The 72,089-nt window shown below is 40.8% G+C and overlaps 1 protein-coding gene and 1 pseudogene across 1 annotated transcript; both read left to right on the forward strand.

Moving 5' to 3' along the window:
- The first annotated feature begins 15,241 nt into the window (after positions 1 to 15,241).
- Positions 15,242 to 47,986, forward strand: PRSS38 (serine protease 38). The gene is made up of 5 exons (XM_070374706.1): positions 15,242 to 15,371; positions 15,607 to 15,769; positions 16,310 to 16,581; positions 46,881 to 47,020; positions 47,493 to 47,986. The coding sequence occupies exons 1-5, from the start codon at positions 15,242 to 15,244 to the stop codon at positions 47,745 to 47,747; spliced, it is 960 nt and encodes a 319-aa protein (XP_070230807.1). The 3' UTR covers positions 47,748 to 47,986.
- An 11,394-nt stretch (positions 47,987 to 59,380) lies between these two features.
- LOC138988582 (zinc finger protein 658-like) lies at positions 59,381 to 60,703 on the forward strand (annotated as a pseudogene).
- Positions 60,704 to 72,089: the final 11,386 nt, after the last annotated feature.

A 72,089-nucleotide genomic window follows, 5' to 3' on the forward strand; every position in this document is an offset into this window, starting at 1 on the left:
AACAATAAATGCTGGCGAGGGTGTGGAGAAAAGGGAACTCTCCTACACACAGTTGGTGGGAATACAAATTGGGATATCCACTGTGGACAACAGTATGGAGGTTTCTTAAAAAACTAAAAATAAGGCTGCCATATGATCCAACAATCCCACTCCTGGGCATATGTCTGGAGAAAACCATAATTCGAAAAGACGCATGCATCTAATGTTCACTGAAGCACTATTTACAATACACAAGACCTGAAAGCAACATAAATATCCATCCACAGAGGAATGGGTAAAGAAGATGTGGTACATGTATACAATAAAATATTACTCAGCCATAAAAAGAATGAAATAATGCCACTTGCAGCAAAATGGATGGACCTAGAGATTGTCATACTGAGTGAAGTAAGTCAGGAGGTAGAGAAGGAGAAATATCATCTGACATCCCTTATATGTGAACTCTAAAAAGAGGATACAAATGAACTTACAAAACAGAGACTCACAGTCTTATAAAATGAATTTATGGTTGCCTGGGGTAAGCATGGAGGAAGGGATAGTTAGGGAGCTTGAGATGGACAGGTACACACGCTATATTTAAAATTGGTAACCACCTAGGACTCACTCTATAGCACACGGAACTCTGCTCAATGTTATGTGGCAGCCTGGATGGGAGGGGAGTTTGTATGGCTGGGTACCTTCGCTGTTCCCCTGAAACTATCACAACATTGTTAATTGGCTATACCCCAATACAAAATAAATTTAAAAAAAAATGCAATAATGCTATTTATTGTTTCTAGCTATTTATTATATCTAATAACATGGATAAACCTAGAGATGGCCATATTGAGTGAAGTAAGTCAGAGAAATATCATATGATATCACTTACATGTGGAATCTAAAAAAGGGTACAAATAAACTTATTTACAAAAGAGAAATAGAGTTATAGATGTAGAAAACAAGCTTAATCAGTGAAGGGGTAAGAGGCATAGAGACAAACTGGGAGATTGAGATTGACTTATACACACTATTATACATAAAACAGATAACTAATAAGGACTTAATAGCACAGGGAACCCTACTCAATACTCTGTAATGGCATATATGGGAAAAGAGTCTAAAAAAGAGTGGATATATGTATAACTAATTCACTTTTCCGTACACCTGAAATACAAATTGCAAATCAACTATAGTCCAATAAAAATTTCTAAAAAATCAACACCAGTGCTTCACAAACTCTTTAACATAAAAGAGGAGAGAACACCTATTAACTCATTCTTTGAGGCTAGACTTTCTCTCACATCAAAATCAGATATAAACATCACAACAAGACACAAAAATTCTCAACAAAATGCTATTAAACTGAATTCAGCAACTTATTAACAGGATTATACACCATGACCAAGTGAGATTTGTCCTGGAAATACAAGGTTAGGTAAATATTTAACAATTAACTAATATAATACAAACAGGTTAATAGAATACAGGCCAAAAACCCATAGGATTATCTTATACACGTAGAAAAAGTATTTCACAAAATCCAACACCCTTTTATGGTTTAAAAATCTCAACAAACTAAGAATGTAAGGAAATTTTCTCAACTTGATAAAGGACATCTAGGAAAAACTTACAGCTAACACCACAGTTAATGAAGAAAGACTAGAAGCTTCCCCCAAGATGAAAAAAAGAAATGAAAGACAATTAAATTTTTAATCCAGATGGGAAAGGAAGAAGTAAAATGATCTATTCTTGGAGATAGCATGATCTTCAGTTCAGTTCAGTTCAGTCGCTCAGTCATGTCTGACTCTTTGCGACCCTATGAATCCCAGCACGCCAGGCCTCCCTGTCCATCACCAACTCCCAGAGTTCACTCAGACTCATATCCGTCGAGCCAGTGATGCCATCCAGCCATCTCATCCTCTGTCGTCCCCTTCTCCTCCTGCCCCCAATCCCTCCCAGCATCAGAGTCTTTTCCAATGAGTCAACTCTTTGCATGAGGTGGCCAAGTACTGGAGTTTCAGCTTTAGCATCATTCCTTCCAAAGAAATCCCCGGGCTGATCTCCTTCACAATGGACTAGTTGGATCTCCTTGTAGTCCAAGGGACTCTCAAGAGTCTTCTCCAACATCACAGTTCAAAAGCATCAATTCTTCGGTGCTCAGCCTTCTTCACAGTCCAACTCTCACATCCATACATGACCACTGGAAAAACCATAGCCTTGACTAGACGAACCTTTGTTGGCAAAGTAATGTCTCTGCTTTTAAATATGCTATCTAGGTTGGTCATAACTTTCCTTCCAAGGAGTAAGCGTCTTTTAATTTCATGGCTGCAGTGATTTTGGAGCCCAAAAAAATACAGTCTGACACTGTTTCCACTGTTTCCCCATCTATTTCCCATGAAGTGATGGGACTGGATGCCATGATCTTCGTTTTCTGAATGTTGAGCTTTAAGCCAACTTTTTCACTCTCTTCTTTCACTTTCATCAAGAGGCTCTTTAGTTCCTCTTCACTTTCTGCCGTAAGGGTGGTGTCATCTACATATCTGAGGTTATTGATATTTCTCCTGGCAATCTTGATTCCAGCTTGTGCTTCTTCCAGTCCAGTGTTTCTCATGATGTACCCTGCATATAAGTTAAATAAGCAGGGTGACAATATACAGCCTTGACATACTCCTTTTCCTATTTGGAACCAGTCTGTTGTTCCATCTCCAGTTCTAACTGTTGCTTCCTGACCTGCATATAGGTTTCTCAAGAGGCAGGTCAGGTGGTCTGGTATTCCCATCTCTTGAAGAATTTTCCACAGTTTGTTGTGATCCACACAGTCAAAGGCTTTGGCATAGTCAATAAAGCAGAAATAGATGTTTTTCTGGAACTCTCTTGCTTTTTCCATGATCCAGTGGATGTTGGCAATTTGATCTCTGGTTCTTCTGCCTTTTCTAAAACCAGCTTGAACATCAGGAAGTTCATGGTTCACATATTGTTGAAGACTGGCTTGGAGAATTTTGAGCATTACTTTACTAGCATGTGAGATGAGTGCAATTGTGCGGTAGTTTGAGCAACCTTTGGAATTGCCTTTCTTTGGGATTGGAATGAAAACTGACCTTTTCCAGTCCTGTGGCCATGGCTGAGTTTTCCAAATTTACTGGTATATTGAGTGCAGCACTTTCACAGCATCATCTTTCAGGATTTGAAATAGCTCAACTGGAATTCCATCACCTCCACTAGCTTTGTTCGTAGTGATGCTTTCTAAGGCCCACTTGACTTCACATTCCAGGATGTCTGGCTCTAGGTCAGTGATCACACCATCGTGATTATTTGGGTCGTGAAGATCTTTTTTGTACAGTTCTTTCATGTATTCTTGCCACGTCTTCTTAATATCTTCTGCTTCTGTTAGGTCCATGCCATTTCTGTCCTTTATTGAGCCCATCTTTGCATGAAATATTCCCTTGGTATCTCTAATTTTCTTGAAGAGATATCTAGTCTTTCCCATTCTGTTGTTTTCCTCTATTTCTTTGCATTGGTCTTATGTATACAAAAGTCCTAAAGAAGCCACTAAAATATGTTGTAACAATAATAGCTGTAGGACATAAGATCAATGGACAGAAATCAATTGTATTTCTGTACACTAGCAACAAATAATCCAAAAATGACATTACGAAGATAAGTCAATTTACAATTGCACTGAAAAGAATAAAATATTAAGGAACAAATTTAATGAGAGAAATGTAAGATGGGAGAAATCTTGAAAGAAAGATTTAAATAAATTAAAAGTTGCTCACATTCATGGGTCAGATTTAATATTATTAATATTGTGTATTAGTTTCATAATCCTGATCTACGAGTCTTAGTTCCGTGTAGAGGGATGCTTCCATAATGAAACACAGCAGTGATGCCATTGAACTGGAATCTAAGACGGCCACCCAGCTAGTTTTTGCTCCTCATGCTTCTGAATCCATAGGCAAAAGGAGGAGTTATTGTGCTAGCTGGGGTGATTCAGCCTGATTACCTATGGGAAATTGGACTACTACTCCACAATGGCAGTAAGGAAGACTATGTCTGAACCCAGAAAATCTCTTACAGTATCTCTCCGTATTACTATGCTGTGATTAAAAATCAATGAAAAACTACAACAATCCAATTCAGGTAGGACTAGTAATGGCCCAGACCCTTCAGGAATGAACATTTGAGTCATCTATGGCCTATGAAGTAAAGAAGCATAACCATCTTAGGGTGCCTGCTGAGGGCAAAGGAAATATGGAATGTGTAGTAGAAGAGGGAAGTTGTAAACACCAGCTAGGACCATGTGACCATTTACAGAACTAGGACTGTAGGTATTATGAGTATTTTTACCTCATTTTGTTATGCATGTGTGTGTGTGTGTGTGTACACTTCAGGATGCCAAAGAGAAGAGACAACATCACTCAAGGATTTTGTATTCTCTCCTGGGAAAAGGGTTACTGAATTTTCAGCTGTACTCAGGATGAATGCATTATGTTAGAAGTATAACTTTGCTGTTGTCTTTATTTGGGAATTAATATGGGTGTTTAATATGGATGTGAGAGTTGGACTGTGAAGAAGGCTGAGCACCAAAGAATTGATGCTTTTGAACTGTGGTGATGGAGAAGACTCTTGAGAGTCCCTTGGACTGCAAGGAGATCCAACCAGTCCATTCTGAAGATCAGCCCTGGAATTTCTTTGGGAGGAATGATGCTAAAGTTGAAACTCCAGTACTTTGGCCACCTCATGCGAAGAGTTGACTCATTGGAAAAGACTCTGATGTTGTTGTGGGTATTGTGGGTTCAGTTCATTTTCGGCTAGTTCCTTGTTCTGGCTTATATTTCTCAAGATGTATAGGCCCCTTCCTATGTAGTCGGTACTTAACCACGGGGTTTTAATCTATTGCCTGTCGCCTCCAAAGCAGTTCCCTCTGTTATAGCTTCTTCTGTTTGCTGGTCTCTTCAGTGTCTGATTTCGCCCTGATACAGAGTGGGCGGTGGTGGACACCCTTTTTTTTTTTTTTTTTTTTTTTAAGGCTCACTTGTTCAGTCGTGCTGTGGGGAGGGAGGGACGCTGCAAATAAATAAGACTGGCATTGTGTTCACAGTGCCTCAGCCACACTGGGCCTGCCCCTGCTCGCGGCGCGTGTAGCCTCCCTGCCCACACTGCTCAGGCTCTAGGTTGCTCCACCGGGAACCATCCACAGCTGGCCCTGGGCTGCTTGCACCTCCCAGGTCTAAGCCACTCAGGTTCAGGCACTCAGGTAGTCCTCAGAGGCACAGATTCGGTTGGGCCTGCGTTTTGTGCCTTTCCCAGGTCCGAGCAGCTCAGACAAGAAAGACAAGACATGTAGAGATTCCTTAAAAAACTGGAAAGAGAACTGCCTTATGATCCAGCAATCCCACTGCTGGGCATACACACTGAGGAAACCGAATTGAAAGAGACACGTGTACCCCAATGTTCATCGCAGCGCTGTTTATAATAGCCAGGTCATGGAAGCAACCTAGATGTCCATCAGCAGACGAATGGATAAGAAAGCTGTGGTACATATACACAATGGAGTATTACTCAGCCATTAAAAAGAATACATTGGAATCAGTTCTAATGAGGTGGATGAAACTGGAGCCTATTATACAGAGTGAAGGAAGCCAGAAAGAAAAACACCAATACAGTATACTAACGCGTATATATGGAATTTAGAAAGATGGTAACAATAACCCTGTATACAAGACAGCAAAAGAGACACTGATGTATAGAACAGTCTTTTGGACTCTGTGGGAGAGGGAGAGGGTGGGACGATTTGGGAGAATGGCATTGAAATATGTATAATATCATATATGAAACGAGTCGCTAGTCCAGGTTCAATGCATGATACTGGATGCTTGGGGCTGGTGCACTGGGACGACCCAGAGGGATGGTATGGGGAGGGAGGAGGGAGAAGGGTTCAGGATGGGGAACACATGTATACCTGTGGCAGATTCATTTTGATATATGGCAAAACCAATACAATATTGTAAAGTTAAATAAAATTAAATTAAAAAATAAATTAAAAAAAAAAAAAAAAAAAAAAAGGAAAAGACTCTGATGCTGGGAGGGATTGGGGGCAGGAGGAGAAGGGGACGACAGAGGATGAGATGGCTGGATGGCATCACTGACTCGATGGACGTGAGTCTGAGTGAAGTCCGGGAGTTGGTGATGGACAGGGAGGCCTGGCGTACTGCGATTCATGGGGTTGCAAGAGTCGGACACGACTGAGCAACTGAACTGAATGGATGTTTATGGGCTTCCCAGGTGGCACTGGTGGTAAAGAACCCTCCTGCCAATGCAGGAGATACAGGAGACGAAGGTTCAATCCCCTGGGTGGGGAAGATCCCCTGGAGGAGGGGATGGCAACCCACTCCAGTATTCTTGCCTGAAAAATCCCATGGACAGAGGAGCCTGGTGGGGTACAATCCATAGGGTTGCAAAGAGTTGGACACAACAGAAAGTGAAGAGGAACTAAAAAGCCTCTTGATGAAGGTGAAAGAGGAGAGTGAAAAAGTTGGCTTAAAACTCAACATTCAGAAAACCAAGATCATGGCATCTGGTCCCATCATTTCATGGGAAATAGATATGGAAACAGTGTCAGACTTTATGTTTTTGGGCTCCAAAATCACTGCAGATGGTGATTGCAGCCATGAAATTAAAAGATGCTTACTCCTTGGAAGGAAAGTTATGACCCACCTAGATAGCATATTCAAAAGCAGAGACATTACTTTGCCAAAAGAGGTCCGTCTAGTCAAAGCTATGGTTTTTCCAGTGGTCATGTATGGATGTGAGAGTTGGACTGTGAAGAAAGCTGAGTGCCAAAGAATTGATGCTTTTGAACTGTGTTGATGGAGAAGACTCTTGAGCGTCCCTTGGACTGCAAGGAGATCCAACCAGTCCATTGTGAAGGAGATCAGCCCAGGGATTTCTTTGGAAGGAATGATGCTAAAGCTGAAACTCCAGTACTTTGGCCACCTCATGTGAAGAGTTGACTCATTGGAAAAGACTCTGATGCTGGGAGGGATTGGGGGCAGGAGGAGAAGGGGACGACAGAGGATGAGATGGCTGGATGGCATCACTGACTTGATGGACGTGAGTCTGAATGAACTCCGGGAGTTGGTGACGGACAGGGAGGCCTGGTGTGCTGCGATTCATGGGGTCACAAAGAGTCGGACCTCACACACAAAGACTGAGTGACTGAACTGAACTGGACTGAAGTGACTGAGCATGCATACACGGGGATGTGTATGGGTGCCAAGTTGACAAGGGAGGACTGTCACAGTTAATTTTATGTGTCAACTTATTCAAGTTATGATGCCCAATTGTTTCTTCAAATGCTGTTTAAATGTTTCTGTGAAGGTATTTGTAGATATAATTAATATTAATAATCAATTGACTTTAAATAAAGGAGATTACCTTTGATATGTGAGTGGGCATCATCTGGTCAACTGAAGGCCTAAAGAGCAAAAATCTGAGATTTCCTAGAAAAGGAGTTCTGCCTCAAGATGATAACATAGAAATCCTATCTGAGTTTCCAGCCTGCGGACCTCCCCTACAGATTTCAGAGTCAAGATGATAGCTCCAGCTCTTGCCGGAGTCTCCAAGCTACTGCTTTCCCTGTAGACTTTGGCCTTGCCAGATCCACTTCTATTACCAAAATCTACATCAGTTTCCTACAGCTGCCATGACAAAGTACCACATGCTTGATGGCTTAAAACAATTGAAATGTATTCCCTCACGGTTCCGGAGTCCAGAAGTCTGAAATCAAGGTGTCAATAGAATTGGTTCCTACTGAGGTCTCTGAGGGAGTATCATTTGCGTATGTTTTTCCTAGTTTTTGGTGATTGCCAGCAGTGCTTGGCATTCCTTTGCTTTTAGGTGCATCGCTCCAGTTTCGGTATCCATCTTCACATTGCTCTCTCTGTGTGTCTCTGTGTGTTCACATGGCTATTTTTCCCCTACATGCCTCTCTCTCTGCTTCTTACAAAGACAACAGTTATATTGAATTAAGGTCCCACCCTACCCCTGTTTGACCTCATCTTAACTGTAATTACAGCTGCAATAACCCTATTTCCAAAAGAAGTCACATTCTGAGATACCGGGTGTAGGACATATTCATCCAGGGATACAATTCAACCCACAATAGATGGTAATACTCTCCAAGTTGATCTACAGATTGACTGAATCCTTATCAAAACTTCAGATGAATCTCCTACAGAAATTAACAAGCTGAGCCTAAAATTCATATGGAAAATGACTCAGACTAGTCAAAACAATCTTGAAAAAGAAAAAATAAAGTCAGAGGACTTAAATTTTCATGATTACAAACTTACAAGACTATAGTAATTGTGACAGTGTATAACTGGCATAAGGATAGAAATATATGGGGGAAAACTCCTTACATTTATTGTCAATTGTTTTTTTAGCAAGGATCCAAGAAAAGCAGTGAGAAAAGATCAGTTCAACAAATGATGTTGGAACAACTCAATAGCCCATGCGAAAAAATAAAGTTGGACCTCCTACCTCACATCATAACACAAAATTTATCTCACAATCAATCACAGACCTAAATGTAAGAGTTAAAATGATAAACTGCTTATAAGAAAACATAGCAGAAAAAAAAAAAAAAAAACAGAAGCAGAAGATATTAAGAAGAGGTGGCAAGAATACACAGAAGAACTATACAAAAACATCTTCATGACCCAGATAATCATGATGGTGTGATCACTGACCTAGAGCCAGACATCCTGGAATGTGAAGTCAAGTGGGCCTTAGGAAGTATCACTACGAACAAAGCTAGTGGAGGTGATGGAATTCCAGTTGAGCTATTTCAAATCCTGAAAGATGATGCTGTGAAAGTGATGCACTCAATATGCCAACAAATTTGGAAAACTCAACAGTGGCTACAGGACTGGAAAAGGTCAGTTTTCATTCCATTCCCAAAGAAAGGCAATGCCAAAGAATGCTCAAACTACTGCACAAATGCACTCATCTCACATGCTAGTAAAGTAATGCTCAAAATTCTCCAAGCCAGGCTTCAGCAATATGTGGACCGAGAACTTCCAGATGTTCAAGCTGGTTTTAGACAAGGCAGAAGAACCAGAGATCAAATTGCCAACATCCACTGGATCATGGAAAAAGCAAGAGAGTTCCAGAAAACATCTATTTCTGCTTTATTAACTATGCCAAAGCCCTTAACTGTGTGGATCACAATAAATTGTGGAAAATTCTTAAAGAGATGGGAAAGCAGACCACCTGACCTGCCTCTTGAGAAACGTGTATGCAGGTCAGGAAGCAACAGTTAGAACTGGACACAGACTGGTTCCAAATAGGAAAAAGGGTACGTCAAGGCTGTATATTGTCATCCTGCTTATTTAACTTATATGCAGAGTACATCATGAGAAACTCTGGGCTGGATAAAGCACAAGCTGGAATCAAGACTGCCAGGAGAAATATCAATAACCTCGGATATGCAGATGACACCACCCTTATGGCAGAAAGTGAAGAAGAACTAAAGAGCCTCTTGATGAAAGTGAAAGAAGAGAGTGAAAAAGTTGGCTTAAAGCTCAACATTCAGAAAAGAAGATCATGGCATCCAGTCCCATCACTTCATGGCAAATAGATGGGAAAACAGTGGAAACAGTGTCAAACTTTATTTTGGGGGGCTCCAAAATCACTGCAGATGGTGATTGCAGCCATGAAATGAAAAGACACTTACTCCTTGGAAGAAAAGTTATGACCAACCTAGATAGCATATTAAAAAGCAGAGACACTACTTTGCCAACAGAGGTCCATCTAGTCAAGGCTATGGTTTTTCCAGTGGTCATGTATGGATGTGAGAATTGGACTATAAAGAAAGTTGAGTGCTGAAGAATTGATGCTTTTGAACTGTGGTGCTGGAGAAGACTCTCGAGAGTCCCTTGGACTGCAAGGAGATCCAATCAGTCCATCATAAAGGAGATCAGTCCTGGGTGTTCATTGGAAGGACTGATGTTGATGCTGAAACTCCAATATTTTGGCCACCTGATGCAAAGAGCTGACTCATTTGAAAAGACTCTGATGTTGGGAAAGATTGAAGGCAGGAGGAGAAGGGGACGACAGAGGATGAGATGGTTGGATGGCATCACCGACTCAGTGGACGTGAGTTTGAGTCAACCCCAGGAGTTGGTGATGGACAGGGAGGCCTGGCATGCTGTGGTTCATGAGGCTGCAAAGAGTTGGACACGACTGAGCAACTAAGCTGAACTGACTGAAGAAAACATAGGAATAAATCTTTATGACATTAGTTTAAGCAATGGTTTATTAGATATGACACAAAAAGCACAAATGGGAAAAGAAAATAGAGACGTTGGACTTCTTTAAAACTAAAATCTTAGTGTGTCATAAAGCACGTTCAAGACAGGGAAAACACAGCCCACCTACTGTGAGAAGATATTTGCAAACCATATATATATCTGTATATCTGATAGATATATCTCTCATATATCTGATGAGACTTGTATCAGAAATTTATAAAGCACTCTTACAACTCAATAACAAAAAAAGTGCCAATGTGAAACTATCACAAACTGAAAGAATATTCAGTAAAGTAGAATACAAAAACCAAATAGCCTGCATATAATAACATTAAGGAATTTCCGGGTGCTCCAGTGGTTAGGACTAGGCACTTTCACTGACGAAGCCTGGGTTCAATCCCTGGTCAGGAAGCTAAGATCCCACAGGCTGTGCAGCAGAGCCAAATAAAATAAAATAAAAATGTGTTAGAAGATACCAATATCAGGAACAAAGATGAGTGATTACTATGGGCATTGAAGGAATAATAAGGAAATGTTTACTAACTTTACAGCCATAAATTCAATAATTCAAGTGAAACGGACAGCTTCCTTAAAAGATAAAAAGTACCAAAACTCATTCAAGAAGAAGCAAACCACCTGAATAGTCCTACATGTATTACAGAAATTGAATTCACAGTTAAAAACCCTTCAGAAAAGAAAATTCTAGATTCAGTGATTTTACTAGCCATCATACAGATAAATCTCGAATGCATTATGTTAAGTAGAGGAAGTCAGACTTGAAAGCCTACATATATGATATTCTAGAGAAGGCCAAACTATGGGGATGGAAAAGTAGCTTAGTGGTTTAGAGGGGCTGGGGGAAAAGGAAGGCTTGACAATAAAGGTACACAGGGAAACTGGTGGTAGGGATGAGGGGTACAAAGGAATTTACAACTTGGTGGTGGTGGTAACAGGATTGTATTTATTTGTCAAGACTTGCATGATTGGATACAATTTACTATTTGTATATTATATCTTAGTCAAAAAGGTTTTGACAAGTGGATGGCGGATCTATACATAGTAATTTACCTTAAAGTATTGAGTGGCCTATGAAGAAAGGCAAAAGCATAATGGTCTATAACACAGAATTCTCAAAAAGAAACAGTGTGTCTAGACCTGACTAGGAAGGAAAGAATATTGGAGGGAAAGCTGTTGTAGACAGTTGTATCCCTAAATCTCCCTATTCCATATCTCTAGGCTAGTATACCTTACTGACTATTGCAAAAATCTGGTTTTGTTTTCTGCTGGGAGTAAAACAAGTAATTCACATTGAGGAGTCTCAGGGCAGTTCAGGGCCCTTAGACACCAAAATTGGAGGATTAGGAGATGGCTTACTTAATGAAGAGTATGCCACCTTTGACCTGAGCTGCCAGAACCCTGAAGTAAGACTCCCACCATTCAAGAAGGAGTTTGGGGTCCTCTGGAGAAGCTAACAAGCCCAAGAAAGATGTCCTAAAGATACTGACATCAGCATCTCTCCCATGACTCATCCAGTTCTCTCCCTAGGAAGTTCAAAGTAAACAAGCTAGGTCCACATCCCAGAGTTTCCAATCATTTTTTATTCCAACACTCATAATTTCAAATAGAAGACCAGACATCCAAGGAAAGTCTCTAAACACAGAAAATAAGCATCAAATCAATCAAGTTGAAAACAGCAATTTATAGGAAACAAACGCAGCTGGGAGAAGAAAACAAAAGTCATTAAGGATTTCAAGTTCTTTAAAATTTAGAAAAAATGAATACATTTCACTTTATTCCTCCAAGTGACCACAATGCCACAAGCCACTTACCATTAGATTCTGAAAGGTGGACAAAAGGAGGCAAATTAGCTAGGGACCTAAGGACTCAAATAACAACCCAGTGGGGAGTTTCCTGGGGTTTTGTTTCCTCCCATGCATCCAACTTGAGGTTGGGGACTGGAATCTGGAAATACCAATCTGGAAATCACACACATACACATGCCTTAAGAAAAGCCAAAGGTCCAGAAAAGTTTTGCTTACCATGACAAAACCCTTTTTACCACTCTGTTCTTGTGGCAAACATGAGGAGAGCTGCAATTCCCAAACAGGCATTGCAGACACTGAATTCATTGGTAAGAGGCTATGTTCCAACCTCTTTTCCCTTTAGTAAGGTGGTCCTCATGAAACCTGTGAGCCAAGACATCTCATACCCAGCATTATTGACATTTGGGGCTGGAAAGCCTTTTCTCTGGAAGGATATACTATGCACTATAGGATGTACAGCAGTATCCCTGTATAACCCACCAGATGCCAATAGCACATTCCCCCAATTCCTATAATCAAAAATATATACAGATATTACCAAATGTGCTCTTGGAATATCACCTCTGATTGAGAACTAAATGATCTCTGACTTCACAACCCCTTGCAGGAAGGCTAGGACATGCAAGTCAGACACATTGTAGAGCCTGTCTTCTCTCCTCACCTGTAGTAGGAGGTAACACCCTTCCCCATCTCAGGCCAGCACTGAGAAGACTATGAGGTGGGATCCCATCATCTTGGAAGCATGCAAGTGGACAAACAAGAATAGCCCTGCAGAAACTTGATATACTGCTGTTGGAACCACAGTTCACCAGAGTGAGCCAGGATGTGCATTCTGGACCTAAACAGATTTTCAACCTGCTAAAATAGAAGATTTAAGTGGAAACCAGCATCTCATGAGTAATACTCAAAATGCATAGGACACAGTCCAAAATTATTTGTCACACTATTGAAGTCACTCAGTTGTGTCTGACTCTCTGCAACCCATGGACTGTAGCCTACAGGGCTCCTCTCTCCATTGGATTTTCCAGGCAAGAATACTGGAGTGGGTTGCCATTTCCTTCTCCAGGGGATCTCCCAACCCAGGGATTGAACCCAGGTCTCCCGCATTGCAGGCAGACATTTTACCATCTGTGCCGCCAGGGAAGCCCTTGTCACACTAAGAACTAGTAAACTCTCAATTCCAATAAGAAAAGACTATTAGCCGGTCAGAATGGCTACTATCCAAAGACTACAAACAATAAATGCTGGAGAGGGTGTGGAGAAAAAGGAACCCTCTTACACTGTTGGTGAGAATGCAAACTAGTATAGCCACTATGGAGAACAGTGTGGAGATTCCTTAAAAAACTGGAAATAGAACTGCCATATGATCCAGCAATCCCACTGCTGGGCATACACACCAAGGAAACCAGAACTGAAAGAGACACGTGTACCCCAATGTTCATTGCAGCACTGTTTATAATAGCCAGGACATGGAAGCAACCTAGATGTCCATTGGCAGATGAATGGATAAGAAAGCTGTGGTACATATAGACAATGGAATATTACTCAGCCATTAAAAAGAATACATTTGAATCAGTTCTAATGAGGTGGATGAAATTGGAGCCTATTATACAGAGTGAAGTAAGTCAGAAAGAAAAACACCAATACAGTATATTAATGGATATATATGGAATTTAGAAAGATGGTAATGATAACCCTATATGCAAGACAGCAAAAGAGACACAGATGTAAAGAACTGTTTTTTGGACTCTGTGGGAGAAGGCAAGGGTGGGATGATTTGAGAGAATAGCATTGAAACATGTATATTATCATATGTGAAACAGATCGCCAGCCCAGGTTTGATGCATGAGACAGGGTACTCAGGGCTGGTGCACTGGGAAGACCCAGGGTGATGGGATGGGGAGGGAGGTGGGAGGAGGGGTCAGGATGGGGAACACATGTACACCCATGGCTGATTCATGTCAATGTATGGCAAAAACCATTACAATATTGTAAAGTAATTAGTGTCCAATTAAAATAAATAAATTAAAAAAAAGAAAAGACTATTAATGAGCACCAACATCAAGCTCACATAGCTATTGAATTACTGGGCAAGGATTTTAAAGAAGCCATTATAAAAGTTCTCCATTGAACAATTATGAACACACTTGAAACATATTAAAGAACAAGAAACACTGAAAAAATAGAAATTTATGGCAATACATATAAAGACAAGGGATTAATATCAAGAAATAGAGTGTACAGAGATTTTGCAATACCTTATATGCTGATACATGCATTGACTCCCCATTAACAACCTCTGTACCTTCTGTCTACTTTGGCTGTGAACCTAAAACTGCTATAAAAAATAAAAAAAAAGAAATATAAGAAACAGAGCAGAGGTTGGCAAACTACCTACTTCTGTACATCTGAACTAATGTACATTTGTACATTCTTAACTAAGAACAGTTTATACACTTTTATTGCTTGGGGTTAAAACAAGAAAATATTTTATGAGATGCAAAAATTAAGTAAAATTCCAATTTCAGTGTCTGTAAATACAGTTTGTTGGAATATAGTCCTGTTCATTTGTGTATGTATTGTCACAACAACAGAGTTCTGAAGTTTCCAGAGAGGGGGCTTAAATACTATAGTGCATTTTTCCAACCCTTTTTTCCCCAACATCTGTATAACTTGCTTTATTCAATGGTACATTAGCAAATACGATCAAGTAGAGGTGTGAAAAGTGCTTGTACATTTCTGAAATGCTGCAACTGAGACGTGACCAAATCTAAGCTTGCTGGCTGGATGTTGGGAGACTCAGGATGGAACTATTCCCACTGCATCAACCAACAGCCAGGCAGCTAAGTAGGGAGAGAGACCACCACCATCCAGGGAGCAAGACCACCCAGAGTCTAACTGAGCACCCTCCAGGGAGTGAAACCACAGAGAGCCAGCCATGGTGGGGGTGGGGGAGGTGGGGTGTGGAGGGGGGACCACTGAGAGCTGGCTCCCGGCTGAGGAGCGAGACAGCTGGTGTTTGTGCTGTGGCAGCTTCGTACTATCGTGTGCCTGGGCACTGTCGCGTGTTTATGGCGTCACAGCTTGTGCGCGCCAGCCCTGACGTCCTTGAGACACGCCCACATGGCCACCGCACTGACTGGCCCTCGCACTGGGCCTGGAGAGTCCTGGCCCACGACCCCGAGCCTCCTCCTGCTCCTGTTTCTCCTGCCTCCCACCCAGGTTGAAGCCACAGCCCACAGGCACCCTGCTAGTGAGGAGGTCGCGTTTTAGCCGTGATGTGGGTAGGACCTCTCCAAGCCCAGGTTGGTGGTGGTCCTGGCAGTGAATCCGGGAATCCCGGGCTTCCGACTCCCAAGGGTGGAGACCCAGCTTTCCGCGTTCCTTTCCTTTTTCCAGGCCTCCCACTCTCCCGCCCTTCACTTTGCACGTGGCCAGGCCCACCCTGGTGCTGCTGCTACTCACACCCTTTGTCATTCTTCCTTCAGCCTGTGGCCAGCGTCATGTGCAAGGGAAGATACTGGGAGGCGTGGATGCCCTTGAGGGAAAGTGGCCGTGGCAGGCCAGTGTGCACTTTGTAGGTTTCCACATCTGTGGTGGGTCCATCATTGATGAGTACTGGATCCTGTCGGCTGCCCACTGCTTTGACAGGTGAGTGGGCGGTGATGGGTACCCTTCCCATGGAGGCCTAGGGCTGCAAGATGAACCACATAGGACTGGGACTTCTTGGAGTTAGGGAGAGAGTTGGACCCAGCACACAGCTCCATTCACTACAGCTTCTTGCACAGGACTGAGGACTCTTTTAGGGCCATCAGCTCTTCCAGATAGGTGTGGAACAAAATAATAGGATGAGAGGTGAGGTGAGGAGTCATATCTTAGGATGATAAGGTGAGAAGTGATGAAAGACTTATCCTCATTGGCAGCTCACTGTACGTCTGACAAACTCACCATCCAGCAGATAGTGGTGAGTCCTTGAATCCTCCATGTACTCAGGTCAGGACTTCTTTGGGAGCAGTTCTGCCAGTCAGGTCCCTACTGTGCTGGAACGGCTCACTTCCCACATCCTGGCTGAGAGCTTGGATACCCAGGCCCCCACGTTCCAGGACTCCATGGGCCTGTGAGCTCATGGAAGCTCCTCTTCCCATGGGTCAGGTGCTTGAACCACTGTACCTTTGTTCTCTGTCTCTACAGGAACAGGAACACTGAGGCCTTTGATATGTATGTGGGTCTTGTGGACCTCAATGTTGCAGGCAATCACACACAGTGGTTTGAGGTGAATAGGGTGATCATACACCCCACATATGAATTGTATCATCCTGTTGGAGGTGACATCGCTCTGGTGCAGCTGAAAACCCGCATTGTTTTTTCCGACTCTGTGCTTCCCATCTGTATTGCACCCCCAGACTTGACTCTTTGGAACCTTTCTTGCTGGGCTACAGGATGGGGATCCATCTCCCGAAAAGGTAAGAAAACAAAGTGCAGGGTGGATCCCTTTATTGGAGCTTGTGGAAGGGATGATGGCTTTATAACATTACCAGAGAGAATGTTCTGTCCATTAAGGGGTTGTAAGTATCTGAGGACTGGAATCTTTATACATCAATCACTATATGTTTCTATCAGTGTGGAGTTGTGCTTTATTCCTGGCTGGCTTTGTTGTATACAGAGAAGTAGTTACATCTACTTTGAGTGTGAGACTTATATTTTGTATACCAAGAGCACAAATTTCCAGCATAGTTGTTCTTAAAATTTTAAATTCAATTTATAATCTTTTTTAACCTATGAAAAAACATAGTAGTTATTCTAGTTATCTATAAAGGCCTTGTACTTTCTTTCTAGGTTCAAATCTTTGTATTTCAGGATTTCTACAGTTATATAAAAGATTATCTTTAATTGCATTTGCTGATCAGACACAGCTGTTGATTTCTGTGTATTGATAATATTTCCACCCACCATATAGGACTAATTTTTAATAGTTTGTCAGTTGATTATTTAATTGTTCTAGATTTTTTAATGTATTTTCTTCAGATAAAGCTTGTTTAATCACTTCCTTTTCTATATCTTATCCTTAATTAATTTTTCTTGTCTTATTGCAATGACTAGAACCTATAGTAGAAATGTTGCTGGGTCTCTTTTTCTTGTTTTTTATTTTAATTGAAATGCTAATAGCTTACTATTGCATCTGTGACTTGATTTGGAGATTTCAAATTGATATCTTATATCAGTTTAAGAAAGTTTAACATCTGCTTTACTTAATTAAAAAAATTCTTATTGAAGTTAAACTGATATAAATTCAAATTAGAATGTTAAAACTTTAGAATGTTAAATGTAATCCCCATGGTAAACATGAAAGGAAATTAAAAGGGAATTTAAATATTTCACTGCTAAAACTCAACTAAATGCAAAGAAGACAGGAATGCAAGAAAATGAGGCAAGGAGGAAGCTATAAGGCATGTAGAAAGTAAGTAGTAAAATGACAGAAGCAAGTTGCTCCTTACCAATAATTACTTTGAATGTAAATGGTTGAACTCTCAAATCAAAAGACAGAGACTGGAATTAAGGAGATAAAGCCAAGATGGCAGAGTACACCTCCTCTCACTGGAACATATAAATTACAGTCATTGATAAAACAAATATTGATGAGAAAGACTGGAATCCACCAGAGAAGATTTTCTACAACTAAAGATGGGAACCATGGGTAGGAAGGGCAAAATCACAGTGTAGTTAAGACCTATACGCTTGGGTGGATGACCCACAAATAGGAGGATAATTACAAATATGGAGCTTCTCCCCAAGGAATAAAGGGTCTGAACCTCACATTGGGCTCCCCTGTCCTGGGGTCCTATACCAGGAATATTTGGTTTTGGAGGCCAACAGGCCTTACTTTTGGGACACCCAGAAAGCTGTGAGAAATAAAGACTCCACCCTTAAAAGGCGCATATAAAATCTCACATGCTGCAGGACCTAGAGCAGAGTAGTAATTTAAAAGGAGCCTGGGTCAGATCCACCTACTTATCTTGGAGAGTCTCCCTGAGAGGTAGGAAGCAACTGGAGCTCACCCCACAGACCTAGACACTGGTGGCACCATTTAGAGAGGACTTCCCTGGTGCTTCAGATGGTAGTGTCTGCCTACAATGTGGGAGACCTGGATTTGATCCCTGGTTTGGGAAGATCCCCTGGAGAAGGAAATGGCAACCCACTCCAGTACTGTTGCCTGAAAAATCCCATGGATGGAGGAGCCTGGTAGGCTACAGTCCATAGGGTTGCAAAGAGTCAGACACGACCATTTAAGGGAGCTCATTCTATCACATGGACACTGGTGTTGACAAGCACTATTTTAAAATCCTCTGTCTAGTTAATTGGGCTTCCCTAGTGTAAAGGACAGAGAAGGCAATGGCACTCCACTCCAGTACTCTCGCCTGGAAAATCCCGTGGATGGAGGAGCCTGGTAGGCTGCAGTCCATGGGGTCGCTAAGAGTTGGACACGACTGAGCGACTTCACTTTCACTTTTCACTTTCATGCATTGGAGAAGGAAATGGCAACCCACTCCAGTGTTCTTGCCTGGAGAATCCCAGGGACTGGGGAGCCTGGTGGGCTGCCGTCTACGGGGTCGCACAGAGTTGGACACGACTGAAGTGATGGATCTTCACTTCAGTGTAAAGTGAAGGATCTGCAGTGTAAAGGATCTGCCTGCAATGTAGGAGACCCAGGTTCAATCCCTAGGTCAGGAAGATCCCCTGGGGAAGGGAATGATTACCCACTCCAGTATTCTTGCCTGGAGAATTCCATGGACAGAGGAGCCTGACGGGCTACAGTCCGTGGGATTGCAAAGAGTCGGACACGACTCAGTTCACCCCTGACCCACCTGGGAAGCCCACATTACATCCCTAGTACTTATTTATCTTGTAACTGCTGAAAGTTTATAACTTTTGACCGCCTTCAACCAATTCCATCCTCCCTCAACACTCCCCTGCCACTGGTAATCACAAAACTAATCTCTTTTTCTATAAGTTTGTCTTTGAAGTCTAATTGGTATGTTAGTTCCGGTTACATGACATAGTGATTTGGTATTTCTCTACAGCTCAAAATTATCACCATAATAAGTCTAATTACAACATGTCACCATACAAATATATTACATAATTTTTTATTTTATTCCACACACTGTACATTTCGTACCTGTGACTCATTTATTTTACAACTGGAAGTTTGTACCTCTTATTCTTCTTCACCCATTTCTTTCCTTACTTTCCTTACCCAAACCCCTCACCTCTGGCAACCACCTGTTTTTTCTCTGTATCTATAACTCTGTTCTGTTCATTTGTTTTCCTTAGATTCCACAAATAAGTGAAATCATACAATATTTGGGCTTCCTTGGTGGCTCAGATGGTAAAGAATCTGCCTGCAATGCGGGATACCTGGGTTCAGTCACTGGGTTGGGAAGATTTCCTGGAGAAGGAAATGGCACCCCACTCCAGTATTCTTGCCTGGAGAGTTCCATGGACAGAGGAGCCTGGAGGGCTACAGTCCATGGAGTTGCAAAGACTCAGACATGACTAAGCAACACACACACACACACACACACACACACAATATTTGTCTCTTTCTGTCTGACTTATTTCATTTAGCACAATATCCTCTAGATCCATCCATGTTGTTGCAAATGGTAAGATTCCATTCTTTTTTGCGGCTGGTTAATATTCCATTATATATACATACCACATCTTCTTCAACCACTCATGTATTAGTGGGCACTTAGGTTAGTTTAGATCTGAAGTGAGTCTCTTGTAGGCAACATATATATGGGTCTTATATTTGCATCCATTTTATGTCATTTGATTGGATAATTAAGTTCATTTATATCTAAAAGTAGGTATTAACTACTGGTATTTTGTTCATTGGTTTGGGATTGCTTTTATAGCTCTTTTTTGTTCCTTTCTTTTTCCTTTGTTCCATTTCCTCATGATTTGATGACTATATGTAGCATTATGCTTAGATTCCTTTCTTTTTCTGTGTGTATATCTATTATAGATTTTCTTTGTGGTTACCATGAGGTTTATATAATTCTTCTATAATACCCATGATTATTTTACATTGCTGATCTTTTATTTTCAAATGTATTTTAACAACACTGCATATTTACTCCCCTTTCTTCAAGATTATTGTTTTTATATATTTTACTTCTTTTTGATCATGTATTTCTTAACTACTTATTGTGGATATAATTTTGGCATTTTGTCTTTTAACCTTCTTATTGGCTTTGTATGTGTTTGATTTACTGTCTTCACTATGTATTTGCTTTTACCAATGAGCTTCTTCCTTTCATAATTCTCATGTTCTAGTTGTGGCTTTTTTTCATTTAGAGAAGTCCCTTTAATATTTCTTGTAAAGCTGGTTTGGTGGTGCTGAACTCTTTTTTTTTTTTTTCATCTGTAAAACTTTCAGTCTCTTCATCAAATCTGAATGAAAACCTTGCTAGGTAGATTATTCTTGGTTGTAGGTTTTTCCCTTGCATCCCTTTAAGTTAATCATGCCATTCCCTTCTGGCCTGCAGAGTTTCTGCTGAAAAGTCAACTGATAACCTTATGGGAGTTCCCTGTATGTACCTTGTTGCTTTTCCCTTGATGCTTTCAATATTCTCTCTTTATCTTTAATTTTTGCCATTTTAATCACAGTGTGTCTTGGTGTGGTCCTTTTTGGTTGATCCCGTGTGGGCCAACTCTCTGTGCCCCCTGGACTTGATGTCTCTTTCCTTTCCCAGGTTAGGAAATTTTTCAGTGATTATATCTTCAGATATGTTCTCTGCCCCCTTTTCTGTCTCTTCTCATTGTGGGTTCCCTGTCATGCTGGTGCGTTTAATCTTGTCCCAGGGATCTCTGAGGCTATCCTCAGTTCTTTTCATTCTTTTTACTTTATTCTGCTCTTCAGCAATTATTTCCACCATTTTATCTTCCAGCTCACTGATCCATTCTTCTGCTTCAGATATTCTGCTATTGATTCCTTCTAGAGTGTTTTTAATTTCAGTAATTGTGTTGTTTGTATGTTTATTCTTTAATTCTTCTGCTGCTGCTGCTAAGTCGCTTCAGTTGTGTCTGACTCTGTGCAACCCAATGGATGGCAGCCCACCAGGCTCCCCCGTCCCTGGGATTCTCCAGGCAAGAACACTGGAGTGGGTTGCCATTTTCTTCTCCAATGCGTGAAAGTGAAAAGTGAAAGTGAAGTCGCTCAGTCGTGTCTGACCCTCAGCGACCCCATGGACTGCAGCCTACCAGGCTCCTCCGTCCACTAGGTCTTTGTTAATTGATTCTTACATGTTCTCCATTCTATTTTCAAGGTTTTTGATCATCTTTACTATCATTATTCTGAATTCTTTTAGAGGGGAGGAGAGGGTGAGATGTATGGAGAGAGTAACATGGAAACTTACATTCAGTTCACTTCAGTTCAGTTCAGCCTCTCAGTCATGTCCGACTCTTTGCGACCCCATGAATCGCAGCATGCCAGGCCTCCCTGTCCATCACCAACTCCCAGTTTTCACCCAAACCCATGTCCATTGTCTTGGTGATGCCATCCAACCATCTCTTTCTCTGTCATCCCCTTCTCCTCCTGCCTTCAATCTTTCCCAGCATTAGGGTCTTTTCCAATGAGTCAACCGTTCGCATGAAGTGGCCAGAGGATTGGAGTTTCAGCTTCAACAACAGTACTTCCAGTGAACACCCAGGACTTATCTCCTTTAGAATGGACTGGTTGGATCTCCTTGCAGTCCAAGGGACTCTCAAGAGTCTTCTTCAACACCACAGTTCAAAAGCATCAACTCTTCGGCACTCAGCTTTCTTCACAGTCCAACTTTCACATCCATACATGACCACTGGCAAAACCATAGCCTTGACTAGATGGACCTTTGTTGGCAAAGTAATGTCTCTGCTTTTTAATATGCTATCTAGGTTGGTCATAACTTTCCTTCCAAGGAGTAAGCGCCTTTTAATTTCATGGCTGCAATCACCATCTACAGTGATTTTGGAGCCCCCAAAAATAAAGTCTGACACTGTTTCCCCAGAGACATTAGGGTTTTGTATATATCATGTCATCTGAAATAGTGACAGTTTTACTTCTTCCCTTCCAGTTTGGATACTTTTTATTTCTTTTTCTTGTTGGCCTCTGTGACTAGGACTTCTGGTCAGTCAGTTCAGTCGCATCAGACACTTTGTGACCCCATGGACTGCAGCATGCCAGGCTTCCCTGTCCATCACCAACTCCCCGAGCTTGCTCAAACTCATGTCCATCGAGTTGGTGATGCCATCCAACCATCTCGTCCTCTGTCATCCCCTTCTCCTCCTGCCTTAAATCTTTTCCATAGGACTTCCTATACTATGTCAAACAAAAGAGGAAAGATTGGGCATCCATAAGACTATTCCTGATTTTAGAGGTGAAACTTTCAGCTTTTCAGCATTGAGCATGGCATTAGCTGTTGGTTTCTCATAACTAGCCTTTATTATATTGAGATATGTCCTCTATATACTAACTTTGAAGGGAGTTTTTATCATAAATGGAATTTGAATTTTGTAAAATGCTTTTTCTGTGTCTATTGAGGTGATCTTGTGCTTTTTATCCTTCCTTTTGTTAATGTGGTAGGAGGACATGGCAACCTACTCCAGTATTCTTGCCTGGAGAATTCCCATGGACAGAGGAACCTGGCAGGCTACAGTCCATGGGGTTGCAAACAGTCGGACATGACTGAAGTGACTTAGCACTTGTTAATGTAGTATATCACATTGATATTGAACCATCTGCAGATATTGAACCATCCTTGCATCCCTGTAATTAATTTCTTTTGATCATGGTTTGACATGTTTTATATACTGTTAAATTCAGTTGGCTAACACACTGAGGATTTTTGTATCTATATTCCTCAGGATATTGTCCAGTAATTTTCATTTTTATAATGTCTTTGGTTTTGATATAAGGAAAATGGTGGCCTTGTAGAATGAATTCAATAGTGTTTCCTCCTCTTCAATTTTTTTGAATAGTTGGAGAACAATAGGTATTAACTTTTCAGCTGTGAAACTGTTCAGTTTTTGACTTTTGCCTTCTGGGAGTTTTCACTCCCAGTTTCACTGGGAATTCAGTTTCACTACTAGTGATCAGTCTCTTCAGATTTTCTATTTCTTCCTGATTCAGTCTTGGAAGGTTGCATGTTTTTTGTAAATTGTCCATTTTTTTCCTAGGGTATCCAATTTGTTGGCATATAACTTTCATAGTGTTCTGTTTTAATTTTTTTGTATCTCTGTGATAGCATTTGTAATTTTTCCTCTTTCATTTTGTTTATTTGGGCCCTCTTTCTTTTTTTCCCTGTTGAACCTGGTTAAACACTTATTAATTTTCTTTATCATTTCAAAGAAATAGCTCTTGGTTTCATTGATCTTTTCTATTTTTGTCTATATTTTATTATTTTCTATTCTGGCCTTTATTATTTCCTTTCTTCTGATGACTTTGGGTTTTGTTTTTCTTCTTTTTCTAATTCCTTTAGATGATATGTAGTTTGAGATTTTTCTTGTTTCTACAGGTATAAATTTCCCTCTTACATTTACTTATGCTGCATACCATAGATCTTGAAAAACTGTTTTTATTTTTAGTTGTTCTGAGGTATTTTCTGATTTCATCTTTGCTTTCTTCATTTACCCATTGCTTTTTAATTGCATGTTGTTTAGTCTCCATGTGTTTCTGTTTTTACTATTTTTCTTCCTGTAATTGATTTCTAGTTTCATACCTTTATGGTCAGAAAAGAGGTTTGATATAATTTCTATCCTCTTAAATTTGTTAAACTAAATCTATAAAACAAATACTAACAGACTGAAAGGGAGAAATTGGCAATGATAAAATAATAGTAGGGGACTATAATACCCCAGTTACAATCAGACAGATATCAATAAAGAAACAATGGCCTTTAAATGACACATTAGACCAGATGGACATAATGGCTATCTATAGAACATTCCATCCAGAAACAGCACAGTACTATATTGGGTGCATGGGCTTCCCTGGTGGCTCAGACAGTAGAGTCCACCTGTGATGCCGGAGACCCAGGTTCGATTCCTGGTTTGGGAAGATCCCCTGGAGAAGAGAATGGGTACCCACTCCAGTTTTCTTGCCTGGAGAATTCCGTGGACAGAAGAGCCTGAGGGGCTACAGTCTATGGGGTCACAGAGTTAAGACACAATTGAGCAACTGATACACACACATATTAGGTGTATGAATGTTAACAAACAGTATATCCTCTTCTTGTATTGATCCCTTTACGGTATAATGGTCTTCTTGTCAAAGACTTTCTTGCTCTTTTGTCATAGACTTTTATTTAAAGTCTTCTTTTTCTGTTGTCAGCACTGCCACCCCAGCATTCTTTTTGGTTCCATTTGTGTGGAAGAACTTTTTCCATCCCCTCACTTTCAGTCTCTGTGTGTCTTTAGCTCTGAAGTGAGTTTCTTGTAGGCTAAATATAGATGAGTCTTGTTTTTTCATCCAATTAGCCCCTTTCTGTCTTTTGATGGGAACATTAGTGTATTGATATTTAAAGTGATTATTGATAGGTATGTGCTTTTTGTCATTTTCTTACTTGTTTTATTGTTTTTTAGTTCTTCTCTGTTATTATTTTTTTTTTTGGTCTCTTCCCTTGTGGTTTGACGGTTTTCTTTAGTATTCTTTTCTCTTTAGTTTTTGTGTGTCTATTGTAGGTTTTTGATTTGTGGTTACCGTTTATTTTGACCTATGACTATATTTACTGGTTCAAACTCATAGTCAATTCAATTCAAGCACATTCTAAAAGATAAGCTTTTTTTTTTTTTTTTGCTACTTTCACCTGTGTTTTGTGTTTTTCACATCTTCATGTCTATTCCTTGTTTATTATAGTTATCAATTCAGTTCAGTCACTCAGTTGTGTCCAACTGTTTGTGACTGCATGGACCGAGGTGTGCCAGGCTTCCTTGTCCATCACCAACTCCAGGAGCTTGCTCAAACTCATGCCCATCGAGTCAGTGATGCCATCCAACCATCTCATGCTCTGTCGTTATAGTTGATTTAAAAAATTTCGTTTCTAAACCTTCCTATTAGCTTAAGTGGTTGATCACAGCCTTTGCTATTAATATATATTTGCCTTTACTAGTGGGATATTTTCCCCTTTCATATAAATTCTTACTTCTTGTAGTCTTTTCCATTTAAATACCCTTTAGCATTTCTTGTAAGATCAGTTTAGTATCAATGAACTCTTCTAGTTTTTGCTTGTCTGAAAAAGTCTTCAGCTCTTCTTTAGTTCTGAGTGATCACCTTGATGGGTAGAGTATCCTAGGTTGTAAGGTTTTCCCTTTCAGTACTTTTTTGAATATTTGTTTTAATTTACTTTTTTACTCGGCTGTGCCAGGTCTTGGTTGCAGCATGTGGGATCTTCGGTTGTGGCATGTGGGATCTTTTAGTCGTGGTATGCTAACTCTTAGTTGTAGCATGAGAACTCTTGGTTGCAGCATGTGGGACCTAGTTCCCTGACCAGGGACTGAACCTGAGCCCCCTGCATTCAGAGTGCAGAATCTTAGCCACTGGACCACCAGGGAAGTCTTACTTTCAGTACTTTAAATAAATATATCATGCCACTCCCTTCTGGTTTGCAAAATTTGTGTGAGACAACCGCATTTAGCCTTATAGGGAATTCCTTTATATGTGACTATTTGTATTTCTTTTGCTGCCTTTAAGATTCTCTCATTATCTTTACCTTTTGCCAGTTTAGTTATGGTATGCTTAGTGTGAATCTCTTTGGGTTCATCTTATATGGGACTCTGTGCTTCCTATACCTGAAAAATGTTTCCTTCTTCAGCCTCAGGAATTTTTCAGCTGTAATTTCATCAGCTTCGCTTTCTACCCTTTTCTCTCTCTTCTTGTTTTGGAACCCCTAAATGCAAATATTAGTGTACTTGACATTATTTTAGAGGTCCCTTAAACTATCCTCATTAAAATTTATGAGAGGGAGAGGGTGGGATGATTTGGGAGAATGGCATTGAAACATTTTTCTGTTCTGATTAGATGATTTCATTAGTTCTATCTTACATTCTTCTGTGTTACCTAGTCTGATGTTATTCCCTTCTCATGTATTTTTCATTTTAGTTATTGTTTTCTTCAGCTCTAACTGGTCCTTTTTAAATTTTCTAGTTCCTTGTTAAAATTCTCACTCTGTTTATTCTTTTCCCAAGTTCACTTAGCTTATTACTGTTACTTTGAACTCATTTGATGAATTATTTATCTCTGTTTCATTAGCATTTTTCTAGGGTCTTAGTCCTCGGTTGTCATTTGAAATGTATTCCTATGTTTCTCATTTTAACTTTTTTGTTTCTATGAAATTAGGTGTAAACACTTATCTATTCCCATCTTAAAGGGGTATCCTCTTATGAGATCATCCCTATTCAATTTGCACGTGTCCAGTGTCTTTGGTAGGGGATTTGGATCTGAATTATGCATGAGTCACGCAGGGTGTGCTGGTGGCTACCACCTTGCTGGGAGTATGGCTGGAGATGGAGGGGCTCAAATCAGAGCCAGGTGTGAGCCTGGAATTCTCCTGACCTCAGTGGCAGTCATTACCCCATGAGGAGCAGGGTCAGGGCCCAAGGTGCTGGAGCAGAGCCCCAAGGTTGGGTCCAAGATGGCTCCATTCCTTGTGTGTGCATTTCTTTGACAGTCACAGCACTGTATTAGTGGAGAGCAGCACTAGAGTAAGAGGAGCTGGAGTAGGTGCCCAGAAATCTGTACTTTCAAGTATATGATCTTTTTTTTTCTTTTCTTATAATGTCTTTGGATTTGGTATCAGGATAAGAAGGAAATGGCAGCCCACTCCAGTGTTCTTGCCTGGAGAATCCCAGAGATGGGGGAGCCTGGTGGGCTGCCGTCTATGGGGTCGCACAGAGTCGGACACGACTGAAGCGACTTAGCAGCAGCAACAGCAGCAATGCCAGCTTTATAGGATGAGTTAAAAAGTGTTCCCTTATCTTGCACTTTTTGGGAAGTTTGATAAGAAGGGTGTTAATTCTTTAAATGTTAGATAGAATTCACCAATGAATCCATATGGTACTAGATTTTCATTGTTAAACATTTTTACTGAACTAATCTTTCTGTTAAGAATCTGCTGAAATTTTCTATTTCTTCTGTCAGATTAGACTATTTGCATGTTTCTAGGAATTGTCTTTCATTGAAGTTGTCTTATTTGTTGAAGTATAATTCCTCATAGTATTCTCTTATAATTCATTTTTATTTTTCTGAGACCAATAGTAAATTCCTCCACTTAGACTTCTAATTTAGATGATTTGTATCTTCTCTTTTTTTCTTTATCACTCTAGCTAAAGGCTTGCCAGTTTTGTTTATATTTTCAGTGAAACTTCAGTTTGATGGATTGTACTTTTTTTCTTTCTATTTTTTACTTCTTTCCTTTGCTAGCTTTGAGTTTATCATGCCTTTCTTTCTCTCAGCTTCACAAGGGGGCAAGGTTAGGTTATTGATAGATTTTTCTTCTTTTTAATACAGGAGTTATATATATATATTTAAATTTTATTTTATTTTTAAACTTTACAATATTGTATTAGTTTTGCCAAATATCGAAATGAATCCGCCAGAGGTATACCCGCGTTCCCCATCCTGAACCCTCCTCCCTCCTCCCTCCCTACCCTCCCTCTGGGTCGTCCCAGTGCACCAGCCCCAAGCATCCAGTACCGTGCATCGAACCTGGACTGGCGACTCGTTTCATACATGATATTATACATGTTTCAATGCTATTCTCCCAAATCTCCCCACCCTCTCCCTCTCCCACAGAGTCCATAAGACTGATCTATACATCGGTGTCTCCAAAACTGGACCAGGAAGAAACAGAAAATCTTAACAGACCCATCACAAGCACGGAAATTGAAACTGTAATCAAAAACCTTCCAGCAAACAAAAGCCCAGGTCCAGACGGCTTCACAGCTGAATTCTACCAAAAATTTAGAGAAGATCTAACACCTATCCTGCTCAAACTCTTCCAGAAAATTGCAGAGGAAGGTAAACTTCCAAACTCATTCTATGAGGCCACCATCACCCTAATACCAAAACCTGACAAAGATCCCACAAAAAAAGAAAACTACAGGCCAATATCACTGATGAACATAGATGCAAAAATCCTTAACAAAATTCTAGCAATCAGAATCCAACAACACATTAAAAAGATCATACACCATGACCAAGTGGGCTTTATCCCAGGGATGCAAGGATTCTTCAATATCTGCAAATCAATCAATGTTATACACCACATTAACAAATTGAAAAATAAAAACCATATGATTATCTCAATAGATGCAGAGAAAGCCTTTGACAAAATTCAACATCCATTTATGATAAGAACTCTCCAGAAAGCAGGAATAGAAGGAACATACCTCAACATAATAAAAGCTATATATGACAAACCCACAGCAAACATTATCCTCAATGGTGAAAAATTGAAAGCATTTCCTCTAAAGTCAGGAACAAGACAAGGGTGCCCACTTTCACCATTACTATTCAACATAGTTTTGGAAGTTTTGGCCACAGCAATCAGAGCAGAAAAAGAAATAAAAGGAATCCAAACTGGAAAAGAAGAAGTAAAACTCTCACTATTTGCAGATGACATGATCCTCTACATAGAAAACCCTAAAGACTCCACCAGAAAATTGCTAGAACTAGTCAATAATTATAGTAAAGTTGCAGGATATAAAATCAACACACAGAAATCCCTTGCATTCCTATACACTAATAATGAGAAAACTGAAAGAGAAATTAAGGAAACAATTCCATTCACCATTGCAACAGAAAGAATAAAATACTTAGGAATAAATCCACCTAAAGAAACTAAAGACCTATATATAGAAAACTATAAAACACTGGTGAAAGAAATCAAAGAGGACACTAATAAGGAGTTATATTTTTAAATTCCCCTCTGAGCACTGTGTTTGTTGCATCTTGTAAGTTTCATATGCTGTGTTTTCATTCATTCTTCTCTAAGCATTTGCTCTTGTGATTTCTTCAGACTTATTGGTTTTTCCAGAATGTATTGTTTAATTTCAATTTTTAAAAAGTTATCTGTTATTGATTTACAGCTTCATTCCACTGTGTTCAGATAACACAGTTTACATGATTTTAATATTTTAAAATGTATTGACTTGTTTCATGACTAACTTATATATTCTGCTCTGGACTTTGTCCCATGGCTACTTGAGAAAAATGTATATTCCACTGTTGTTGGGTGAAGCATTATATAAATGTCTGTCAGGTCTAATTGGTTTATAATGTTGTTCAAGTCCTCTATTTCCTTATAATGTTCTTGTTCCACATGTTATTGAAAGTGTGGTATTGGATCTACAGTTACTAGTATGGAACTGTCTGTTCCCCCACTTCAATTCGGCCAATGTTTGCTTTATATTTTGTTTGATGACTATATTAATTATAAAGAAAACTTAATGAAATGATTCTTTTATCAATATATAATGCCTTTATTTGTTTCTTACAACAGTTTTGACTTGAAGTCTATTTTGTCTGAAAGTAGTATAGCCTTCCCACTTTCTTTGGTATTAGTATTTGTGTAAAATATCCTTTTTTTAATCCTTTCATTTTCCATCCTTTTGTATCCTTGACTCTATAATGAGTCTCATAGACAGCATATAGCTGGATTTTTCAAAACTAAGTCTGCCACTCTCTGTCCTTTGGAGAGTTTAACTCATTTACATTTATGCTAATTACTTATAGTAAGAACTTACTTTCATCATTTCTATTTCTTTTCAGTTTTAAATCTTTTTGTCCCTTATTTCCTCCAATACTGATTTCTTTTGTGCTTAATTTTTTGTAGTGAGCTGTTTTAACCCCTTCACATTTAATGTGTATATTTTCAGACGTTTTTGTTTGTTTTTACCATGGAGATTACATTTAATATTCCACATTTATAACAAGCTAGTTTGAACTGATACCAGTTTAACCCCAATAGCATACAGAAACTGTACAAGTCGCACCTTTGTACACTGTGTGCCTCAAACATGTATTTTAAATTACTTTATGAATTTGTCTTTAAAATTCTGTAGAAAATAAAAAGTGGAATTACAAACCAAAAAGATGACAGTAGGATTTTTATACTTGCCCAAATATTTGCCTTTACCAGGATTTTTAAAAATTTCTTCATGTGGTTTTGAGTTACTGTCTTTGTACTTTCATTTTCACCAGAACTCCTTATAGCATTTCTCTTAGGGAAGATTTAATAGTATCAAACTGTTATCTTTTAACTATCTGAGAATATCTAAGTTCTCATTTTTTAAGGACATTGCTGCCAGAGATAGAAGTCTCAGTGGACAGTTTTTTATTTAGCTCTTTGTGTTATCCCATTGTCCTCTGAGTTAGTCTTAGTAGTTCTGTTTTTAATGAGAAGCATCTATTGTTCTTACTGAGGACAAGTTGCTTCTGTTTTGCTCCTTTCAAAATTCTGTTTCTCTTTAGTTTTTGGAAGTTTAATTATAGTATGTCTACAGAAGGGCCCTCTTTGATTTTATTCTACTTGGAGTTTGTTAAACTTCTTGGATTAGTAGATTCAAATCTTCTACCAAGTTGGGAAGTTTCAGGCTATTACCTCTCTGCCTTTTTCTCTCTGTCTTCTCCTTCTGTGTATCCAATAATAACATGTAGTGATGGATTTTATACTGTTCCACAGGTCCTTTAGCATCTATTCAGTTTTTTTTTTCTTCTGTTCCTTAATTTTTTTTAATAATTTCAATTGTCCTATATTTAGGTTAACTAATTTTCTCTTCTGCTTGCTAAGATTTGCTGTTTTCTACTTCTAGTGAAGTTTATTTAAATTGTTAGACGTTTCAGTGCCGACTTTTCTGTTTGGCACCTTTCAATAATGTATGGTTTTGATAGTTTCATTTTGTTTATTGGTCATTTTCCTGATTTACTTTAATTCTTTTTGTATGTTTTCCATTAGTTCTTTCAGAATTTTAAAGTTTTAAGCCCTCAGGGACAGTTTCTCCATTTGTTTTGTTTCCTTGAATAAACTGTACATTTCTGTTTCTTTGTATGATTTTTGTTGTTGCTGAAAACTGGAATATTGAGTTTTATACTTTTGAGTATATAATAAATATTATGTGTGGTTGGGTATTGAGTATTTTAATGTAACTCTGAAGATAAAATTCTCTCTCTCCTCAAGGCTTTCCTTTTCCTTTCTTTCTTCTTTTAACTGTCAAAGGCTGTAGTAGCTTGTTTAATGATTTTCCCAAATTTTTGCTAAGGCTGTATTCCTTGTCATGTATCTTCACTAATGTATCCATTCCTTAGAATCTGTGCAGCTACTTCTGTGACAGATGTTTTACTCAATGCCAGTAATTAAAACAAACCAATAAAGCAAACAAACCTCTTCTTCTTGTTTTTGCTCTCTACTATGGTACTTTTTCAACACTTAGACGGGCTTGCACTGAACCTAGAGATCAGCTCATTGTGAAACCCAAGGGCCTGTCTCATGTCTTTTCTTAGCATATGCCTTACCCTGGGTGTGTGTGTGGCCTTCTAAATTCCATCAAATACAGGGATGTTTTTATTTTATCACATTTTACACTTTAAGATATATATGTACACCCATGGCTGATTCATGTCAATGTATGGCCAAACCACTACAATATTGTAAAGTAATTAGCCTCCAATTAAAATAAATTAATTAAAAAAAAAGACTTTCTGTTGGTGTCTCATCATGAAAAAAGATATATATGATTTGTCAATTATATCTTGATAAGGATGGAAAAAAGAAGAAAATAAAGGACAGCAACATCACAGCTGTTTTTTAAAAAGGATGTAATATTTGCCCTCTAAAATTATCTTATATAATAGTATATTTGTAAACAGGTATATAGGCTCAAAGGAAAAGAATGGTGTTTTCCTAATTGGCAAACTGTGTGAAGACACAGGGGAATCAGGGTGAGGCCATTCCAAACCCCACACTTTGGGCAATGCTGAGTCTGGCTGGCAGGGCCCAAGTCCAGAGCACTGTTTAGTCAGTCCAAGATGGGTACGATACGTATTTTTTTTCTTTTACCAGAAGTTATCACTTAAAAATCTACCATATAAGTTTACCTGTTTTCTCATAGTTCGTGTCTTACAGAGCAAGCTGCCCTGTTTCCTCTGGAAATCTCTTTGAGATTGCCCTCCTGCTGTTGTCATTGCTGTCTAAAGAAGAGCCCTGAATCTTTGCGGACAGTTGGTCTCTGAGGCTCTCACATCATGAATGATTTGCTCATTGTCATCTGCTGCAAATTCAGTCTCTCCTTTGCTTCTTCACATACAAACTCACATCTATAGCTTTTCATGGCATATTACCTCATAAATCTATAGTTTTTCTTTCTATTGAGGTCATTCTGTTTGAACTTGCCACAAGCCTCCAATAATAAATATATTTGTCTTCAGGGATGCTTTTGAATGTTTTAATTTCTCTAAGAAATTCTCCTGAGCTGTTACTCCCAAATTTTAGTCAGTTTATTGGATATTTTGACAATAATCTTTCCCCCTGGACCTCCATAGACTGTTTCGCTTGGCTTACAGAGTATTTGAGCAGTGCCCACCACTTTTAGAGCCTGCATTCTGAACTAGGTGAAACAGGGATGAGTGTCTATGTCAGTTCTTCGGGTAGCCCTCAGACAGATTCAGACAGACAGACAATAATTTGTAAGAAAGATCTGCTTTGCTCCTTCTGGAATCAAGTACCAGGGTCCTGTACTTGGAATGTGGGTTTCCCTACTCAAAGGTGCCACTGCGGAGGAACCAAGATGGTGGAGAAGTAGGTGGACATGGAATGCATCTCTCTCCACAGATGCATCAGGAATACATCTACAGATAGAACAACTGTCACAGAACACTGACTGAATACCAGAAGGAGTCCTTGACAACCAGAAAGGATCATGTGGATCCATGCATGATTTGGTAGGGATGAAAGGAAGAAGGGAGGAGGAGGAGGAGGAGGGCAAGCAGGACAGGACCAGCACCCAGGGGTCGGGCAGCTGAAGCAAAGAAGAGACTCCCGCATCCAGAGAAATTGGTTGGGACAGAAGGGAAGCATTTGAGGCTATCATAGGGTGAACCAGCTGATCTATGACAGTCTGAACAGACTGAGAAACACACAGATAATCCATGCCATGGCCCTGTACCCTGTACCCCAGGCTGGGACGCATGTCCACTGGTGTGCACGGGTGCTGGGAGCTGGAGTGTGGGGATTGGAGAGCAATTCCAGGACAAAGACACTGAGACCAGCCTTCGTCAGTACTGGAGTGCCTCCTAGGGAGGCTGAGGTGGATTGTGACTCACAGTGTGGCCAAAGACAGTGGCAGCTGAGACCCTAAGAAAACGTTTATTATGTTTATGTTTTGATTAATTCATTGTTGGTTCTGGGGTTTTTGTTCTATTTTGTTTTGCTTTCTTCTTTCGTCCCTGTTGTTGTGGTTACTGTTTTTGTTATTATTTCTGTTTAGGCTTTGGGGATTTTCAAATCATATTTTTAATTTCTTTTATGTATTGCTTCTTCTACTTTGGCTTTCTGTTGTTCTGTGTCTTCTTTTATTTGTTTTTTGGGGTTCTTTTTCATTTTATAGTATACATGAAGCTCCAATATTTTGGCCACCTGATGTGAAGCACCAACTCATTGGAAAAGACCTAATGCTGGGGAAGATTGAAGGCAAAAGGAGAAGGGGTGGCAGAGGATGAGATGATTAGATAGCAACACTGGCTCAATGATATGAATTGGAGCAAACTCTGGGAGCTTATTTATACTATATAAACTATATGTACAACTATATATATAAACTATACTATATATAAACTATAGATATATAGTTTTATAGCTGATTCACATTATTGTACAGAAGAAACCAAGACAATAATATGCTCTAAAAATGTTTTAAAAAGACAAAATAAAATGAATTTTTGTAAAAAGGTGCCACTGTACTGGGAAGGGGGTAGGAAAAGGACAAGTAAAAATGCCACAAAACTTTCCTGAGTTTGAAGTTGCCTTTCTCTTGCATCAGGGTTTGCTTGATTGCTGTGAACTTTTGTTTTCCCGTATTTCTGATTAAGTTGGTTCTGACTCTTTCTGCTTGTTTTTCAATGTTTCTTACCTCCTGAGATTTTGACAGGGATGACATTAAATCTATAAATACATTTGGGAACTAATTCCATCTTAATAATATTGAATCCTCTAATCCATGAACATTGAGTGGATCGCTATTGATTTAGATTATCTTAAGCTCTGTAGTATTTTACAGTGTTTGGTTGTATAGATGTTACCCATTCTTTGATAAATTTATTCTTAAAATTTTCATTCTTTTTGAAACTATTGTGAATGGAACTGTTTTAGTAATTTTGTTTTAAATTGTTCATTGCTATTATTAATATATTGAAATATACTTGACATTTGTATATTTATCTTGTATTCTGAAAACTAGTTTTAATAGTTTTTGGACATTATTAGTTCCTTCATACAATTGTTATTTTGTCTTTAACAAAGATGTTTTAATGATAACTTTTCAGAAGAAAGTAAGAATTTTTTACTCATCGCACTGGCTACAACCTGCAATACAGTGTTAAACATGTGGTAAAAGTGACTATCTTTGCCTTGTTTCTGATCTTAAGGGGGAAAATATTTAGTCTTTTATCATTAAGAATGATATTAGATGTGGAATTTTTGTAGAAGCTCTTTACCAATGAGTAAAGTTCCTTTTATTCCTGGTTTGTTGAGAGTTTATCATGAACAGATGTCAGATTTTTTTAAATGCCTTTTATTATCTATGCTCATGTGGCTTTTGCCTTTTATTAATAAGGTTACTGTATGTATTAATTTGGGGATGTTAAATGAACTTTGCATTCCTACGATTAATTCCTTTTGGTTATTGTGTATAATCATTTTTATAGGTCATTAGAATCAACTTGGAGAAGGCAAGGGCACCCCACTCCAGTACTCTTGCCTGGAAAATCCTATGGATGGAGGAGCCTGGTGGGTTGCAGTCCATGGGGTTGCTAAAAGTCAGACACGACCGAGCGACTTCACTTTCACTTTTCACTTTCATGCATTGGAGAAGGAAATGGCAACCCACTCCGGTGTTCTTGCCTGGAGAATCCCAGGGACGGGGGAGCCTGGTGGGCTGCCGTCTGTGGGGTCACACAGAGTCGGACACGACTGAAGTGACTTAGCAGCAGAATCAACTTACCAATAATTTGTTTAAGATTTTTACATGTATATTTACGAAAGATATTGGCTGTATTGTGATTTTTGTCTGCCTGTGGTATTGGGGTAATATTGGGTTTTGTAGTATTCCTATTGTTTCTTCTTTAAATGTTTGATATAATTCATTAGTGAAGTCATCTAGGATTCAGTTCAGTTCAGTTGCTCAGTTGTGTCAGACTCTTTGCGACCCTACGGATTGCAGCATGCCAGGCTTCCCTGTCCATCACCAACTCCCGAAGCTTGCTCAAACTCATGTCCATTGAGTCGGTGATGCCATCCAGCCATCTCAACCTCTGTCGTCCCTTCTCCTGCCTAAAATATTTCCCAGTGTATCTTCCAATGAATTAGTTCTTCCCATCAGGTGGTCAAAGTATTGGAGCTTCAGCTTCAGCATCAGTCCTTCCAATGAATATTCATGACTGATTTCCTTTAGGACTGACTAGTTTGATTTCCTTGTAGTCCAAGGGTCTCTCAAAAGTCTTCTAAAACACCACAATTCAAAATATCAATTCTTTGGTGCTCAGCTTTCTTTATAGTCCTACTCTCACGTCCATACATGACTACTGGAAAAACCATAGCTTTGACTAGACAGACCTTTGTCAACAAAGTAATATCTCTGCTTTTTAATATGTTGCCTAGGTTGGTCACAGCTTTTCTTCTACAGAGCATGCGTTTTTTAATTTCATGACTGCAGTCATCATCTGCAGTGACTTTGGAACCCAAGAAAATAAAGTCTGTCACTGTTTCCATCGTTTCCCCATCTATTTGCCATGAAGTGATGGGACCAGATGCCACGATCTTAGTTTTTTGAATGCTGAGTTTTAAGCCAGCTTTTTCACTCTTCTTTCACTTTCAAGAGGCTCTTCAGTTCCTCTTCACTTTCTGCCATAAGGGTGGTGTCATCTGCGTATCTGAAGTTACTGATATTTCTGCCAGCAACTTGATTCCAGCTTGTGTTTCATCCAGCCCAGCATTTCTCATGATGTACTTTGCATATAAGTTAAATAAGCAGGATGACAATATACAGCCTCGACATACTCCTTTCCCAATTTGGAACCAGTCTGTTGTTCCATGTCCAGTTCTAACTGTTGCTTCTTGACCTGTATACAGATTTCTCAGGAGGCAGGTCAGGTGGTCTGGTATTCCCATCTCTTGAAGAATTTTCCACAGCTTGTTGTGATCCACACAGTCAAAGGCTTTGGCATAGTCAATAAAGGAGAAGAAGATGTTTTTCTGGACTCTCTTGCTTTGTTGATGATCCAACGGATGTTGGTAATTTGATCTCTGGTTCCTCTTCCTTTTCTAAATCCAGCTTATACATCTGAAAGTTCTCAATTCATGTACTGCTGAAGCCTAGCTTGGAGAAGTTTGAGCATTACTTTGCTAGCATGTGAAATGAGTGCAATTGCATGGTAGTTTCAAAATTCTTTGGCATTGCCTTTCTTTGGGATTGGAATGAAAACTGATCTCTTCCAGTCCTGTGGCCTGGTCACTGCTGAGTTTTCCAAATTTGCTGGCATATTGAGTGCAGCACTTTCACAGCATCATCTTTTAGGATTTGAAATAGCTCAGCTGGAATTCCTTTATCTCTACTAGCTTTGTTCTTAGTGATGCTTCCTAAGGCCCACTTGACTTTGCACTCCAGGATGTCTGGCTCTAGGTCAGTGATCACAGCATCCTGGTCATTTGGGTCACTAAGATCTTTTTTGTATAGTTCTTCTGTGTATTCTTGCCACCTCTTCTGAATATCTTCTGCTTCTGCATCTTGCTCTAGCGCCATTTGTAAAGAATCATATCCTTTCCCCACTGACCTATATTGGCAGCTTTGTCAAACGTCTTGTGCCCATGTGTGGGGCCTACTTCCAGACTTACTCTTCTGCCACGTGGATCTCTCCAGTACAACAGGCCTTACTTACCAGAGCTTTATGATGAGTCTGGTCTTACACATCTTCCACAGTGTTTCTCTTCTTCAAAATTATCATGGGAATGCTGAGTCCTTTGCACTTTCATATGAATTTTAGAATTAGCTCCCTGACTTCTACAATGAAACTGCTACAACTTCTAAATTCTGCTAAACTTCTACAATAAAACTGCTAAGATTTTGAATTTCCATGGCACTGTTCTTTGAAACTGTTCTCTGAGACATCCTCCTCCACCTTGGCTACTTCTTAAAAGGGCCTTGAAAAATGCCACATTGAGAAAATTTACCAATCTCTCCTGGGGCCCAGAGTCTTTGACATTTTGAACATCATGCTACCTTTTAGTCCAGACTGGCAACACTTTCACAAGTACAAGTCTTGAGCTGTGTGGTCCTGCTGGTTGTGGCTGAGCATGCCTGTGTATCTGATAACTGTCTCTGTGGGCTGACGTGTGACAGATGGAGCTGGAGTGCTGAACTCTGATTCATGCATCTTTCACTGTCCAGCAGGTTGACCAGGAAACATTCACAGGCAGTGGTGGAGAAACACATCTTTTGAAGTCTCTGCTTGCAGCAAGTCTGCTCGAATCCCATTGACAAAGCATGTCATGTGGCAAAATTCAGATCCAAGGACTGAGAATATACATTACACCTCTTGATGGGAGTAACTGCAAAGACACAGAGCAAAGGATGTATATGTAGGAGAGTATGGAAAATTGAATTCATTAATGCAATTCATTTCCCTTCAATTTATACTTTATTGTTAAGCAGATAAACACTTAACATAGTACAACTCCATTCAGATCAGTTCAGTTGCTCAGTCGTGTCCAACTCTTTGCGACCCCATGAATCGTAGCACGCCAGGCCTCCCTGTCCATCACCAACTCCTGGAGTTCACCCAGACTCAAGTCCATCGAGTCAGTGATGCCATCCAGCCATCTCATCCTCTGTTGTTCCCTTCTCCTCCTGCCCCCAATCCCTCCCAGCATCAGAATCTTTTCCAATGAGTCAACTCTTCACATGACGTGGCCAAAGTATTGGAGTTTCAGCTTTAGCATCAGTCCTTCCAAAGAACACCCAGGACTGATCTCCTTTAGAATGGACTGGTTGGATCTCCTAGCAGTCCAAGGGACTCTCAAGAGTCTTCTCCAACACCACAGTTCAAAAGCATCAATTCTTCAGTGCTCAGCTTTCTTCACAGTCCAACTCTCACATCCATACATGACTACTGGAAAAACCATAGCCTTGACGAGACAGACCTTTGTTGGCAAAGTAATGTCTCTGCTTTTGAATATGCTATCTAGGTTGGTCATAACTTTCCTTCCAAGGAGTAAGCGTCTTTTAATTTCATGGCTGCAATCACCATCTGCAGTGATTTTGGAGCCCCCAAAAATAAAGTCTGACACTGTTTCCACTGTTTCCCCATCTATTTCCCATGAAGTGATGGGACCGGATGCCATGATCTTAGTTTTCTGAATGGTGAGCTTTAAGCCAACTTTTTCATTCTCCTCTTTCACTTTCATCAAGAGGCTCTTTAATTCCTCTTCATTTTCTGCCATAAGGGTGGTGGCATCTGCATATCTGAGATTGTTGATATTTCTCCCGGCAATCTTGATTCCAGCTTGTGCTTCTTCCAGCCCAGCGTTTCTCATGATGTACTCTGCGTAGAAGTTAAATAAGCAGGGTGACAATATACAGCCTTGACATACTCCTTTTCCTATTTGGAACCAGTCTGTTGTTCCATGTCCAGTTCTAACTGTTGCTTCCTGACCTGCATATAGGTTTCTCAAGAGGCAGGTCAGGTGGTCTGGTATTCCCATCTCTTTCAGAATTTTCTACAGTTTATTGTGGTCCACACAGTCAAAGGCTTTGGCATAGTCAATAAAGCAGAAATAGATGTTTTTCTGGAACTCTCTTGCTTTTGCGATGATGCAGCGGATGTTGGCAATTTGATCTCTGGTAACTCTGCCTTTTCTAAAACCAGCTTGAATATCTGGAAGTTCACGGTTCATGTATTGCTGAAGCCTGGCTTGGAGAATTTTGAGTATTACTTTACTAGCATGTGAGATGAGTGCAATTGTGCGGTAGTTTGAGCATATTTCTTAGTTATTTCCCTCTTATATTCCACACCAGCAAATTCCTGAACATTACCCAAGAAAGATGTCTCCGACACTCAGCTCATAAGACCACACTGTTTCCACTTACTCAGCTCATCACTGAATATTCTTCAGAGAGCTTCTCTGATCATTTTTCTAACTTTTAAAATTATTTGTTTCTATATAAAACATTCTTGAGACTATCAAATCAATACATTTAACATTTTTATCACCTCAAAAAGCTCTCTTACTGCTTTGCAGCCAAGCTCTTTCTTCTAGGGTAGCTTTTGTTGTGATTTCTGTGATTTACCCATTAGTTTTATGTTTTTGGACTTTATATATAAATGGAATACTCTTTTACTTAATATAGTCTGTAAGAATTATTCGTGTTTTGCTTGTATCTTCAGTTCCTTTTTATTTTGAGGAATATTCAGTTCAGTTCAGTCACTCAGTCATGTCCAACTATTTGCAACCCTGTGGACTACAGCATGCCAGGCTTCCGTGTCCTTCACCATCTCCCAGAGCTTGCTCAAACTCGTGTCCATTTAGTCAGAGATATCATCCAACCATCTTGTCCTCTGTCATCCCCTTCTACTCCTGCCTTCAATCTTTCCCAGCATCAGGGTCTTTTCCAAAGAGTCAGTTCTTCCCATCAGGTGGCCAAAGTATTGGAAAGTATTACAGCTTCAGCATCAGTCCTTCCAATGAATATTCAGGATTGATTTCCTTTAGGATTGACTGGTTTGATCTCCTTGCAATCCAAGGGATTCTCAAGAGTCTTCTCCAACATCACAGTTCAAAAGCATCAATTCTTTAGCGCTTAGCTTTCTTTATAGTCCAACTCTCACATCCATACATGACTACTGGAAAAACCATAGCTTTGACTAGACGGACCTTTGTCAGCAAAGTAATGTTCCTGTTTTTAATATAGTATGTTTGTCATAGTTTTTCTTCCAAGGAGCAAGCATCTTTTAATTTCATGGCTGCAGTCACCATCTGCAGTGATTTTGGAGCCCAAGAAGATAAAGTCAGTCATTATTTCCATTGTTTCCTCATCTATTTGCCATGAAGTGATGGGACTGGATGCCATGATCGTAGTTCTTTGAATGTTTAGTTTTAAGCCAACTTTTTCACTCTCTTCTTTCACTTTCATGAAGAGGCTCTTTATCTCCTTTTTGCTTTCTGCCATGAGGGTGGTGTCATCTGAATATCTAAAGTTAATTATATCTCTACTGGAAATCTTGATTCCAGCTTGTGTGTAATCCAGCCTGGCATTTTGCATGATGTACTCTGCATATAAGTTAAATAAGCAGGATGACAATATATAGCCTTGACATACTCCTTTCCAATTTGGAACCAGTCTGTTGTTCCATGTCCAGTTCTAACTATTGCTTCTTGACCTGCATACAAATTTCTCAGGAGGCAAGTAAGGTGGTCTGGTATTCCCATCTCTGTAAGAATTTTCCAGTTTATTGTGATTCACAGTAAAAAGCTTTTGCTAGTCAATGAAGCAGATATTTTTCTGGAATTCTCTTGCTTTTTCAATGATCCAATGAATCTTGGCAATTTGATCTCTGGTTCCTCTGCCTTTTCTAAAACCAGCTTGAACATCTGGAAGTTCACATACTGTTGAAGCCTAGCTTCAAGAATTTGAGCATTACTTCACTAGTGTGTGATCAGATCAGATCAGTCACTCAGTCATGTCCAACTCTTTGCGACCCCATGAATCGCAGCACTCCAGGCCTCCCTGTCCATCATCAACTCCCGGAGTTCACTGAGACTCACGTCCATCGAGTCAGTGATGCCATCCAGCCATCTCATCCTGGGTTGTTCCCTTCTCCGCTTGCCCCCAATCCCTCCCAGCATCAGAGTCTTTTCCAGTGAGTCAACTCTTCACATGAGGTGGCCAAAAGTACTGGAGTTTCAGCTTTAGCATCATTCCTTCCAAAGAAATCCCAGGGCTGATCTCCTTCACAATGGACTGGTTGGATCTCCTTGCAGTCCAAGGGACTCTCAAGAGTCTTCTCCATCACTACAGTTCAAAAGCATCAATTCTTCAGCACTCAGCCTTATTTACAGTCCAACTCTCACATCCATACATGACCAGAGGAAAAACCACAGCCTTGACGAGACAGACCTTTGTTGGCAAAGTAATGTCTCTGCTTTTGAATATGAGATGAGTGCAATTGTGCAGTAGTTTGAGCATTCTTTGGCACTGCTTTTCTTTGGGATTGGAATGAAAACTGACCTTTTCCAGTCCTGTGGCCACTGCTGAGTTTTCCAAATTTGCTGGCATATTGAGTGCAGCACTTTCACAACATCATCTTTTAGGACTGAAATAGCTCAACTGGAATTCCATCACCTCCACTAGCTTTGTTCATAGTGATGCTTCCTAAGGCCCACTTGACTTCACATTCCAGGATGTCTGGCTCTAGGTGAGTGATCACACCATCATGGTTATCTGGGTCATGAAGATCTTTTTTGTATAGTTCTTCTGTGTATTCTTGCCACCTCTTCTTAATATCTTCTGATTCTGTTAGGTCTATACCATTTCTGTCCTTTATTGTGCCCATCTTTGCATGAAATGTTCCCTTGGTATCTCTAATTTTCTTGAAGAGAGCTCTCGTCTTCCCATTCTATTGTTTTTCTCTTTCTTTGCATTGATCACTGAGAAGGCTTTCTTATCTCTCCTTGCTATTCTTTGGAACTCTGTATTCAAATGGGTATATCTTTCCTTTTCTCCTTTGCCTTTAGCTTCTCTTCTTTTCTCAACTGTTTGTAAGGCCTCCTCAGACAACCATTTTGGCTTTTTTGCCTTTTCCTCAGTTTGATCACCACCTCCTGTATAAATTTACACACCCCTGTCCATAGTTCTTCAGGCATTCTGTCTATCAGATCTAATCCCTTGAATCTACTTGTCATTTCCCCTGTATAATTGTAAAGCATTTGATTTAGTTCATACCTGAATGGCTTAGTGGTTTTCCCTACTTTCTTCAATTTCGCCTGAAATTTGCAATAAGGAGTTCATGATCTGAGCCACAGTTAGCTCCTGGTCTTGTTTTTGCTGACTGTATATATAGCTTCTCTATCTTCGGCTGCAAAGGATGTAATCCATCTGATTTTGGTATTGACCATCTGGTGATATCCATGTGTATAGTCATCCCTTGTGTTGTTGGAAGAGGGTTTTTGCTGTGACCAGCATGTTCTCTTGGCAATACTCTGTTAGCCTTTGCTCTGCTTGATTTTGTTCTCCAAGGTCAAATTTGGCTGTTACTCCAAATTTACCTTGACTTCCTACTTTTGCATTCCAGTTCCCTATGATGAAAAGGAAATCTTTTTAAAATTTTATTATTTTATTGAAGATTAATTGCTTTACAGAATTCTGCTGTTTTCTGTCAAACCTCAACATGAATCAGCCATAGGTATACATATATCCTCTCCCTTTTGAACCTCCCTCCTATCTCCCTCCCCATCTCACCCCTTTTGTTGTTAGTTCTAGGAGGTCTTGTAGGTCATCATAGAACCGTTCAACTTCACCTTCCTTGGCATTAGTGGCTGGGGCATAGACTTCGATTACTGTGATATTGAATGGGTTGCCTTGGAGACAAACAGAGACCATTCTGTAGTTTTTGAGATTGCACCCAAGAACTGCATTTTGGACTCTTTTGTTGACTATGAGGGCTACTCCATTTCTTCTAAGGGATTCTTACTCACAGTAATAGATATAATGGTCATCTGAATTAAATTCACTCATTCCAGTCCATTTTATTTCACTGATTCCTAAAAATGTCAGTGTTCACTCTTGCCATCTCCTGTTTTACCACTTCCAACTTACCTTGATTCATGGACCTAACATTCCGGGTTCCTATGCAATATTGTTCTTTACAGCATCAGACTTTACTTCCCTCACCAGTCATATCTACAGCTGGGCACTGTTTTCACTTTGGCTCAGCCTCTTCATTCTTTCTGGAGCTATTTGTCCACTGTTTTCCAGTAGCATATTGGGCACCTTATCGACCTGGGGAGTTCATTTTCAGTGTCATATCTTTTTGCCTTTTCATCACATAAATACCAAAGTTTATTTGTCTATTCTTCTGTTGACTGACATTTGTGTTGTTTCAGTTTTGGGGTCCTGTGAATAAAACTCTTATGAACATTCTTTTACAACTGTCTGTATGCACATGTGCTCTCATTGCTCTTGGGTGCTTACATGACAGTGAGATTACTTATTCATGTAGTTTTGAGAAACTGCAAAGGATTTTCCAAAGTGTGTGTACAATTTGACACTCTCTTCAGCACGACTATGAGCTACAGGTCTGTTTGTTGGACTACAAGTCTTTATTTTACCTTCATTTTTACAGATAATTTCCCTAGATATAGACTTCTGGGTAGACAGTTTTCTAGTTTAATTTTGTTTTGCAATAGTCTGATTCATTGTCTTCTGACTTGCATAGTTTTTAATGAAAAACTTGTAACTCTTATCCTTGATCCTCTGTGTTAAATATTTCCCACTCTCACTGCCTTAGGATTTTCCTTGACTTCATTTTGCAGCCATTTGACTGTGATCATTCCTCCTTCCTCCCTTTTCTTTTGCTGCACTATATGGCCAGCGGGATCCTAGTTTCCTAACCAAGGATCGAACCCATGCCCCCTGCGGTGGAGGTGTCTCAACCACTGGACCATCAGGGAATTCCACTGACTATGATGTTTGCTTGTTTTATTCTGGTGTGGGGTTCTCTGAAATTCTTGAATCTGTGATTATTATAGTCTTTAATCTTGGAAAATTCTTGTCCTTTATATCTCCACATATTTCTTATGCCCTACACTCTCTTCTTCTGGGACTAATTCCACATATGTTACACTGCTATTTTCCTACATCTCTTAAGGTTTTGCTTTATTCTCCACTCTTTTTCTTTTGTATTTTAGCATGGATAATAGCTATTGACCTATCTTCACATTTGCTGATTCTTTCCTCATTTTTGTCCAGTCTGCTGAAACACCTGTTGAAGAAATTTTAAAATTTCTGATAGTGTGTATTTCTGGCATTCCCAATTGATTGTTTTTTAATAGTTTCCATATCTCTGCTTTAAAATTCTTCATTTTTTTTCATGCTTGATTACTTCTTAATTTCTTTAACGTATTAATCGTAGCTACTTTAAAGTTCCTTTCAGATACTTTCAATGTTTCAATCATCTCTGGGTCTGATTCTGTTCAATGTTACATCTCTTGACAGTGGGTCCAGTGTTTTATTTCCCCTCCCCCCATACCTGTGTGTGTATGTGTGTGCGTGTATCTTTTCATTTTTGGTTGAATGCCAGATATTAAAGAAGAACACTTAAGACTAAAGTCTCTGTACCCCAAAACAGGCATTCCTCTTCTGCTAAACCGTTAGGATGTGGAAGGTCTGATTCAGGCTAGTGAGAACTTGAACTGGGTTGTGGCTTCTGCTGTTGGTCTTGGCATCTGGGATTTTCCAGGGATGTGGGACTGTTCTGCTCTTCCTCCAGAATAGTGCACCTGTACCAGGCCCTGAGGACAGGAGTATGTGGTGCCTCCCACCACACACTACTGGTAGGAGGCCTTTGCTCCATATGTGAGAGGTAAGCAAAATGTGTTCTTTCAGGTCCCCAGTGGTAGGTGGTAATCTTCTGAACACCTACACTGAGATGTTCTCTCTGTGGTCCCTTGCTCTGCCCCAAGTATATTGCATGAGCTGCTAGTGAAGGCCTAGGAGAAAGACCTACCAGTGAGTGCAATCCTCCTCTTGTCTGATTTCTCAGCATTCTGAACTGGCATCCTGGCCCACAATTGCATAGCTCATTGAAATTATAGCTGGCTGACTTCTCCCTTCCACTTTGTGTTACACCTCTTCCTCTGTACTGTGCTAGTCATTTTCAGAGCTCATCATTCTGGATCTCTGTCCACCTGGTTCCACGTGGGCCTTGGTGTCTGTGTAAACATGACTAGGATGTTTTCTTCTACCTCTACACTGTCTTTATTCAATGTCTCAGGTGCTCCACAAGGCTTTTCACTCTTAACTGGTTACAACTCAGCCTTCTAGACCCGTGTGAGCTCTGGGAACTATCAAGTCTCATCTGGCTACTCTGCCCTTCCTGTAGAATTGTGTACTGTGTACCCATGGCTCAGGGTCCAATGGCAGACTGCAGGCACTAAGGCCTCCTGTGCTCCCCCAGGGGTCTTTCGCTCTGGCGTACCCTGATTCTGGCATCCACCTTTGCAGACTCCAGCTGCCTGTGCGCCTCTTCATGTTACAGCCTGGAATGTGCTCCAAGAAGGATGATGAGGCCCTTACAGACCTTACCTCATCTGTTCTGTTTTCTCAGGGGCCACAGCTGTGCCCTGCCCCATGTTGAATGGGAAATAATTGCCTCCTAGGTAAATATGTTTACTGCTAGCTGATGGTAGAGGCAAGTTCACTCCCAGTTACCCCAATGTGGGCACAGTGAAAGGCCTCAGATAGATTTTTAGCTGGCTTAGTAGTTAAAAGTATTTTCCAACTGTATTTTACTACATTGCTTCTCCAGGATCACCAACCTTGAGTTTTTTTATTCCTTCTATTAACCATCTAATTTTTCCATGGCTTCTCTCCTGATACTGCCTTGCCAGTGCACTCAATAGAAACCACAAACACTGCTGACATTCTACTTCCCATCATCTTCCTTTGAGGTACACATTTGTTTACTCTAAAACTAATTCCCCTCTGGCACAGACTACACTATCCCCAAATAGATGCCCCTCCCCCCCCAATACCCACTCAGACCTGTCTTTAACCTGTGAGAATGACCCCTTTCTAGGCAGAACAGGATCACTTATGCATTGGTCAGGCAAGTACAGGTTTCCTAGGACCAATTACCATATCCATTGGCAGAGACAAGGACACATGGAATAACAATCCACAAAACTTACTTCCCTGGTGACTCAGATGGTAAAGCGTCTGTCTACAATGTGAGAGACCTGGGTTCAATCCCTGGGTTGGGAAGATTCCCTGGAGAAGGAAATAGCAACCCACTCCAGTACTCTTGCCGAAATAGCAACCCACTCCAGTACTCTTGCCGTGAAAATCCCATGGATGGAGGAGCTTGGGGCAGGCTACTATCCATGGGGTCGCAGAGAGTCGGGCACGACTGAGCGACTTCACTTCACTTCTTGCTCACATTCTGTCATCCATTCACTCTCAGCTGATGGAGCTGTTTGCACTTGAGCTGCGACAATGGGGATGTAATGGGATGAACCAAGTCTTGGCTCTTACATCTCTCTCAGGAAGTGTCACGTGGCACATATTTAAACTCTACTGACAAAAGCCTCGGTCTCCATTGCAGAAAAGGGAGCTACATGGAGGGTGGGAGCAAGAGAAGGAGTTCTGGTGTGAGCCCACTAAGCCTTGGGGGAGCTCCAGTGTGTGCCCTGGGGAAAAGGAGTGAGAAGACCGTTCACTGGGCCTGCACTGCTTTTGACAGGCGACACTTCAAACAAGCTGCAGGAGGTACAGCTGCCTCTGGTCCCATTCCACTTGTGTCGACTGCTCTATGGACAAACAGACATTCTGCCGGACATGCTGTGTGCCGGAAACTTCAAGGACATGAAGACTGCATGTGAGGTGCGACCCACTGTGGGAATGGGAGGCTAAGCCCAGGGATTTCAGATGTTCTATATGCTTTAAGCTAGGAGCACTTCTGCTGGGTGGGTCAATGGTCCCCAACAGCCTTGTTCCTATGGGGCTCAGAAGTACATCTCCATGCAGCCATGGGTTGAGCGGGAGACCACAGGGTGGCTTATGTGCAAATGCAGCGCAGGCCTCGGTCAGGCCCTGTGAACCCCAGTGCTGGCCAGAGCAGCCCAGGGCTCCACGTTTTCCCAGGGGCCATGCTGACTGTCATCCCACAGCACCTACCCTCTACTTGCGGGACAGTGTAGTGAACACTGCTTGCCTGCAGCAGGGTCTTCCCACTGACGAGGTGGGGCTGCATGAGTGGCGGGAGCCTGGGTCTATCCCACAGTGTTGGCATTGGGCCGCCCGCATGCAGGAGGCCCCAAACTCCCAGTTCACAAGAAACTCCTCTTTTTTCCAGGGTGATTCTGGGGGCCCGCTTGTCTGTGAATTCGACCGCACCTGGGTGCAAATTGGAGTAGTGAGCTGGGGGCAGGGTTGCGCATACCCTATGTATCCGACAGTTTTTGCCCGAGTCTCCTTTTTCTCAAAATGGATTCATCATCACATAGAAAACACACCCCTACCTCTTCAGCCACTCCCTGCCCTCTCCTCTACTCTGGGGGCCGTCATCAGTGTCCTTATGACCTCATTGGCTGCCCCGTCAATGCTGTAAGAACCAAAACCCTCACCCAGCTTCCTCGCGGCTGCATGCCTCCATCCCTGCCCAGCTCCAGCCCCTCAAGCCCTCACCCACCTGAGCAAACTGAGGGCCATCAGCCAAGCTCACATGCAAGGTCCGGGAGGAGACTGACGAGGGCCACGCCCAGGAAGGCAGAGGCTGGTCTCATCACAGAAGGGTGGCGGTTCACGGGAGGGCAGAGTACATTTGTTGAGTGCTCCGGGCACCTAAGATTTGAGAAGATATTAAATGTTTACAAAGCAAGTGTCCCAGAAATCCTATATTTATCTTTCGACACAGAGTACAGCCTCCCTTTCACATGCAGAGTATGTTCATCACCCTGCCCTGTCAGAATGATGGGCAGAAGGGTGAGAGAAGGATAAACCAAACTACAGCATGTCTAGAGAGGACAACCATGTAAACACTGGTGTCTGGATATAGAATCCAGGGTGTGACCAAAGCTGGGGCAGAGGGAAAGTCATCATCTTAAAAACAGACCTATCAATATCAGAGTATTAAATACTTAAACATCTAATTTGGAAAATGGAAAACATGAGCTGAGAGTAGGCACGCAAAGGAAACTTAAAAAGGTAAAAGCAGAAATCAAAAGCCAAACAACAGAAAAAGCCAAACAACAGAAAACACTAAAATTAACATTTTAGAAATACCAATTTTAACAAAAACCAAAAAGAAGGAAAGGACATCATGAATTTAATCAAGATATGATGTGAAACTAAAAATACACAAAGTAAGAAATGACAAGGGGGATATATCCACTGAACATAAAAAATTTAAGAAATCTTAAGAGATATTATACAACTCTATGTAAATAAAGTCAAATGAAAGGTATCACTTTTTAGGAAATAACTAATTTACTGAAACTGATCCCAGTACAGACTGAAGGCTAGAGATCAAATTCCAAAGAAGAAATGGGGAAATTTAAGAAAAAAAAAAAAAACTCTATCCTAGTGAAAGGCCTTAGCTGAGATGGCTTCCTTGGGAATCACATCAGGCCTTTAACCACAGGATTGTCCCAGTGCTGTCCATTCTGTTCCAGACACAGACAAAGGAGGAGAGTGTTGTGAAGACACAAAAAAAACTAAGACAATGCAACCTATCAATTAACAAAAATCCTGATGAAATATTAACAGAATTCAACATTATTTTTTAAGTAATTCATTATAATCATGTAGGAATTATTCCAGTAATGCAAAGATAATTATTAGAAAACCCATAGATATAATTCACAATATTATTGCTTTTCTAAGGAGAATAAAATTAATGAAAAAATGTTTAACACATTCAAAATCCATTTCCAACTTTAAAAAAAGGAACCGATGGATAATAAGATATATAGTGTATTAGTCGCTCAGTCGTGTCTAACTCTTTGTGCCCCCATGGACTGTAGCCCAACAGGCTTCTATGTCCATGGAATTTTCCAGGCAAGAATACTGGAGTAGGTCGCCATTTCCTACTCCAAGGATTCATCCTGACCCAGGGATTGAACACAGGTCTCCTGCATTACAAGCAGATTGTTTAGTGTCTGAGCCACCAGGGAAGTTCAGTAAGATATACATATATATATATATATACATATATACACATCAGCCTAAAAGCTAGCACTTTCCTTAGTGAGGGAATGAGCGCCTTTATGCTGAAATTAGGGTCACAGAAAGGTTGTTCCTTTATCCCTTGCTCCTTAATACCATATTGGAAGATTGGCCACCACAGCCACACTAGAGAATCATCCAGGGAAATGGAAAAGGGCCTTTTAATCTATCTCCTATTTTAAAACTTAGAAGGACTTCCCTGGTGGTCCGGTGGTTAAGACTCTGTTCTTTCAATGCAGGGGGCGGGAGTTCAGTCTCTGGTGGGGAACAAAGATTCCACATGCCATGCAGCAAAAATAAATACATTTAAAAAAATAAATAAAAATTAAAAATGATATAAAACTGAATTTCTTTAAAAAGAAGACTTAGAGGATATCTGGAACACCCAAGAGAAAACTATGAAACTACCACAAATAGAAAGCTCAGTAAGGTCATTAGATAAAACATGACAAAATCAGTCTATATTCCCATTTTAAGATACACGATGAAAGACAAAACACCAATTATAATAGCAATGAAAGAGATAAGATAACTATGACCTTAACAAAAAACGTGAAAATTCATATGAGGAAATCCTTAAAATATTCCTGGGGGGGGGGGAATAAAAACCAAAATATCATACACAAAAATAAAAAGTAGATTTGGATGAATGATAAGATATCCTAGATTCTTGAACAGACAACTCAAAATGTGTTTTTCTTTTCTGGAGTTAGATAAATTGATTTCAAAGTTTATAGCAAAACACAGATAGGTGAGAAACCCAGGAATAAAACTAAATTCAAGTCATGGTCGGGACTAAGCCAGCAGAAATTAAACTATCCCCAAAGATGCTCAGATATGCAGATGACACCACCCTTACGGCAGAAAATGAAGAGGAACTAAAAAGCCTGTTGATGAAAGTGGAAGAGGAGAGTGAAAAAGTTGGCTTAAAGCTCAACATTCAGAAAACTAAGATCATGGCATCTGGTCCCATTACTTCATGGGAAATAGATGGGGAAACAGTGGAAACAGTGTCAGACTTTATTTTTGGGGGCTCCAAAATCACTGCAGATGGTGACTGCAGCCATGAAATTAAAAGATGCTTACTTCTTGGAAGAAAAGTTATGACCAACCTAGATAGCATATTCAAAAGAGAGACATTACTTTGCCAACAAAGGCTTGTCTAGTCAAGGCTATGGTTTTTCCAGTAGTCATGTATGGATGTGAGAGTTGGACTGTGAAGAAAGCTGAGCACTGAAGAATTGATGCTTTTGAACTGTGGTGATGGAGAAGACTCTTGAGAGTCCCTTGGACTGCAAGGAGATCCAACCAGTCCATTCTAAAGGAGATCAGCCCTGGGTGTTCTTTGGAAGGACTGATGCTAAAGCTGAAACTCCAGTACTTTGGCCACCTCATGTGAAGAGTTGACTCATTGGAAAAGACCCTGATGCTAGGAGGGATTGGGGGCAGGAGGAGAAGGGGATGACAGAGGATGAGATGGCTAGATGGCATCACCGACTCAATGGATGTGAGTTTGAGTGAACTCCAGGAGTTGGTGATGGACAGGGAGGCCTGGCGTGCTGCAATTCATGGGGTCGCAAAGAGTCAGACACGACTGAGCGACTGAACTGAACTGAAAAGATGCTACAATAATAATATTCCATACACTTGACAATTTGTGTCTGTGCATACACACAGTGGATAAAACACTCAGAATTGAGCCCAAATATATGCTGCTGCAGTCCATGGGGTCACAAAGAGCTTGTGACACGACTTGGTGACTAAACAACAATAACATTGTTGGAAAATCAGTGTATGGGAAATGTGTCACTTTAAATCACTGAAGATGTTTAAATTTTCAAAAGTGCGATTTGACATGGTCATATAAAGTTGGTCTTAGCAACAGTATACACCCTGACCAAGTAGACTTTTTTCCCAGCAATTTTGGAAGGGCTGATGTATTGCTGATTCTGCTGGTGATGCCAGTTGTCTCACTGTATCTCACTGTACACACTGTTCATTGAACCCAGGGTAGGTAAGGCACAAGCTAAGAGGCAGGAAGAGGACTCAAGGAGCCACAGAACTGTAGACAGATTTATTCTCTCCTGGCTGATGCAGCAGTCATAACAGTACACACACTATATTCTCTTCTGTTGTGGCTGATCCAACAGCCAGCTGTGAGACAGCAGTAAGGTGCCGCCACTTTCTAAGTGAAGCTCATATATCCCTACAACACAAAGTAGCTCACGACCAAGTTAGCACCTCCTTACGCGCATGCGCGGCACCAAAAATCATCTCAGCTGTTACATAGTCAATATTTACAAAACATGGGGTGAGAGAGCCTGAACATACCAATTTGCTGTCTCCCCCTCAGGGTCTCTTGCTTCACATTCAGTGCCCAGTCCATCTTCTGTGATACTCCCTTGCAGAGTAACACTGACCCTTGGATTTATATCTTGCAACAGCAGTAGCTACAACAACAAACAGTTGCATCCCCAAGACATAGCAAAACCCAAGGCCAGGTATCACCTGGAACTCGTGTTGCAGCTCTTGCCCTCACGGGGCTAGAAGAGCCACCCACCACATGTGCAGTGCCTTTATCTTCCACGGCCAAGTCCAGTCCACTATCTGTCTATGTGAGACTTCAGGAAAGCCTCCACAGGGACAACTCTGCCTCTGTGGAGCTTTTATATTAAGGACCTGCAAAATCGCCCACAGGCACTGGGCCCACCCCTTCAAGGAGGGGATCTTTGTGGCAATCACAGCCCACCCACATGATTCCAAATGCTTTCACACTGTTCTAAATCTGCAAGAGAATCAGAATTAGTACCACATCTTAGAACACAGCCTTTACAGTGTACTGTTCTACTAAACCTACATCACAGGACACAGCCGTTACAGTACTCTAAACCTACATCCCAGGACACAGCCTTTACACTATGCCTTCACACAAATCAGCCCATATTTGCATCCGCATAACCCATTTGGGACCCCTGCCAGCTCAGGCCCACTTCAGGGTCTTTACATTTTCAAAATGGCATCTTGCAAGCCATCCCTCTACTTCTCTCAGTAAGGACCCACAAAACCCCCGACAGGTACCGGGCCCACCCCTGTGTCCCAGAGTCACAAAAGCCAAGCTGCCAAGGTTCCCCTGGCTCTTGTCAAAACTGCTTACCCAAGTGGACCAACTCTGCCTGAGTATATGGTTTAACTGTCGTGAACTCAGTCACCCTGGGGGCCCCTTGAGGATGCCTCCCCCAGGCCACATGAGGTGCTCATGCTTCACTTTCTGCTGTACATGAATGGGCCTCACTGCCAAGTGGGAACCCACAGTCTCATTAACTTTCATCATCAGTGTCACTTACCGCCTCGCTGTCAGAGATGCTGGATTCATCAGAGCCATGGGGTTCTTGCTCTAATGCCAATATACATTGCTCTAGTCCTGCCGAGCATCTCCACACATCGCGCACCAGCACAGCATCACTGAGAGCACTGTCCATATTCGCCTTCAGGGCGGTCAGGAAAATCCACCCCACAGTGCCAGGCAGTCTGTGCAGCCTTGTTTGGCAAATGGGAACTCACCACCTGTAACACCTTTTCAATGCTGTGCAGTGAACCGTCCACCACCTCCCAGTCTTCCACCAGATCCCAGGCTGAGAGAATCGCAGCCACATGGTACCACACGCTATATGGTGGCCACTGGCTTCCCTACCTGCTGGGTATCCTGCCCACTACACCAATTATATTGCTGATCATCCAGTTTGCACTGTTCACTGAACCTAGGGTAGGCAAGGCGCTAGCTAAGAGGCAGGAAGAAGAGTCGAGGAACCATAGGAACTGCAGACATGTTTATTCTCTCCTGGCTGACGCAGCAGCCATAGCAGTATATGTGCTATATTCTCTCCTCTTGTGGCTGATCCAGCAGACACAGCCGTGAGGCAGCAATAAAGTGCCGCCACTTTCTAAGTGAAGCTCATATATCCCTACAACACAAAGTAGCTCGTGATCTAGTGAGCACCTCCTGACGCGCATGTGCAGTGCTACAAATGATCTCAGCTGTTACATAGTCATTATTTACAAAACGTGGGGCAAGAGAGCCTGAACACTCCATCTTGACCAGTTTGCTCTCTTCACACAGCTGAACACCAGAATTCTTTAGTACAAAACATACCCGTATTCATTCCAGGTACCAGTCACAAAGTATTTGTTGGGCACTGCTGTGAACCAAGCACTGTCAGGGCCTTGGAGTGACAAGAGGCACCAAAGCAATTAGTCTCTGCTGTCATTGGCCTTGTGTTTTGGCATGAAGCTGAGACAAAGCTGCACTCAGGGCCAGAGTGATGCATTCCCATCATTACGATCTGTAACACGAGTATTTTAACAGCAATATGTTAAGATAAACTCTTAACTTCATTTGATATCTTTCCCTGTGTCTCCTTCATTCTCATCCGGGGCCACTGGGGATTCAGCTAAGGATGTATTCTTATTTACATTGTATACATCCTTCTGTAAAGAGGTAAGTAATTGCTAGCCATCTGGGTACAGCAATGCTGCCAGGAATACTCAGGCCCTGTATGTAGGACACAAGCTAGTCTGCAAGTGAGAGTTAAGTTTTCACTACACAGGTCAAGATGGAAGCTCTACCCTGTCAGGAATAGAGTTAATAACGCAGCATGTGCAGTAGTAAACATACCAAACATCTTCTGTTGGAATGGAAATTGATGAAACACAACTTACTCAAGTCTCTGTGTCAATCAGGCAGAAAGCTTACATGGTAAAGTGGCCAATGGAAGCTGAGTGCTTCATGCATCCAAGCTGATCTTCATGCCTCAGTTCCTCTTCCTAATCTGCCTTAGCAAAGTTTTCTGGTTCCTGGTGAAACAGCACACATGATGGCTGCAGATGCAACCAAACTGCCTGGAAAAGTAAGTGCTCCAATGACACAACCCCGCACACATATATCAGTGCATCAGAGACCACCACTCAGGAGAACAAAGTGGCAACTTAAACTGCATTTTGAATTGCTCTTATGGAGGCCTTAATAGCAGATTAATTTGTACATTTCTCAGTATTATTGATCAAACTAAAATTCAAATAATGACAGCAGGGAGTAACCCAGTCAAACAATAACCAAGAAAAAAAAAGCCAAAACTGCAAATCACACACACACAAAAGTTCTTAGAGACAAAACTTGTCTTACTATATCCAAATGAAAACAAAACTCATGTCAAAATCATGAAGGAAATAAGGGTAACAGTTATGAGAACCAATTGACAAAGAATGAAAATAACAACAGAAAAGATGAAGCAGTTTATGAGAACCAGGACACTCTAATAACCAACTGAAGAAGCAGAAGTGAAGGTGACAATGCGTAGGGAAAGGGCCAGCAGGGTGGGCACAGCGGGCTGTTTTGATGAATTTGTTGACCTTGGGTAAGTCCCATGTTCTTACGCTGTGAGTACAAGTTCATCAACACAGTTAATGTGAGAGAATTTGTTTTTCAGGCATGATCTCAATAATATTTACAGAGAATCAAACAGAACATACATCTAGAAGTTTCAACCAGTGTTTAAAAATGGCTTTAGGGAGCTCCATACTACCAGCAAGATGGTGGAGTAGAAGGATGTGCGCTCATCTTCTCTTGCAAGAACACTAAAATTGCAACTAGCTGCTAAAAGCTTTAATTGGATTAAAGATTTACTGAGCATGGTTCTGCCCTCCAGAGTAAGACCCAGTTTTCCCCACAGCCAGTCCCTCCCATCTGGAAGCTTGCACAAGCCTCTTATCCTCATCAATCAGAGGGCAGACAGAATGAAAACCACATTTACAGAAAACTAACCCAAATGATCACATGGATCACAGCCTTGTGTAAGGCTATGAGCCATGCCGTGTAGGGCCACCCAAGACAGACGGGTCATGGCGAAGAGTTCTAACAAAATGTGGTTCACTGGAGAAGGGAATGGAAAACCACTTTAGTATTCTTGCCTTGAGAATGCCATGAACTGTATGAAAAGGCAAAAAGATATGACACTGAAATATGAACCTCCCCAGGTCAGTAGGTTATGCTACTAGAGAAGAGCAGAGAAATAGCTCCAGAAGGAATGAAGAGGCTGAGCCAAAGCAGAAATGATGCCCAGATGTGTCTAGTGGTGAAAGTAAAGTCCAATGCTGTAAAGAAGAATATTGCATAGGAACCTGAAATGGTATGTCCATGAATCAAGGTAAATTGAAAGTCGTCAAACAGGGGATGGTAAGAGTGAACATCGACATTTTAGGAATCAGTGAACTAAAATAAGACAGGAATGGGTGAATTTAATTAAGATGACCATTTCTTTAAGGGATTCTTGCCCACAGTAGTAGATAATTATATAGATATTAGTAGATAATTGTATCTATTACTGTGGGCAAGAATCCCTTAAATGGAATAGCCCTCATAGTCAACAAGAGTCCAAAATGTAGTACTTGGGTGCAATCTCAAAAACAACAGAATGATCTCGGTTTGTTTCCAAGGCAAACCATTCAATATCACAGTAATCCAAGTCTATGCCCCAACCACTAATGCTGAAGAAGATGAAGTTGAATGGTTCTATGAAGACCTACAAGACCTTCTAGAAATAACACCAAAAGAAAGAAAGAAAGAAAAAAAAGATGTCCTTTTCATCATAGGGGACTGGAAGGCAAAAGTAGAAAGTCAAGATATACTTGGAGTAACAGGCAAGTCTGGCCTTGGATTACAAAATTAAGCAGAGCAAAGGCTAACAGAGTTTTGCCAATGAACGTGCTGATCATACCAAATACCCTCTTCCAACAACACAGGCGATGACTCTACACACAGACATCACCAGATGGTCAACACCAAAATCAGACTGATTATATTTGTTGCAGCCAAAGATGGAGAAGCTCTATACAGTCAGCAAAAACAAGACCTGGCGCTGACTGTGGCTCAGACCATAGGCTCCTTATTGCCAAACTCAGACTTAAATTGAAGAAAGTACGGAAAACCACTAGACCATTCAGGTATGACCTAAATAAAATCCCTTACGATTATACAGTGGAAATGACAAATAGATTCAAGGTATTAGACCTGATAGACAGAATGCCTGAAGAACTATGGACAGAGGTTTGTGACATTGTACAGGAGGCAGGGATCAAGACCATCCCCAATGGGAAAAAACTGCAAAAAGGCAAAATGGTTGTCTGATGAAGCCTTACAAATAGCTGAGAAAAGAAGAGAAGCTAAAGGCGAAGGAGAAAAGAAAAGATATACCCATTTGAATGCAGAGTTCCGAAGAATAGCAAGGAGAGATAAGAATGCCTTCTTAAGTGTACAATGGAAAGAAACAGAGGGAAACAATAGAACAGGAAAGACTAGAAATCTCTTCAAGAAAATTAGAGATACCAAGGGAACATTTCATGCAAAGGTGGGCACAATAAAGGACAGAAACAGTATTAAAGAAGCAGTATCTAACAGAAGCAGATATTAAAAACAGGTATCAAGAATACACAGAAAAACTATACAAAAAAGATCTTAATGACCCAGATAATCACAACGATGTGATCACTCACTTACAGCCAGACATCCTGGAGTGTGAAGTCAGGTGGGCCTTAGGAAGCATTACAACCAACAATTCTTGAAGGTGATGGAATTTCAGCTGAGCTATTTCAAACCCTAAAAGATGATGCTATGAAAGTGCTGCACTCAACATGCCAGCAAATTTGGAAAACTCAGCAGTGGCCAGAGGACTGGGAAAGGTCAGTTTCATTCCAAGTCCAAAGAAGGGCAATGGCAAATAATGTTGAAACTACCGTACAATTGTGCTCATTTCCATACTAGCAAGGTAATGCTCAAAATCCTTCAAGCTAGGCTTCAACAGTATGTAAACCAAGAACTTCCAGATGTACAGCTGGGTTTAGAAAAGTCAGAGGAACCAAAGATCAAATTACTAACATCCACTGGATCATAAAAAAATCAAAGGAATTCCAAAAATATATATATTTCTGCTTCATTGACTACACTGAAGCCTTTGACTGTGTGGATCAAAACAAACTGTGGAAAAAATTTTTAAAATAAATTTATTTATTTTAATTGGAGGTTAATTACTTTACAATATTGTATTGGTTTTGCCATACATCAACACGAATCTGCCACAGGTATACACGTGTTCCCCATCCCTAACCGCCCTCCCTCCTCCCTCCCCGTACCATCCCTCTGGGTCGGAAAATTTTTAAAGAGATGAGAATACCAGACCACCTTGCCTGCCCCCTGAGAAACCTGCATTCAGGTCAAAAAAGCAATAGTCAAAACCGTACATGGAACAATGGACTACTTCAAAATTTGGAAAGTAGTACATCAAGGCTATATAATTATCACGCTGCTTATTTAACTATATGCAATATATATCATGTGAAACGTCAGGCTGGGTGAAACACAAGCTGGAATCAAGATTGCCAGGAGAAATATCAGTAACCTCAGGTATTAAGGTTTTATTGTTCAGTCGCTCAGTCATGTCCAACTCTTTGCAACCTCATGGATGGCAGCACATCAGGCTTCCCTGTCCTCCACCATCTCCCAGAGCTTGCTCAAATTCACATCCATTGAGTCAGTGATGCCATCCAATCATCTCATCCCCTGTCATCTCTTTCTCCTCCTGCCTTCAATCTTTGCCAGCATCAGGGTATTTTCTAATGAGTCAGCTCTTTGCATCAGGTGGCCAAAGTATGTAAATAAGCAAATCAGTTCAGTTCAGTTCAGTTGCTCAGTCGTCTCCAACTCCTTGCGACCCCATGAATCACAGCATGTCAGGCCTCCCTGTCCATCACCAACTCCTGCAGTTCACTCAGACTCATGTCCATTGAGTCGGTGATGCCAGCCAGCCATCTCATCCTCTGTCATCCCCTTCTCCTCCTGCCCCCGAATCCCTCCCAGCATCAGGGTCTTTTCCAATGAGTCAACTCTTCGCATGAGATGGCCAAAGTATTGGAGTTTCAGCTTCAGCATCAGTCCTTCCAATGAACACCAAGGACTGATCTCCTTTAGTATGGATTGGTTGGATCTCCTTGCAGTCCAAGGGACTCTCAAGAGTCTTCTCCAACACCACAGTTCAAAAGCATCAATTCTTCGGCACTCAGCTTTCTTCACAGTCCAACTCTCACATCCATACATGACCACTGGAAAAACCATAGCCTTGACTAGATGGACCTTTGTTGGCAAAGTAATATCTCTGCTTTTCAAAATACTATCTAGGTTGGTAGATAATACCACCCTAATGGCAGAAATCCAAGAGTAACTAAAGACCCTCTTGATGAAGATGAAAGAGGAGAGTGGAAAAGCTGGCTTAAAACTCAACATTCAAAAAACTAAGATCATGGCATCCAGTTTCATCACTTTATGGCAAATAGATGGGAAAAGATGGAAACAGTGATAGATTTTATTTTCTTGGGCTCCAAAATCACTACAGACAGTGACTACAGCCATGAAATTAAAATATGCTTGCTCCATGGAAGAAAAGCTATGACAAACCTCGACAGTGTATTAAGAATCAGAGACATCATTTTGCTGACAAAGGTCTGTATAGTCCAAGCTATGGTTTTTCCAGTAGTCATGTATGGACGTGAGAGTTGGGCAATTAAGAAGGCTGAATGCTGAAGAATGAATGCCTTTGAATTGTGGTGCTGGAGAAGACTCTTGAGAGTCCCTTGGACTGCAAAGAGATCAAAGCAGTCAGTCCTAAAGGAAATCAACCCTGAACATTCATTGGAAGGACTGATGCCAAAACAAGCTCCAATACTTTGGCCACCTGATGTGAAGAGCCGACTCTTTAGAAAACCCTGATGCTGGTGAAGATTGAGGGCAGGAGAAGGGGATAACAGAGGATGAGATGGTTGGATGGCATCATCGACTCAAAGGACTTGAGTTTGAGCAAACTCCGTGGGATAGTGAAGGACAGGGAAGTCTGGTGTGCTGCAGTCCATGGGGTCGCAAAGAGCTGGACATGGCTAAGCAACTGAACAACAACAACAAAAAGTGGCACATGTAATATGAACTTTCCAGTTGTTTCTGAATTATTGGTAATAGGAACTATTCATGACAGAAGACTGACAACATAAATGTATGTGAAAATTTGCAGCTGGATATTCAGCATGAGAAAACTCATATGGGAGAGCTCTTACAGATATGATAAAAATGTGAAAGCTCTCAGATATGTGAAAGATGATCATAAATTTCAAACCCTGAAGCAATCTTTTGAATGTAATGAATATGGAAAAGTTTTACATAATAAGATTGTCTGTGTTACAGCTAAGAGGTTGCTAACAGGAGAGGAATCCTGTAAGGATAATGAATTTAGGGAAAACTGTGATAAAGCAACTGTTTTAAAAATTAGAGGATAATTACTTTACAATATTGTGATGGTTTTTACCATACATCAACATGAATTAGCATTAGGTATATATGTATGTCACATCCCTCTTGAATCCCCCTCCCACATATCTTCCCATCCCACCCCTCTAGGTTGTCACAGAGGACTGGTACAGCAACTCTTTTTAACTGCATGAGAACTGGCACAAAGGAGAAATGTTTTGATCTTAACGAATGTGGTAAATCCTATGACAAAACCTCCATTGTGGAATACAATGAAGATCACATGGCTATGACACACTATTAATGTAATGAAAATGGGAATAACTTCAGTAGGAATTTACCCCTCACTCACCCTCAGAGAACTGTTATAGAACAAAGTGCTTTTGAAAGCACTAAGTGTGAAGAACTTGAGCCAGAGTTCAGCCCATACAGTACACCAGAAGACACAAACTAAAGATAAATTCTGTGTTTATAATAGATTTACAAATGCCTTCTACCAGAAATTAGACCCTACAATACATCAGAGAACTCACAAAGAAGAGAAATTCTACCAAAGTGATAAATATGAGAAATCCTCCCATCAAAACTCATCCCTCAATGTACATCAGCAATTTGCCATAGGAGAGAAGTCATTTGAACTTATCGAATGTGGGAAATTCATTTATCAGAAAGAACACGTCATTCAACATCAGAGGACCCACTCAGGTGTAAAACCTTCTGAATGTGAGAAATATGGGAAATCCTTTTGTTCAAATTCACATCCTATTCATTATTCCAGAACCCATATGGGGGTCAATCTCTATAAATGTAATGAAGGTGGTAAAACTTTTGCTGATAACTCAGTCCTCAAAGCACATCAGAGAATTCACACAGGTGAGAAACCATATGAATGTAGTGAATATAAGAAAACTTTTGCCCATAATTCAAACTTCAGAGTGTTGCAGGAGGGGAGACCCCGTCCAGGGGCCAAGGATGGGCTCTTTTCTAACACTCAGAAATGAATGGTCCAAGGAGACACACGTGCTGACAAAGCAAGAGACTTTATTAGAAAGGGGCGGCCAGGCAGAGAGCAGGAGGGTAAGGAACTCAGGAGAACTGCTCTGCACGTGGCTCACAGTTTCAGGTTTTATGGTGATGGGATTAGTTTCTGGGCTTTCTTTGGCCAATCACTCTGACTCAGAGTCCTTCCTGGTGGCACATGCATTGTGCAGCCAAGATGGATGCCAATGAGAAGGATTCTGGGAGGTGGTAGGACACGTGGCATCTCCTTTTGATCTTTCCCAAATTTTTCTGGTTGGTGGTGGCTTGTTAGTTCCATGTTCCTTACTAGGACCTCCTGTCATAAAATAACTCACACAAATGGTTACTATGGTGTCTGGCCAGGGTGGATGGTTTCAGTCAGTGCTGTGCTGTGCTGTGCTAAGGCACTTCAGTCGTGTCCAACTCTATACAACCCTATGGATTGTAGCCCATCAGGCTACTCTGTCCATGGAATTCTCCATTCAAGAATATTGGAGTGGGTAGCCATACCCTCCTCCAGAGGATCTTCCTAACCCAGGGATCAAACCCGGGTCTCCTGCATTGCAGGCAGATTCTTTTTTTTTTTTTTTTGCAGGGGTGTCCCAAGGGAAACAATGTTGCAACTTGTTTGTCCTGGTTGAGGCCTGTGTGTGTGAAATGTCCAGTGCTCACCACTCACTTGCCTCCTCTCCTGGCCATGGTGTGAATGCAGCTCTGGGTTGGTTTAGCCTCCAGCTTCCGGCTGGGTCTCTTAGAGGGTTTCAATTTGAGGAAACTCCCTATGTCAAATTCTGCACCTAAAGTCGCACTTTACTAACATTTCATATTATATTACTCAAAAAATGCCTGAAATATGGCCATACGACAGTAATCGAACTAGAAGGATTACAAGAGCTCAGAGGAGTCACCCTGCTGGCAGAGCGGGAGCTGATGGCACCTGCATGCAACAGGAGGGGACGTTGAGGCTCGGAGGCTTGGTGACCTGTGGCCCAGGCCCCCAGTTAGGAGAGAGGTAGGCAGACCCAAGGCCTTGAGCCTGAAAGCTGATCAGGGGAGACTGCTCATCAGTACAGCGGCTCAAGACGGCAATTTTCTAGAATCTATTAATATTAAAAATGCACACACACTTTCCCTCAGCAGTTTGCCTTCTAATAATTTTTCTACAGGAACATGTTTCTACAGGAACAAAATGATGCATTTCCTGCTACATTTTTTGTAATTGCAAAAAAAGGAAAAGAAATATTTGTCAGTTGAGAACTATTTGGGGCTTCCGCAATGACTCAGCAGTAATCTGCCTATGATGCAAGAGATGCTGATTTGAAGATCCCCTGGAGGAGGAAATGGCAAACTACTCCACTATTCTTTTTTTTTTTTTTTTTGTTCTAGTTTCATTCTTTTACAAGTGGTTGACCAGATTTCCCAGCACCACTTGTTAAAGAGATTGTCTTTAATCCATTGTATATTCTTGCCTCCTTTGTCAAAGATAAGGTGTCCATATATGTGTGGATTTATCTCTGGGCTTTCTATTTTGTTCCATTGATCAATATTTCTGTCTTTGTGCCAGTACCATACTGTCTTGATAACTGTGGCTTTGTAATAGAGCCTGAAGTCAGGCAGGTTGATTCCTCCAGTTCCATTCTTCTTTCTCAAGATAGCTTTGGCTATTTGAGGTTTTTTGTATTTCCATACAAATTGTGAACTTATTTGTTCTAGCTCTGTGAAGAATACTGTTGGTAGCTTGATAGGGATTGCATTGAATCTATAAATTGCTTTGGGTAGTTGCAGGCAGATTCTTTACCATCTGAGCCACCATGGAAGCCCTTCCGTCAGTGTGCTTCCCCTAATAAGAGCACTTCAGAAAATTCACACTGAGGTGAAACTCTACAAATGTAATGAATTTCAGAAAACTTTTGCCCAGAAGACACACCTCAGTACGCATCAGAGGATTAACACAGGTGAGAAGCCCTATGAATGTTGTGAATGTGGGAAACCTCTCAGAAATCATACCTCAGTGGACATGAGAGAATTTACAAGGGCAAAAACCTTATGAATGTCATGAATGTGGGAAAACCTTCTCCCAGAGGAGAAAGCATTCCTCTGTGCACATCAGAAAACTCACACAGGAAAGAAACTTTATAAATGTGAGGAATGTGGGAAAACTTTGCAGATAATTAAGCCCTCAGGGCACATCAGAGAATTCACAAAATGGAGTAATTGTATGAATGTAATATATTTGGAAAAACTTTCTCCAAGACATCCACCTCAGAGTACATCTGAGGACTCATACAGAGGAGAAATCTTATGAATGTAATGAATGTGGCAAATCTTTTTCTCAAAAGTCATATGTTAGTGCACATCAGAGAAGTCACATGGGGAGAAATCTTATTAATGTAATATATGGAGGAAAACTTTTGCACATAATTCAACCCTCAGATTACATCAGAGAATTCACACAGGTGTAAAATCCTACAAATGTAGTGAGTGTGGGAAGACTTTCTCCAAGAAGTCACACTTTAGTGCACACCAGAGAATTCACACAGAAGAGAAACCCTATGAGTGTAATGAATGTGGGAAAGCTTTTGCCCAAAATTCAACTCTTGGAGTATACCTGAGAATTCATACAGGGGAGAGACCTTATGAATGATATGAATGTGGGAAAACCTTTGTCCATAAGGCAGCTCTTTAAAAAATATATATATATATATAAATTTATTTCTTTTAATTGGAGGCTAATTACTTTAGAATATTGTATTGGTTTTGCCAAACATTGACATGAATCTGCCACGGGTGTACATGTGTTCCCCATCCTGAACCCCCCTCCCACCTTCCTCCCCATCCCATCCCTCTGGGTCATCCCAGTGCACCAGCTCCGAGCACCTTGTCTCATGTATCAAACCTGGACTAGTGATTCATCTCACATATGATAATATACATGTTTCAATGCCATTCTCCCAAACCATCCCACCCTCACCGTCTCTCACAGAGTCCAAAAGACTGTTCTATACATCTGTGTCTCTTTTGCTGTCTTGCATATAGGGTTATCATCACCATCTTTCTAAATTCCACATATATGCATTAGTATACTGTACTGGTGTTTTTCTTTCTGGCTTCCTTCACTCTGTATAATAGGCTCCAGTTTCATCCACCTCATTAGAACTGATGAGGTGCATTCTGATTCAAATGCATTCTTTTTAATGGCTGAGTAATATTCCATTGTGTATATGTACCACTGCTTTCTTATCCACTCGTCTGCTGATGGACATCTAGGTTGCTTCCATGTCCTGGCTATTATAAACAGTGCTGCAATAAACATTGGGGTACACGTGTCTCTTTCAGTCCTGGTTTCCTTGGTGTGTATGCCCAGCAGTGGGATTGCTGGGTCATAAGGCAGTTCAATTTCCAGTTTTTTTAAGGAATCTCTACACTGTTCTCCATAGTGGCTGTACTAGTTTGCATTCCCACCAACAGTGTAAGAGGGTTCCTTTTTCTCCACACCCTCTCCAGCATTTATTGCTTGTAAACTTTTGGATACCAGCCATTCTGGCTGGCATGAAATGGTACCTAATTGTGGTTTTGACTTGCATTTCTCTGATAATGAGTGATGTTGAGCATATTTTCATGTGTTTGTTAGCCATCTATATGTCTTTGGAGAAATGTCTGTTTAGTTCTTTGGCCCATTTTTTGATTGGGTCGTTTATTTTTCTGGAATTGAGCTGCAGGAGTTGCTTATATATTTTTGAGATTAGTTCTTTGTCTGTTGCTTCGTTTGCTATTATTTTCTCCCATTCTGAAGGCTGTCTTTTCACCTTGCTTATAGTTTCCTTTGTTGTGCAAAACCTTTTAAGTTTAATTAGGTCCCATTTGCTTATTTTTGCTTTTATTTCCAATATTCTAGGAGGTGGGTCATAGAGGATCCTGCTGTGATTTATGTCAGAGAGTACTTTGCCTATGTTTTCCTCTAGGAGTTTTATAGTTTCTGGTCTTAAATTTAGATCTTTAATCCATTTTGAGTTTATTTTTGTGTATGGTATTAGAAAGTGTTCTAGTTTCATTCTTTTACAAGTGGTTGACCAGTTTTCCCAGCACCACTTGTTAAAGAGATTGTCTTTTCTCCATTGTATATTATTGCCTCCTTTGTTAAAGATAAGGTGTCCATAGGTGCATGGATTTATCTCTTGGCTTTCTATTTTGTTCCAATGATCTATATTTCTGTCTTTGTGCCAGTACCATACTGTCTTGATGACTGTAGCTTTGTAGTAGAGACTGAAGTCAAGCAGGTTGATTCCTCCAGTTCCATTCTTCTTTCTCAAGATTGCTTTGGCTATTCGGTTTTTTGTATTTCCGTACAAATTGAGAAATTATTTGTTCTAGTTCTGTGAAAAATACCATTGGTGTCTTGATAGGAATTGCATTGAATCTATAGATTGCTTTGGGTAGTATACTCATTTTCACTATATTGATTCTTTCAATCCATAAACATGGTATATTTCTCCATCTATTTGTGTTCTCTTTGATTTCTTTCACCAGTGTTTTCTAGTTTTCTATATATAGATCTTTTGTTTCTTTAGGTAGATCTATTCCTAAGTATTTTATTCTTTTCATTGCAGTGGTGAATGGGCTTCCTTTATTTCTCTTTCTGTTTTCTCATTGTTAGTGTATTGTAATGTGAGGGATTTCTGTGTGTTAATTTTATATCCTGCAACTTTACTATATTCATTGATTAGCTCTAGTAATCTTCTGGTGGAGTCTTTAGGGTTTTCTATGTAGAGGATCATGTCATCTGCAAACAGTGAGAGTTTTGCTTTTTCTTTTCCAATCTGGATTCCTTTTTCTGCTCTGACTGCTGCGGCCAAAACTTCCAAAACTATGTTGAATAGTAGTGGTGAGAGTGCGCACCCTTTTCTTGTTCCTGACTTTAGGGAAATGCTTTCAATTTTATAAAAACCCTCCAGAAAGCAGGAATAGAAGGAACATACCTCAACATAATAAAAGCTATGTACGACAAACCCATGGCAAACATTATCCTTATGGTGAAAAATTGAAAGCATAAGGCAGCTCTTAAGAGTACATCACACCTTGGAGAAGGAAATGGCAACCCACTCCAGTATTCCTGCCTGGGAAATCCTATGGACAGAGAAACCTCTCAGGCTATAGGCCATGGAGTCGAAAAAGAATCAGACATGACTTAACGACCAAACAACAAAACAACAAATATTTTTGAAAAATTGTCAATCATTTGAGTGTTAAATTCTTCTTTAAAGATATGTTTAATTTTAATTTTATTTTTACGTAGTGCATTCATACCCAGAATGAATGAACATTCCACAGATTTATCAAATATGTGTTGCATAACTCTAATGCTACCTATTGGGAGTATGAGCTACCCAAATTTCATAAATTGCTGAAGGAAAATATACGTTCATGTAATTAACCCAATTATAGGTAATTTAAAATGTGTATTAATTACAATAAAGACTCTGGTAAAAGTAAAAGAGAAAAAAGTTTTGAATACCATTACTAGGAAAATTTTCACAGAGCAGGAAGAATTTGGATGATATTTAGGATGAGGTCAATTCCCCTCATCTTAAAGTTGAGACTATCTGGTAAAATTGTAAGTAGATATATCTGGTCTCACAGAGCCTGCCTGTAGGAGAGTGAAACAGCTTATAAAACAGTAAAATAGAGCACAGATATCTTGGATTCAAAGGCAGTTTCCCATGAACATGCTATGTTGTATCATGTTAAGGAAAACATAGAAAATGAAATCTATTTCATAGTAAAGAATTTGTCTGGAAAAAAAAAAGTACATCACACCAGAATGCACACCGGAGAGAAAAACAAGTGTCTGAATTTAAAAGTGAAATGAAGTCACTCAGTTGTGTCCAACTCTTTGCGACCCCATGGACTGTAGCCTACTAGGCTCCTCTGTCCGTGGGATTTTCGAGGCAAGAATGCTGGTGTGGGTTGCCATTTCCTTCTCCAGGGGATCTTCCCAACACAGGGATCGAACCCAGGTCTCCTGCATTGTAGGCAGACGCTTTACTGTCTGAGCCACCTACCCCACGTCCGAGGTCAAGGGCAGTGGCCAAGAGGAGCTACCCCATGTCCAAGAGTAGTGGCTACACAGGCACAGGAAGGCCGAGAGGAGCTACTCAAAGTTCAAGGTCAGGAGGGGTGGCCGTCATATGACCCAGCAACCCACTGCTGGGCATACACACCGAGGAAACCAGAATTGAAAGAGACACGTGTACCCCAATGTTCATCACAGCACTGTTTATAATAGCCCAGATGGAAGCAACCAATTGGAATAGCCAATTGGAAGCAACCTAGATGTCCATCAGCAGACGAATGGATAAGAAAGCAGTGGTACATATACACAACGGAATATTAGTCAGCCATTAAAAAGAATACATTTGAAACAGTTCTAATGAGGTGGATGAAACTGGAGCCTTTTATACAGAGTGAAGTACGCCAGAAAGAAAAACACCAATATAGTATACTAACGCATATATATGGAATTTAGAAAGATGGTAACGATAACCCTGTAAGTGAGACAGCAAAAGAGACACAGATGTATAGAACAGTCTTTTGGACTCTGTGGGAAAGGGCGAGGGTGGGATGGTTTGGGAGAATGGCACTGAAACATGTATATTATCATATGTGAAACAGATAGCCAGTCTAGATTCAATGCATGATACAGGGTACTTGGGGCTGGTGCACTGGGATGACCCAGAGGGATGGGATAGGGAGGGAGGTGGGAGGGGGGTTCAGGACGGGGAACACATGTACATCCGTGGCAGATTCATGTCAATGTATGGCAAAACCAATACAATATTGTAATTAGCCTCCAAAAAATTAATAAATTAAAAATAAAAAGGAGGGGCAGCCGTGAGGAGATACATCTTGTCCAAGGTAAGGAGCAGCAGCTGCGCTTTTGCTGGAACAGCTGTGAAGAGAGACACCACAACCAAGGAAGGAGAAACCCAAGTAAGACGGTAGGTGTTGCGAGAGGGCATCAGAGGGCAGACACACTGAATCCATAATCACAGAAAACTAGCGATTCTGATCACATGGACCAAAGCCTTGTCTAACTCAATGAAAGTAAGCCCTGCCACGTGGGGCCAGCAAGACAGACGGGTGATGGTGGAGAGGTCTGACAGAATGTGGTCCACTGGAGAAGGGAATGGCAAACCACTTCAGTATTCTTGCCTTGAGAACCCCATGAACAGTATGAAAAGGCAAAATGATAGGATACTGAAAGAGGAACTCCCCAGGTCGGTAAGTGCCCAATATGCTACTGGAGATCAGTGGAGAAATAACTCCAGAAAGAATGAAGGGATGGAGCCAAAGCAAAAACAATACCCAGTTGTGGATGTGACTGGTGACAGAAGCGAGGTCCGATGCTGTAAAGAGCAATATTGCATAGGAACCTGGAATGTTAGGTCCATGAATCAAGGCAAATTGGAAGTGGTCAAACAGGAGATGGCAAGAGTGAACATCGACATTCTAGGAATCGGCAAACAAGATGGACTGGAATGGGTGAATTTAACTCAGATGACCATTATACCTACTACTATGGGCAGGAATCCCTTAGAAGAAATGGAGTAGCCATCATGGTCAACAAAAGAGTCCAAAATGCAGCACATGGATGCAATCTCAAAAACGACAGAATGATCTCTGTTCATTACCAAGGCAAACCATTCAATATCACAGTAATCGCAAGCCTATGCCCCAGCCAGTAACACTGAAAAAGCTGAAGTTGAATGGTTCTAAGTGGGCCTTAGAAAGCATCACTATGAACAAAGCTAGTGGAGGTGATGGAAATCCAGTTGAGCTATTCCAAAACCTGAAAGATGATGCTGTGAAAGTGCTGCACCCAATATGCCAGCAAATTTGGAAAAATCAGCAGTGGCCACAGGACTGGAAAAGGTCAGTTTTCATTCCAATCCCAAAGAAAGGCAATGCCAAAGAATGCTCAAACTACCACACAATTGCACTCATCTCACACGCTAGTAAAGTAATGCTCAAAATTCTCCAAGCCAGGCTTCAGCAATACGTGAACCGTGAATTTCCAGATGTTCAAGCTGGTTTTAGAAAATACAGAGGAACCAGAGATCAAATTGCCTACATCCGCTGGATCATCAAAAAAGCAAGAGAGTTCCAGAAAAACATCTATTTCTGCTTTATTGACTATGCCAAAGCCTTTGACTGTGTGGATCAAATAAACTGTGGAAAATTCTGAAAGAGACGGGAAAGCAGACCACATGATCTGCCTCTTGAGAAACCTATATGCAGATCTGGAAGCAACAGTTAGAACTGGAAATGGAATGACAGACTGCTTCCAAATAGCAAAAGGAGTATGTCAAGGCTGTATATTGTCACCCTGCTTATTAAACTTATATGCAGAGTACATCATGAGAAATGGTGGGCTGGAAGAAGCACAAGCTGGAATCAGGATTGTTGGGAGAAATATCAATAACCTCAGATATGCAGATGACACCACCCTTATGGCAGAAAGTGAAGAGGAACTAAAAAGCCTGTTGATGAAAGTGAAAGTGGAGAGTGAAAAAGCTGGCTTAAAGCTCACCATTCAGAAAAGGAAGATCATGGCATCTTGTCCCATCACTTCATGGGAAATAGATGGGAAAACAGTGGAAACAGTGTCAGACTTTATATTTTGAGGCTCCAAAATCACTACAGACGGTGATTGCAGCCATGAAATTAAAAGACGCTTACTCCTTGGAAGGAAAGTTATGACCAACCTAGATAGCATATTCAAAAGCAGAGACATTACTTTGCCAACAAAGGTTCGTCTAGTCAAGGCTATGGTTTTTCCAGTGGTCATGTATGGATGTGAGAGTTGGACTGTGAAGAAAGCTGAGCACTGAAGAATTGATGCTTTTGAACTGTGGTGTTGGAGAAGACTCTTGAGAGTCCCTTGGACTGCAAGGAGATCCAACCAGTCCTTTCTAAAGGAGATCAGTCCTAGGTGTTCATTGGAATGATTGATGCTAAAGCTGAAACTCCAGTACTTTGGCCACCTCATGCGAAGAGTTGACTCATTGGAAAAGACTCTGATGCTGGGAGGGATTGGGGGCAAGAGGAGAAGGGGACGACAGAGGATGAGATGGCTGGATGGCATCACTGACTCGATGGACGTGAGTCTGAGTGAACTCCAGGAGTTGGTGATGGACAGGGAGGCCTGGCATGCTGCGATTCATGGGGTCGCAAAGAGTCGGACACGACTGAGCGACTGAACTGAACTGACGGAAGCAAAAGACCTGTACTTTAAAAGTCTAAGATGCTGATGAAAGAAATTGAAAATAACACAAAGAAATATAAATATAAATCATGTTTTTGGATTAGAAGAAGTAATGCTGTTAAAATGACCATACTATCCAAGATAATCTACAGAATAAGTGCCTTCCCTCTCAAACTACCAATGGCTTTTTAAAAAGAGCTATAACAAATATTTTTAAAATCTGTATGGAGATACAAAAGCTTCAAAGCACAAACCCACTGGGCAAAAATAATCACTTGGACAGGGTTAATGGACAGCTGGAAGGCTGTAAGAAGTCTTAAATTTCTAAAACAAACAGGTGAATAAATACGTAGTGAAATCTTGCAAATTGGAAAAGGCAACAACTCCAGTAGAAAATGGACTGAGGCCTGAAGGCTCAATTTACATATAAAGGAGCCTGACAAGGTGCAGTATACCGGCAGATGCTCAGATGCTCACCAACCACTGCTGTTAGGAATGTTCACTGTCACTGGCCTGCCAATTCACACAAGCGCTGCTCCTTGAGGTGGATATATACACATTCCAGGACCCAACAAATCTCTTTTTGTATCTCCTTCCCCCAGAGATCCTGAAAGACACAGAGGAGTATCTGAATCACTGCAGTTTGGGAACTAGGACATGGGGGTGGCAACTGCTGGCTGCCCACCATTAGGTAGGTGAAATGTGGTGACTTTACCATGGAGAGAGCTGTGAGGCAAAAGAAATCGGGATCTAGGGGGTACATGTAACACCACAGGTGACCTTACACATTGCAACTTTGGAGAAAAAAGTATCAATAAAACAGAAAGAAAGCTAAAGCATAAACTGTTTATATAAACTAAAAATGCATGTGCACAAGCTCAGTGGCTGAGGTGAACTGTCTGGTCATTCGTAAAGAGTTAAGCATGCAGTTATACCATATGACCAGCATTCCACTCCTGGGTATGTACCCAAGAGAAATTAAAACAGCTATTCAAATGTTTGTACAAAAATGTTCACAACAGCACTGAGAAATAGCCAAAAGGTGGAAACAATCCAAATGTCCATTAACTATGAGTAAACAAAATGTGGTTCATTCACACAATGAAATATCATTCAGCCATAAAAAGGAACAGAACTCTAATACACGCTGCAACATGGGTGGACTTTAAACACATGTTAAGGGGCAGAACCAAGACGGTGGTGAGGGAAGACACAGAGTCTGTCTCCCCACACCTAGGATGCTCACAAGGTGCTGGTGGGCATTATCAGAACTAAGACGGTGGTGAGGGAAAACATAGAGTCTGTGTCTCCCCACACCTAGGATGCTCACAAGATGCTGGTGGGCATTATCCTGTGGACAGGCTGACAGGAGAAGCCCTGGGGGTGGCCAGGGGTTATTTTTTATTCTCTGCTATTATTCTCCTTTTCTTTTTTCTTCTCACTCTATTTTTTCTTTTTTTCCCCTACAACCCATGGCATTTGGGATCCCGGTCCATGAGCCAGAGATCAGGTCTGAGCCCCTGAGGCAGGAGCACTGAATCCAAACTGCTGGAGTAACAGAGAATGTCAGGTCCCAAGGAATGTTAATCAAAGTATGGTATCCCAGAAGTCCACACTGCAACACCAAAGCACAGCTCTACCCAACTTCACACAAATTCCACTCTTGGAATCCTCAGGCCAAACAACTAACAAGACAGGAACACAGTCCATCCAGACAAAAGTGAAATGACAAAAATTATGTTACAGATGAAGGAGTAAGGTAAAAAACTACAAGACCAGCTAAATGAAGAGGAAATAGGCAACCTATTGGAAAAAATTTACAGTAATGATAGTAAAGAAGTTTCAAAATATCAAAAATAGAGTGGAGAAAATGCAAGAAACTTAACACATTTAACAAAGACCTGTTAGAAATAAATAAAAAACGAACTGAAGAACAACACAATCACTGAAATTAAAAATGCTCTAGAAGGAACAAATAGCAGAATAACTGAGGCAGAAGGATGGATAATTGAGCTGGAAGATAGAATGACAGAAATAATTGCTGAGAAGCAAAATAGAGAAAAAAGAATGAAGAAAATTGAGGACACTCTCAGAGACATGTGGGA

This window comes from Bos mutus, chromosome 7 (genome assembly GCF_027580195.1).
Source record: "Bos mutus isolate GX-2022 chromosome 7, NWIPB_WYAK_1.1, whole genome shotgun sequence".
In the NCBI taxonomy this organism is placed as follows: Eukaryota; Metazoa; Chordata; class Mammalia; order Artiodactyla; family Bovidae; genus Bos; species Bos mutus.

Bases quoted from the DNA above. Each gene is read 5' to 3' on its own strand.
- PRSS38 (XM_070374706.1), top strand. From the start codon at position 15,242: ATGGCCACCGCACTGACTGGCCCTCGCACTGGGCCTGGAGAGTCCTGG. The intron at 15,770-16,309 runs GTGAGTGGGCGG...CTGTCTCTACAG, and splicing joins GCTGCCCACTGCTTTGACAG to GAACAGGAACACTGAGGCCT. The intron at 47,021-47,492 runs GTGCGACCCACT...TCTTTTTTCCAG, and splicing joins ACATGAAGACTGCATGTGAG to GGTGATTCTGGGGGCCCGCT.